This window comes from Galeopterus variegatus, unplaced genomic scaffold (genome assembly GCF_000696425.1).
Source record: "Galeopterus variegatus unplaced genomic scaffold, G_variegatus-3.0.2 Scaffold3861, whole genome shotgun sequence".
Taxonomy (NCBI): Eukaryota; Metazoa; Chordata; class Mammalia; order Dermoptera; family Cynocephalidae; genus Galeopterus; species Galeopterus variegatus.
Window position 1 is genome coordinate 66457 of NW_007729972.1, and position 72089 is coordinate 138545.

Below are 72089 nucleotides of genomic sequence, written 5' to 3' on the forward strand. Positions count from 1 at the left end.
TTATAGTTCTAGTTCTTTTATATTTAGGTCTATGATCCACTCAAATTTTTGTGTATAGTGTGAGGTAAAGTTCTTTTTTATTTTCCTCCCATACCATTTGTTGAAAAAAATTACCCTTTCCCCACTGAATTTTTTTTTTTTTTTAATAAGTACATTCTAAGATGTTGGGGGAGAAGGGAGGGCAGGGCTGTTGCTGGCCTGGTTGCCCCTGGTAGTGGGTGGGGCTAAGGCCCATGGCCCCCCATTTCAGGACCCCAGGGGCTTCCACTCCAGCGCCATTGCTGGCCTGGTTGCAGTTGATGGTGGGACACGCTGAGGCCCACAGTCTACTGTCTCAGGGCCCTTGGGGCTTCCACTTCCCCCCATTGAATTATTTTAACAACATGGTTGAAAGTCAATTGACCATAATGTAAGTGTTTATTTCTGGACTACTTATTCTGTTCCATTGATCTATTTATCTATCTTTATGCCAATATCATACTGCTTTTATTACTGTAGCTTCATAGTAAGTTTTGAAATCAGGTAGAAGTCCTTCACCTTTTTCTTTCTCAAATTTGTTTTATTTATTGCGGCTCCTGTGCATTCCATATCAATTTTAGGATCAAACTTGTCAACTTCTAAAAAGAAAATAGCCTGCTGGCATTTTTACAGGGATTATACTGAATCTATAGATCTATTTGGAGAGAACTGTCATCTTAACATGGCATATTTAATCCAGGTATGCTTATTGATCAAGATCTTTGATTTCTCTCAGGAATGTTCATTGTTTTCAGTGTATGGGTCTTGCATCACTTTCATTACATTTACTCATATTTTTTTCCTGTGAATGGAATTATTTTCTTAATTTCATTTTCCGATTATTCAGTTATGGTATACATAAATACAATTGACTACTGTATCAATACATCCTACGACTTGCTAGACTTAATTTTTTAAAAATTTTCCATTTTCTCAGGTGTAAAATGAGGATATCTACATAGCAAGGTTTTTGTGTGGGAAAAGACTTTATACATAAAAGGCTGGAAATGAATGCCCCCTCCCCCAAGAAAATTTAAAATGTGGGATGACATTATTATGAGGAAAGTGAAATGAGTAGGATACACCTGGTATAGAAGGCAAAAGCCAGTCATCAATAATGTTATACGTAAATATGCATGATCAAGGAATTTTGTTGCATTTTAATTAGTGCACTAAAAAGATATCTGTCAACATTTTCTATTAGCTGCATGTATTGTTTTTATAACCAGAAGTAAACAACAAATATTTCTTAAAAAGTAAAAAATTGTAATCCATTTAATTCCACACAGAGGAAAAGTAAAAGAACACAGAAATGCTTGTGTTCAATTTACTGAGACTAATTAAATGTACTTGCAGGAAAACTGCTAGGCACTGGGGTCACAAAAGTAAAATATGTACTCTATATTTAAGGAATTTATGAACTAATGCACTGTTCAGCAGGCTGAGGTACCTCACGGACTGTTGAAGCAGGGATGTAAAGAAGTGTTCTGGAGGCCTCCTACCCATCCTAACCTCTCAAATTTCCAACTGCAAGTATGGCAGCTTTATTTTTTATCTATTTTATGTGTTGGGATTCCATGTAAGATTAAATTTGAATAAAGCACTCTATGCCTTTAGAAAGGTTTGAAAACCACTGGTCTATTAATAGAACAAAGTGAAAACTGAAAGGCAGCTAGTATTACAAAAGAATACTGGATTGGGGACTCATAATCCAAATTTTACTTTAGTTGTACATGTACAGCCATATGGAAGGCAAAATTCTAGTTCTTACCTCTTAAAAATGATGGCATCTTTTTCTAGTGAATTTTAATGTCATTCATCCAATAATTTGTTGAGTGCAATAAGTACAATAATGTTATTCATATATCCATGGTAAAGTAATAGCAAGGAAAGAAAGTAAAGGACATCTTGAACAAAGTCTTAAGAGATGTGACAATCTGGGTCTTAGAGTAGAAGTCTGAAAACTGATCAAAAAGAAAAAAGGTAGGAACATGACAGAGAACCATAGGTTCAAAGTATGAAATTAATAATAAATCACTACCACTGAATGAATGCTTATTCTATGCACAGAATTTATCCTCTCAACAGCCCATGGAGATAGGAGTTACTATCCCCATGCATAGACAAGAGTTTGCCCCAATCACAAAACTCTTGGGTGGCAGGGCCACAAGAAACGAGGGTTGCCTGATTTCAAAGCCGAAACTTTGGTTTCAAACAGATACATATACTGAAAAGGTTTTATGCAACATGGGGCTACTGGAATAGGGAAGTGGTTAGCGATGAGGCTGGAAGTGTAGGCACCGTCTCTCGCTCACTTGACCATAAGGCAACTTGGGCAAAGAAGGGTTGGGCTGGAATTGGAGGTATCAAATAAACGCATGATTTCAAATAAATGTGTGTGTATCCATCTCAGCTCTGTCCATTGAAAAGACCTGGAAGGAATGACACACCAACCCATGTGCAGTGGTCGACAAAGACTTCCAGATTTGTCCTCGCCCTCCCGGCGGGCTTCTCCGCCACATTCCACTGCCATTCCATGGCAGACCCGGTGTTCCTTCACCTGCCCGCGTCTTCTGCAGCTTGTTAGGTGGCGCCCTTAATTCCTGTAACACCTCGGGGAGAAGCCGCAGCGCCCTGGACGTCTGCCGCCATTAACGCCCGGCGAAACCCGGGAACCAGACGCCGCAAGGAAGAACCCAGGTGGGTGGTGACCGTGACGACCGAGCTGGAGCCGGAACTGTAGGCGGGGCCTCGGGGCTTCACCGTTTCTTATTGGAGCTCATCGCTGTCACTCGCGGCCTCTACCTACCGTCCCATCCCTTCTGACAGGCTGTCAGCTAAATGCTGGGTGGAGCCAGGCGGCTACTTCCGCTTGGGGGAAAAAAGTTGGGCCGAAGGAGGGGCTGGAAGAGGGAGGAGGAGGAAGAGCAAAGGGCCGGAGGCAGCGGGTGTAGGTTCGGCGGCGGCGGCGGCGGCTCTCCCCGGGGCGGACGATGGACAGTCAGGGCAGGAAGGTGGTGGTGTGCGACAACGGCACCGGGGTAAGCGCCCGGAGAGGAGGCCGCGGTGGCCACAGGCCTGGGCGAGATGTGCAGGAGGCGCGCGGGCTCTCAGCGCCGGGGACTGCACCTCTGGGCCGCCGGGGCGAAGGAGCGCGGGCCGGCACCTTCCGCCCCCGCCGGCGTGGGGAGAGAGCGGGCCGGGCCCTGGCCTCCCCCGAGCCCGGCAGCCCCGCAGGCCACTACCTTGGCAGCCCTCCGGGTCAGGGCGGCGGGCGAGACCGGCGCTCGACGCGAATCCCACCGCCCGGCAGCCCCGCAGGCCACTACCTTGGCAGCCCTCCGGGTCAGGGCGGCGGGCGAGACCGGCGCTAGACGCGAATCTCACCTGCTGCCCGGCGGGGGACGGCTCCGTGCACGAATGGGGGCAAATTGGCTAAAGTGCCCGGACGGGTGAAAGCCTGGGTTGGTATGTTCGGAGAAGGGCTTCATCCCCCGGGGTCGCCGGTGTGTAAAAGGGAGAAAGACCTAGAGGCCTTCCTCTTCCTGTATAGTTGAAGATACCGAACGGGAGGCAGGAAACGGGTTTACAGAAAAAAAGGGAAGTGTGCAGTGGGCCTCAGCCCTTTCTCAGTGTCTTGAGGGTTTGTTGGTTTTTGGGTTTTTTTTGTTTGTTTGTTTGTTTGTTTGTTTGTTTTTTTAAGGGATAGGGAGGCCAGATCAGCAGTGCATCGTATAATTTCTGTTTTGCGTGCTGGTAGTTTTGCCCAGGTGCAGCCCCGCAGAGACCAGCATGATCCATTGGATGATTTGGGGAGGTCAAGAACCCCGCAAGGCCCAAGTGTTAATTCCACTGACCTTGGGGGAAGTTAATCAGTTTTGGTGCCTCTCCCCACCTCCCCCCGCCCAGTTTTTTCCTTAGGTGCAGACTACAGATAATGTTAGTCTTTAAGATTCTAAAATTGTAAAATCTGACTAAAGCACTGATTTAGAAACAAATTGGACGTTGTTTCTTTCAGACTCCCCCCAATTTTAGAAAATTTAGAAAATGTGTCTTGGGACAGCAAACTCAGCAGATTAGAACACGGAAATGTTACTTATTTTGGATGTTCTATAGTGATTCCTAACCATTTTAGCGTTGCAACATTTTGTGACTTTTCTCGCTTGCCTCTCATAAATGTGGCAAATGAATTAAAGTAGGTTTTACTTGAACTTTAAGATACTTTGCAAACTGGATTGTTAAGGTGATAAAAGAGCTGGTGTTCAAGGCAGTAATACTGCCTTCATTGAATTGTCACTGAATTTGCTAGTTTCATTTGAGTTAAAAATGGACTAGAGTAAGAAGAGTGTAATCATGTAATGGGACATTCATACAAAATGGGATGCTTAAAAAAGGGAGGCAGATCTACTGCTATGGAAACATGTCTAAGATTAATTGTTAACTTTAAAAAAAAGTTTTAGAGTGATCCTATTTGTGTATGTTTTCTTTATTAAAGACTTATGTCCACAAACTTGTGTCTGTATATGAAAGTTTTGGAGGGATACATAAGAAATGTTCATAGCGATTACCTATGAGACAAGGGATAAGGGAGTGAATGAGGATGGGGAGGACTTCATGACCCTTTGGAATTATTGGAAAAGTGTTCTTTGTTTTGTTTTTTAATAAAGCATGTATTGTTAAACTATATTTAGACTAAATTAACTATAAACATATATTCCTTTTACAGTTAAAACACAGTTAAAGGTGCTTTTAAAAAAATATTAGCCTGATTTACACTGTAGTCTCAAATTGACCTCTGAATAGATTTAAAACTTTAAAAACTGAATTCAGAATATTTTGTTTTATGACTTTGTCAGATATTCTATTTAGAAACTCAAGCCAGTTATGTTTTAATGGATTCTTCTTCTTTGAAGGGTTCTAGGTGGTGAACCTTGTATTTGTAGTATATATGAATTTTTTGATATTCCGTTAGAATAGGAATGTTAACCATAAGCTAATTTTTATGTTATTATTCTGTTAGTTTAGCTAACATTAGAAAGTCGATTGTATTTGATCATGTCTAATCCATTGTTTTAAAATCTTGTTCCTTCAGACAGAAGATCAGTTACTATGACATAAATGAAAAAACTGTAGCTAATTCAGATAAAATGTATGTATTTTGTGTTACACTTCTAGTTATTTTTAAATTTTATCCAGATTTTCTATAGAAAGGATTGGCTTCAAATGGTGAACAACTCTGATGTAATATGTGAATAATGTAACAGTCAGGAATGTTGTGATATTTCTGAAAATTTAGAGGACTAGAAACCACTTAGATGCTATATTCTATTTCTTACTGCTTATGCTTCTAGATATGAGTAATCATCTTGATTTCATTTTGGTACCTGAGATTATAATGATTACTTTACAATTTAATGTTAAAGAAGATATTCAGATTTAATTTTTGAAAATTCATGGAAATAGTTGTTACCCTAAAGTGTTTTCATTTGCCCCTTACATGTTTTAGGTTTTAAAATTACAGGCTATTTGAGGAGCTAATGATTTTTTAACACTTCTGGCAGGCTCAAAATTAAATGCTCTAAGAGTAGTGGTGTTCTTAAGATTACATGCCAACTGTTGGTACTGCTCTATTTCCTCACTTATCTCGCAGCTAGACCAGTGTCTTATTAGTGTGGCCTGGAGGGGGAAAACTCGTCCAATTCCAGTAATTTATGTGCTTCAGCCTCTTAACCATTCAAAACAACTTTCTAAAATAGAGCCACTGAAAGTGTCTAGATAGGCAAAAATACGGAGACCTGTGAAGCTCTAGGTTTAGGTCCCTTTCAGGAGTTAGGCCCAGGCCCCTGATGTGTATCCTGTTACCGAACTGGGGTGATTTCATCAGCAGTGAGTTAGTTAACCAACAAAATGAAGACTTCTTGAGTGCCTACTAGGTTACTGGCACAATGCTTAATAATATCTCATGATACAGAGAAGCTTATAGTGCTGGCATAATTATATTTTCATTTATACTTCACATTTGAAGTTGATTGTGGTCTGCTTTATCAGGCTTGTGCTAATTTATATGTTGAATTAAAGAAACAAACCATAAACAAAATTAGTCTTACCCTGCAAAATGATTTGGAATAAATAGAATAAATATTTTGGTAGCCTAAGATCAAAACAGTCACTGTGCAATTAAATTAATTAATACATCAACATCAGATAAAATTAGTAAGGGAAAAATACAAATTAAATAAGCCCAAATGGGACTTTATAAATCCCAGTTTGTTTTCGAAGTGGAAAAAGGTAGTTTTAGAGCAGATGTAGCTGTACTTGTTCTTCATTTTTTGCTTGAAAAGAACATTATACTGTTCATGTTCTTACCAGTGATGACTCAGTGGGAAGTAAGGAAGCCAGTTTAAACCACAGTGCTACGAAGAGGAAACTATATATGGTAAAATCTATTTCTTAAACACAGCCTTATTGCACACATTGAGAGAACCAAGTCACCAAGTCTTAAAATGATTGGCATGGGGGAGGAATTTCAGGGATTAAAATGACATCAAATGAGTAGTTTAGAAAAGAATATTTACTTTGTATTTTATCACACCATGGTGTACGATTTTTTAAATACTGATTTTAGATTGTCTATTAGATTTATATTACAGAAAATTGATTATTTAGATTGTATTCTTGTTGTTATAACTATTAATGTTTTCACATTTGAAATAACATGAAATAGTGCAGTGTTTGCTATTTTGATTGACTCTCCAGTACCCTGTAGGAAGGCTAGCACTGGATTCTATGACAGCATCTGCTTCCAATAACCTCCTGCTTAAGCAGAATAAGTAGTTTTATTAATAAGTGATTTATATCTTTAATTTGGATTAAAAGCCTAGTTTTTATTTTTTGGTAAAGCAGTAATAGTAGGTTTACAATTGTTTTTAGTTTTAAGGATCTCAATTTTTGTCTTTTAACTTAGACACTTAGCAAATGTTTTGTCACTTAAAATATACTCAAATGCGAATTTTAAGATATGAACTACCCATCTGAACAATTATAATCAGAAAGCATTGAGTGAGGTTATTATTTACAGCTTTGCCATGTGTGATTCCAGTGTGTGTGGATCCAAATGATACAGGAGACATGCCAACCGTAGCAGCTTCCTCCCTGCACCAGGATATGGCTTATGCCCCACCCCAGGCTCCTCCTCCCCACTTGGTTCTATGTTAAGTTTTACAGTGATTGTTGAATCTCCTAGAATATCAGTTTCTTATGCATAAAATGGAAGTATTAGCAAATCAATGATATGTCCTGCTTGGAGAAGTAAATTATTTGAATATGAAATTGTGTTACCTGTTATTACTAAATTCTTTTACCTAAATATAAAAATGTAAACAGCCAAAAATGCCTAATAAATGTTTATTTTCACATGGTACTAGTCCAGATACCATTTTGTTTTCCCATTTTGGAAATGATGCTGCCCTAGATGAATGAAAGCCTGCTTTAGCATTGAAGCTTTAGTTCTGTTCATTTTCTAACATTTTTCTTTTTAAAAATACTTAGCATTTGTTGAATGAATTTGTCCATTACCCATATACATCTTGAGTGACCTCTGTGTGCTAGGGCCTCTTTTAGGCATTGGGTTCCAGCATGAACTGCTCAGCTTAGCTCCCTGCTCTTGTGGGGCTTTCTCTCTAGTGGGGGGACTTAGACACTAAATAAGCAGTAAATTAACATGAACTCTGGGAGTAGTCCGTGCTATGAAAGAAGAGGAGATGATGCAAGAGACTGGGTGGTTTGAAAGCACCGAAAGTTTACAGTACTGTGTAAATGGAAAGTGGTATTTTTCAGATACTGTTTTTAAATGGATATAGTAAATACCTTAACACTAACCCACTTTTACTGTTTCTTTCCAGTTTGTGAAGTGTGGATATGCAGGCTCTAACTTTCCAGAACACATCTTTCCAGCTTTGGTTGGAAGACCTATTATCAGATCAACCACCAAAGTGGGAAACATTGAAATCAAGGTAATATTTTATTTATTGATAAATAATGATCAAGACGTGTGAGATGTTCTTTGAATTAAGTAGTTTTTAAATATGCTGTGAAAAGCAGGGGGGAAGGCAGATTTTCTCATTTTTTAAATCTACATTAACACCTAAGCAGGGCACAAAAACTGAAGTTAATTTCATCTGATTTTGTTTATGTATGGCTTGATGCCCGTACTCTCTGGAGTAAAATACAAGTTTTTTTTACGTTGATATGAAACATTTTTCTTTATGTGTTAGTGTCTCTTTGGGAACTTAGACTTTTTCTTTCCATGTGTTCATGGCCTGATACCCCCTACATTTTTATACAGCTAGTCAGGAAAATACAAGGTGTAAATCTCATTACTTCCTCTTTTCACTGATATAATAACTGATTTCCATAATGTACAGGAAGAAGCCGTGCAAGTCTTTATTTGGCCTTGCATTATTTATCTTACCGTAAGGATAGAAGAGGGAAAGTTGTCATTGCCTACTCACTGTACTTAAAATGAGAGACTCTACATTAAGCATGATAGAATATTCTCCCATATTAAAGGGATCAGAAATCAAGAGGGAGTTACATTATTTTAGAAGAAAGAAAGAAATAGAACTGTCAAAAGGACACTGGTCCCCAATTAACTTTAAATTCTTCAGGTGGCCTAGGGATCAAGTTATACAGAATGCAGTAGAATTTAGGGGCTTAGTTTAGTGAGTTATTTGTGAAAAGCTAGCATTATTGGTCCTATCTGAACAGTGTTTGGCAAGACTTCAATTAACTGTTAGGTTATGAGTCATCTGAAATATGAGTTAGCATGTACCACTTTAGGACATCTGTTTGAGATCTCTAGGAAGATGATAATAGACGGTAGAGATTTGCTACTTGGTAGCTCTCTGCTGTTGGGACTAGGGAACTGTTACACAGTGAATAAAAACACAAACCAAAACTTAGTTTATTTTTTAAAGACTTAAAGTAGTGAATTATTCTGGCCTCTGTTACATTACAAAAAATAAAACGGGACATTCAATGTAGGTTTTTTTTAAAGACTTTTGAGAAATTTATGGGATTACTTGTTCTCCTTTTTGTGAGCTTTCTTTCTCATTGAATTGTCTTAAGTGAACTTTGACTTGAAATTTAGATAATAATAGTGATAAGGATAAACTACTGTTTAATGAAGTTGGAGGTAATACTTTTCATTCAGTGTCAGGCTTTTGAAGTAGATGACTTTTTAATATACTTTTAGACAATAAAATTTTTGAGGTATGAAGGTACATCACATATAGCCATTTTTATTCTCCAACATAGGCACAAATAATTATACATCTCTTCATACCCACTTTCTTGCTTTTTAAGGACAAGTGATAGAGATCAAACTTGTTGATATTCTAATAATTTTTGCCAAGGAATTCGTCAGTAGCATTTGCTTGTATGGTTTGTCATTTTGTGTTCTATCGGTTCAGGTCTGTTCACTCTGCTCAATCTTTTAAGCCTTTCAAGTTAAATTGTTCTTCCGGTAGAAAACAGTAAAAAGACTTGTGTCAAATTTAACTTGAATACTACAGCTTGGAAAAATAACCCTGAACTATCTCTCTACCTACTCAGCTAGACCTTTGCTATCATTTATTTTCCTTAATTAAAGTTCTTAAATCCAGTAATGAATTAAAGAAACTTGAGTTTTTAGAATTCCTGTGCTTAGTGGATTGACTTATGCTTTTTGTGTCTTGTTAGCTAAAATGTGGTAATAGACTAAAAAAATGGAAATTTAAATTGTTTAATGAGTTAATTTTCATTCAGGGGTTATAACTGTCCTTGTTAATTTGGCCCTAATTATTAACTCCCTGATATATAGTAGTACTGCGTCTGACCTCAACCTAATTTGTCTGTATTGCTTGTATGTTTAAAAATTTTAGTGAGGATTTTATTTAGGCCTTTTCTGACTCTTACTTCTACCTTCTCTCTCTTTACCTTTCTTGACCCGTTGAAGTAGAATAACAAAAAGATGGTAAGTGAGGTTAAACACATGCTCTCTGTTTGTTTTCCACTTTTTGCTTGGTGGGACAGTAGTTGTTATTTTGTGTCCCTTTAGTATTGGGGAGGGGGGTAATTCCATATTTTTATTTTAAGTACTTTGATTTTTAACCTTTTCCATGGCTTCAATTTGGTAGCAACTAATTAAGTCCTATACTTCCTGATTGCATACAATGGACCAGACAAGAACTAATTACTAACATAGCTTTGAATTGTTTTCCTTGTTCTTCTTGTAGATGAATGTTATAATTAAAATGGAATGTGGTATGCATAATATTAGAAACCAAGTGTCTTGTTTATATAGGATATTTATAATCTAGAAAATTGGGGTGAAGTTACATTTGGATAAATTCACTTTATTGACCAATGTTAAATTTAACATTACATATAGTCTGTGTGTGTGTGTGTGTGTGTATATATATATATATATATTTATATATCTGCATCCAGTACAGTATCCTATATTTAATAAACATACAGTATCATCTACTTAATAAACCAAATAAAATTTTAGTGTATATATATATATATATATTTATATATCTGCATCCAGCACAGTATCCTATATTTAATAAACATACAGTATCATCTACTTAATAAACCAAATAAAATTTTAATATGCAAATGAGCCATAGATGGAAAAAGAGGAATGAAAGAGAGTAACTTATTTCCATATCATCCTTATTGATGAGCAGATCTGACTATATTATCTGAGGATAAATAAGAAAAAAATAAAGTACTTGCAAGGCTTTTCCACAAACAGATTCCCACTCCTACCCCCAAATAAATACCATTGTCTGGTGCCTTTTTCTTTTCCACTACGAGCTTGCTGGGCTTATCCCAGACATTTGACTCTTTCATTACATTTTTCTGTTATAGTCTTAAGTGCTTCTATAGTAGCTATGTTTAAGTTTGTTTTTTAAATCATTGGTAAGCAGCTTTGACAAAGATGACTATCAGACATTTCTAATGATATGGTATAGATATATTTTAACTAGTAATAGTAACTTTGCAAAGTTTTCTTTTGAATAAACAAAAACATTTAAAAGTGGAAATTTCTATATTTATCCTAAATAAAAGATTATGCATTTGTCTTAAAATCCTAAGGAGATTAATAAAAGGGTGTACTTGTAGAGAACAGTGTAGGCTTAACAAATTTTTAATGGAATGTTCTTCTAGGGATTTAATTTTGGTGTTAAACATATTTGCTCTATTTTCTAATTCAAGGTGACGTTCAAAATGATTTTAGGCAAATATAGACTATACTGCTTGCTTTTTGTAAAGTATAAATGCCTTTGAAACAGCATCTCAGAAAGATACTGTGTTTTTGTTTTGTTTTGTTTTGTTTTTATTCTTTCAGGTTGTAGGTGATAGTTTAGGGCCAGTGGTAGGGCAGGTGGTAAAAACCTAAGGCCTGATCTGATCGCTTATAACATGTTTCTGAATGATGAGGGCAAGTTACATTAACACTCTTAGCATTTTGGTTTTTGGAAGTTTAAGTTTCGTAGGGACGATTACATGTTCTAGGATTTTTAAATTGAAATTTTAGATATAGGGCCGGCCCTGTGGCTCACTCGGGAGAGTGCGGCACTGGTAGCGCCGAGGCCGCAGGTTTGGATCCTATATAGGGATGGCCAGTGTGCTCACTGGCTGAGTGTGGTGCAGACAACACTGTGCTGAGGGTTGCGATCCCCTTACTGGTCAAAAAAAAATTTTTTTTTAGATACAGAAAATTTTTGAATTGGGTAACTTGAGCTACGCAATAAAATTTGCAAATAAGTTAATACTACTTTTCTTACATTTTAAATATCCTTTTTGTTCAAAGGGAGGTAAGGATACTCAGTGCCAGGTGTTTCTTTCAATTAATTCTTTTTTTTCCCTCTAGATAATTCTCTACAGTGTGTATTATCCTAGAAGTAGATAAATGAGGTTTTATTTTGAGTTAGCATTGGGGCAGATATGCATAAGCTCCTATTGTTGCATGGAGTATAAAGTAAATATTCTGTTGAAATCTGATCAGACTCATTCTAAATTGGTTATAAACCATCAAATTAATCTATTAGCTTGTACAACTCAAAGAAAGATAGAGAGGAAAGTAAGTAACAAAATTGGGTATTGAATTAAATTTGTAAATGGCCATCAGTAGTATATGTACTTGCAGGTATATGAGGGTACTTCAAAAAGTTCATGGAAAAATTTGTATTGTCTTTTTTGTGTGTGGGTGGCAGCTGGCCAGTGTGGGGATCTGAACCCTGGGTGTTATAACATTGCAGTCTAACCAACTGAGCTAACTGGCCAACCCTGTATTATATTTTAATTCTCTTTTTCCACAAATTTTTTGCAGTACTCTCATAGATTTCCTCCCTAACATTTTATTAAGCCATGCTTAGAATATATAGCAGTGTTGAAAGAATTTTATAGTGAAACCCATATACCCACCACCTAGATTCTGACATTAATATATATTATACTGATTTATCACATATCGCATCTACCCATTCATCAATTTATCTTGTTTCTGATATATTTCAAAGTAAGTTGCGAATATCAGTATACTTCTTCCTAAATACTTCAACATGCGCATGTCTTTAAGAGTTCACAAACATAGACTTTTAGTTCTTCATTTTCCTCATAGGAGATTCTAAACAGTTAATTAAGAAATTTGAGTAATAAGGTATGGTAGATTAACTTTATAAGAAATTAGTTGCAACAGAACATTTTAGTGAACATTTCTATCATCTGCTTTAATTTCGTTTTCTTTTTTTGATGTTGCTTTCATTGGATTTTCCAGAAATCTGTTTACTTTTTAATAGGTATCTCATCCTGGTTTTACCTCTGATTTTTGTTTTTTAAAGTTTAAAACTCATATGTGTTTTTTCAAATCTTCATTTTAAGATGTCTCATGTTAATTTTGAAGCTTCTTCATTTCCCCACAATATAAACTTAAGATATTATGGTAAATAGTAGCTATTTCTGATACTAGTTTTTTTTGTTTGTTTGTTTTTGCTTTTAATTGGATTTATCAGCACAGTAGAAATATTATTTAACATCTTGGCTAACTGATTTCTAAAATAAATTTAAATTCTAGGACATCATTAGCCTTATTATACATACAAAGTTTGACTTGTCAAGTGTGGGTCATTTTAAGTATGCTGTCATTGGAGACAAGACTTGTGAGTATTATGCTTCATGTGTGGTAGCATAATTTTCTGGTCTTACACATTAAGATCGAAATGTTGCTGATGAGATAATTTTAAAGAATGAGTTGTTTCCCTATGTCTTAATTTTTTGTATCTCTACAAATTCTTATTCATTTTGGTGAGGCATATGTAGAAACTTAACTTAAATTCTAATTCAGGCATATGTAGATAGAATTATGAAATTTGCAAGTTAATTGGCACATGTGTACACTATTACAGAGAAAGAATCATTTTTTGCTTCTTTCATTGTGCTTTATAGTACTTAATATATCATATCATATTTAATACAAAGAAATGTGCTGCATGCATTGAACATTTTTCTGCAAGTTTTTTTTTTCCCTTGATGTGCTATTTCACATATCACAGGCCTTATTTTTTGAACATTTGAGCAAAAGAAACAGATGAAACCTCATACACAACCCTCCAAAATATGAAAATGTGGGGTTTATTTGTGCTAATGCTCTTCTTTTGGAAACATATGTATTAAAGGTAAGGTCAATTTATTGATTTAAACCACATCATATATAAAAATGTATTATCCATGATTAAACTTTGCAAGACATTGTTCTTGAAAGAAAAAATTTTTTAGTTGTGGGATAAAAAACTATCTGAAAGTGCCAGAAAGTTTAAAAATAATTATTCCCAAGTTTTCTGAAATATCATGGGAATGTAATTTTCTGAAGCTATTTTATACAAAAATTGGACTAGTCTAAAGCTTTGTTATTATAATTTTCTAGGATCTCATGGTTGGGGATGAGGCAAGTGAATTACGCTCAATGTTAGAAGTTAACTACCCTATGGAAAATGGCATAGTACGAAATTGGGATGACATGAAGCACCTGTGGGACTATACATTTGGACCAGAGAAACTTAACATAGATACCAGAAATTGTAAAATCTTACTCACAGAACCTCCTATGAACCCAACCAAAAACAGAGAGAAGATTGTAGAGGTAAGTTTTTTATTTATTTATTTGTTTGTTTATTTGTTATTTATTTATTTATTTAGTAGAGGTAAGTTTTTAGATGGAATATGCCATATGTGTGTTTCTGTGATGTAATGTTAAATTTCTCTTTTCTTTTTTCTTCTTTTTTTTCCTTTAACCTTTTTTCTTACCATCGCTGCTGTGGATAAAGGGAATAAAAATAATTGTTGTGTTCCCCCGATCCTGTTTTTATTGAGCACCTACTGTATGCTAGTCATTATTCTAAGTAGGATATATTAGTAAACAAAACAAAATCCTGCTGCCATGACCTTATAGTCTAGCAGGGGAAAATAGACACACACAAAATAAGTAAGTTAATTAAATAGTTTGTTAGAAGGTAATAGATGCTAAAGGAAAAAAACAGCAGGTTAAGGGGAATGGGAGGCTGCAGTTGTACCTAGGGAACAAGCCTGGTATATTAGAGAGTCAGCAAGGACACCAGTGTGGCTGGATGGTGTGGTTGAGGGGAAACCAACAGGAGATGAGATTGGATAAGTAACATTAGGGCCTTGTAGGCTCTAATAGGGAATTAGGCTTTTACTCTGAGTGAAATAAGAGGCTATTACAGGAACGGATGTACTCAGGTATAGGGTTATGTGGCTGCTGCGTTGTGAGTACACCACAGGGAGGCAAAGGTGGAAGAGAAACCACTTTGGAGACTTTTTCAATTATTTAGGCAGAAGATAATAATGGTTAGGATCAGGGGTAGTAGTAGTAGTAATAGTAGTAGTGAGAAGTGACCAGGTTGAGAAGATAGGACCAAAGAATTTTTTGATGCATTAGATATTGATGATAGAGGGTTGGGGGGAGTCAGGGATGATTCCAAAGGTTTTGGCTTGAGTAACCACAGGATAGAGTTACTGTCAACTGAGGTGAGGGAAAAAAAAAAAAAAACTGAGAAAAGTAGAACACAATTTGAGGGAATAGCCAGGAGTTCAGTTTTGGACATGTTAAGGACATGTTAAGAGGTCCTCGTTAGACATCCAAGCAGAAATGTCAAGTAGATAGTGGTATATGTGTAAGATCAAGTTCGGGAGAAAAGTCTGGGTTTGGAGATACAAACTTGAGGGTCATCAGGATATGGATATGGGTTCACTAAAGAAGTGAGAGGAGACAGTGGTGAAAAAGCCAAAGACCAGAGAGATAGGAGGACCAGCAGGAAATTGAAAAGGATAATGAAGTGTAAGCAGTCACAGAGGAAAGAGAGCGTAAAAATCTATGTTCCTAATAGTTTAGATAAGTAAATTTTCAAGCTTCTCTTCCATTTTGTTATGGAAAAGAGGTAGAAACTTTTGAGAACTATTAGTATTTTAGTAGCTTTCCAGTTACTTCTTAATAAATGTTTTGTAGATATTGATGGAAATTTTGGAAGGGGTTTAGAAGAAATTGTTGTTAGACAGTATTTTAAGTCTGAATTAAAGCTCAATTTTTGTATTAAGTATTTTGAAAATAGAATCCATATCATTCCTTATGGTTCATATTTTAATACTGTTATTTGCTTGTGAGTACAATTTTGGCTATGACTGATAATATCCTACTTAAATCTCATAACAGACTTTCAAGTTGATGTGTGTGGAGGGTGAATAAAAGATAATGGAATAGATTACTAGTCAGAATATCTATTTGCTTAATTGATGAGAATGTATTTCTGAATTGCAAAATTTAAATTTGACATAATTCTCATTGTTGTCAAATATAAAATTTCTAAATATCTAGATATTCAGAGTGATAATTAACTGTACCAGTCAAGGAGTTCTTACTGTCCGTGACCAAAAAAAATCATGCAGGATGTTCTCAGCTGACCTGGGCTACAGAGAATGAGTGTGATCAGAGAAGGCACAAGGAAATTCCTCTTCCCTCCAGTGTAGTTCAGTGCAGGGTGGAGTTACAGCCTTGGCTCAAGTAGGGGCTGTAGTCTCAGCAGCTAAGCAGTTCTGTATCTGCCAACAATCAGGAATTAACTACATTAATTCTTTATTTTCTTCCCATTTAACTTGTTTTTTTTTTTTTTTTTAAACTGCAGGGGGTAGAGAACCACAGATTTGACCCAGGTTGAGAGTAAGGAGTGGGGGAGGCTCAATAGTTAAGCAATTTCTATATTTTGTGTTTAAATTAAAAGATAATTCCCTTTTAAGAGATATCAATTAAGAAAGTCTTGTTCAAATGCAGAAAGCTTTCTTTCACACTAGCCATAAACTAACACACTCAGAAATCTTTGCTTTGTAGCACTTATGAAATGCTTGGGGACTCAGTAAGCATCCAAAAATCTGTCCTCAGAATTGGAGCTCTGTGACAGCAGGACTTTGATAGAGGCAAGATGAGCTGATGAGAATGGAGGACTCTTTCAGATCGCTTTGATTCTATTTCGGGCAACTAATCCATTCTGTGACCATAAATAAAGCATGTGAATATTATGTACTTTCTAAATGCCAGGTTTTTTTTTTTTTTCTTTCTCTCTTCACTTTCAGGTAATGTTTGAAACTTACCAGTTTTCTGGTGTGTATGTAGCCATCCAGGCAGTTCTGACTTTGTATGCTCAAGGTAGGTGAAGCTTAATTGTTAGAAAAATCAATTTAGCAAACATTAAGTACATTTTATGTCAGAAAAATTTGATTACTCATTAAGTTGTAATCCCGGAAACCAAATTATTTATATACAACAGTTTGAAATTTTTTTATAATTTCTAAACTTTGTCAAATAAGATGTCCTTTGGTGGGGGTGGGGGTGCTTGCTGGTACAGGGATCAAACCCTGGACCTTGGTGTTACCAGCACCGTGCTACAACCAACTGAGCTAACTGGCCAGCCCCAAATGTCATATTTATTTGCTTTACTAAATAAGTATTTAAGGTAAAAGGAGATGTCAACTTTTTAAAAAAAAATAGGATGTTCTGTCTTTTAAGCTATCTTAATTTTTTATGCAGTACAGAATAAACATGGAATTTATCTTCAGAACTGGCTCAAATTTTTAAAAAAATACACAGATCCAAAAAGGTTAGCATAAAATTATGCTTGTAAAATATATAATAGGTTTAAAAAAGGGAGAAGGTAGACATTTGGAAGTGCATTCTTAACTTTTGAGGTGGATTTAACGGAAAGGACTACTATGTTCTCTTGGTATTGCCATTAGCAACTACCTCCTGTCTGTTGGGAATAAAATATTGGCCCTGTGAGGAGAGCTGTTGGTATTTTGATGGTCTTGAGTTCAACAGGAACTTACTGAGAATTTATGGTGCTATCAAATATGTGCCGAGGTGTCTTTTAGGCATTTGAAGTGTAAGGATGCCCTTAAATTTTATGGGAAAGAAATAAAATTTTGATTTAGCATGTCAAAAGAAGTTTTCTGGAGGAAGTGATATCTGAGCTAAGTCTCAAGTCTTACTACTTAAGCAGTGTATGACATAGTACATAGATATGATGTATTCGTTTGCTTTGGTTGCTTGTTTTAGGACTTTAACACTTTAAAGTCCTGTTGTGGTGATCTATCTGATCCTATACATAGTTTAGTAAAAATCACCTTGTAAAAATACATATTGGGTTTTTAAAGTATCTTTAGTATTGTATTACATAAAAATACCTAGAAAATACTTACTTGGGGGAAATAAATGTTTAAAGAAGCTTTGTTTATTCACTAAATGGAAAATTAAATTTAAATCCTTGCTTTAGTTGATGTTACTGGGAGTATTTTTGAATTGATGATGATGTGGATTCCTCTTTTATTTTTTTTTGCAATGGAAAGTCTCCTATTTAAAAGATTACAACATTAAAAGGCAGTACATGAGTTTTATGAGATTTATAGCATCAATCAAGGAAAGACAAATTATATCAGCTTAAAGGAGGTGGCTTGAATAAATATATTCAAAGACAAATCATTGCGCTTAGATACTACAGTCCATGCAAATTTGTATCAATAGGAAAGAGAAAGAGAGTGAGCCTATTCAGGGATGGGAAAATAATAAAATAATACTTAAGTTATAGATAATGCATATTCTGTTAGAATAATTTTTTCCCTATTAAAAAATGTGAGTTAGAATCTGTCTTTAATTGAGTTGTGTCTTTTTATGACTGGCTTTACTCTTGGCGTTCTTTCTACAGATATGCTACTAGTAAAATATTTGGAGAAAGACCTAAAATAAATTAAATAAAAATTGTGAGTTAGAAAAAGTTTTTTTCCTCCGAGTTAACCCTGGTGCAAAAGGTAGAACACTAAATTTTTGCAGCCATTTCTACTTTTAAATAGCACATTCAGGAAACAAGATAGCTTCTTTGTTGTTCTTTTATTACAAGGTTCAACTGACATTGCCATTCTTGTTTCAAGTGAATAATTGAAGCGATGGTTTGGCTAGCCAATATTAATTGTTCCCAGATTTCTAGCTCTCTGGTATCAATAGGCCTCTTTCCAAAACAACACAGTTTTGAACCTACCATGTGACAAAAATAGTAACAATAAAGACCTAGATAATTTTAACAGATTCACTTACCAGCTTTGTAACTTTGCATAATACTCATTTTTCACAGGGGGTTTTCATCAAAGTTATTCATAATGCTTTAGAAAATTTCACTTCAAGGAAAGTAAGTGATCAAGATTAAGTTAGAAAGAAAAATAAAGAATTGTACTGAGCTTTCACAAAATGTTGTTTTTCAGTCATAAGTCTGAGAGTCTGTTTCTTCTCATTCTCCTTGGGTAGCACATGTTTAGACTAAAAGTCTCACAAGAGACAAACGAAAGAACAGTGATTTTAGTATCTCTGTAGTAGAAACACACTGCAAAGTAAGAAAATAATAAAGAAGTGCTGGCTTCTAGACCTCTTCAGTTGGTTAAGTTTCTAGTTTGGCTTCTGTACTATATTTGAAACTTGATGATTTTGATTGTCCTGATTTGGCTTTTCACGTAAAACTTCCTTCCTGGTTCTTACGCAGGTTTGTTGACTGGTGTAGTGGTAGACTCTGGAGATGGTGTAACTCACATTTGCCCTGTGTATGAAGGCTTTTCTCTCCCTCATCTTACCAGGAGACTGGATATTGCTGGGAGGGATATTACCAGATATCTTATCAAGGTAAGTGAAAGAAAAGTATAGAAATTAGATTTCGTAGTTTGTTTACCAACTTAACACAAAATTGAGTACATCATCTTAGGATTCTGGCAAATCTGCACCACTAGAAAAAATACCCAATTATCCACTTATTCATATAAAAATTCATGTAAGATTTATACACATGGTCTCTGGTATACTAATGAGAATACATTATCTTATTACATAATTTTACTTGTTATTCCTGAGGAATGGGCAGATAGATATTTTAAAGATGGAAGAGACCCTGAAATTTCCTTGGACAACTTAGGCAGACTTTTCTGCCACAAAACCTTTTTTAGAATAGGTATATTTTAAGCCACAATCTTGGTTGGGTTACCTTTTCTTGTTCTTTCCCACAAAATACAGTGATAGCAAATTAATAATATTTGAGAAAAACAGGGCACGATATGCCAGACTTTAAAGTCTAGTAGTTTTTATACAATATATCCAATTTTAGTGTTTACTATTTTAAAGTTTACTTTTGGATGTAATTAGTTATAATTTTATTTAAAACATTGCTGGAGAAAGTACATAAGGCCTCTACTTGGTAGCATGTATGTAGTTTTTTTTAATATTAAAAAAAAAAGTTTAGAATATTGTTTATACCAGAATTCTGTAATTAGTATGTTCTCTCTAGGTAAGTGATTCTCAACCAGGGGCAATGCTGCTCTCCAGGGGACATTGACAATGTCCAGGCACATTTTTGGTTGTCACAGCTGGGTGGGAATGCTCCTAAACATCCTATAATGAACAGGGCAGGCTCCACAACAAGGAATTATATTGTCCAAAATGTCAGTGGTGCTGCTGTTGAGAAACTGTCTGTTCATTAAATTGGGTTGCATTGTCTTCACCTTGACATTGAGTTACTTCAGTCTCATTTAGAGTACTTCTCATCACATGGAGAGATTTATGAAAATTATAATACTTTCATTTTAGACCAAAATCCTGCCGGGGTATAACCAACAGTTTCCAGGGGTCTTCTTTTGACCATAAATATAAAGATTAGGGTTTTTTTTTTAAAAAGTTTTTATATGAAAGTCCAGTTATGTTTATGATGCATATTATATATGTTTTCCTCTCAGCAGGTTGCTTTTAAAATAGTAATATTTTCCAGCATTTAAGAAATACAACACGGCAGTGGGTAAAGTTTTTATATGAAAGTCCAGTTATGTTTATGATGCATAATATATATGTTTTCCTCTAAGCAGGTTGCTTTTAAAATAGTAATATTTTCCAGCATTTAAGAAATACAACACGGCAGTGGGAAGGGGAGAAGAAGTGGTAGACTAATGGGTACAAAATTACACTGTATACCCCAAGTCAGTCATTGTGTATTATATGCATGTATTGAAACAACACAGTGTACCTCACAAATATGTATAGTGTGTTAACGTATTTTGAATAGTAAAAAAATAACACTGGAGATTATACCTTTGAGTATCCTAACAATTCTCTTATTCTTCATTGGTTTAACAGATCTTGTTGACTTTCTGATATGTGCCAGACACAGTACTAGAAGCAGGAGATAAAACTTTCTAAAATTGAAGGGTATTTTGTAAATATGACAATGATTATATGAGCAACTTGAATACTACTGGAGTTTAGTATTGAAATAATATTTGTTCATTAATATGCTTCTTTTGATTGTTTATCAGAACTACACATTAGTACTTAGTTACTCTTTCTAAAAACTGGCCTTTTTTTTTTTTTTTTTTAGCTCTTTTTACCCTATTATTCATGAACTGTTAATTCTGTTACTCTCTGTGAAACTGAAATATAAATCCTTATATGGCAGGTAAAATCCCCACTTCTGAAATATTTGGTAGGAGCTGAGGATCCATTCCTCATTGTATTTGTTATCGATGTAACATATTTAGCTACCATTAATAGCTTTTGCAGAGTGGAATTCATTCCCATTTATTATTCATGAACTGTTAATTCTGTTACTCTCTGTGAAACTGAAATATAAATCCTTATATGGCAGGTAAAATCCCCACTTCTGAAATATTTGGTAGGAGCTGAGGATCCATTCCTCATTGTATTTGTTATCGATGTAACATATTTAGCTACCATTAATAGCTTTTGCAGAGTGGAATTCATTCAGATCTATCATAAACTAACTGCTATTTTTTTTTGTGCCAGCTGCTTCTGTTGCGAGGATATGCCTTCAACCATTCTGCTGATTTTGAAACAGTTCGCATGATTAAAGAAAAACTGTGTTATGTGGGATATAATATTGAGCAAGAGCAGAAACTGGCCTTAGAAACCACAGTATTAGTTGAATCTTATACAGTAAGTATTTCCAGTGGCTTAAAAATGGACAGCCATGAGTACTGGTGTCAGCTTAAGGAGGTTTTCTTGGAATCAGTACTTTTGTTTTGAGTTGTAATATGTATATGTGTGACTTTTAATGTCCTGTGTTAAGATTCTGTGATTTTCACAGTGGAACTGACTTTCAAAAAAAAAAAAAAATAGATTCTAGGATTTAATTATTTTAGGGCACTCTGTAATGTGAATTAAGTCAGGAAACATAAATTACTTTCTATCTTAGGATATAATTAGATATGACATGTTATTTTAAGATTCTAGTATCTGGAATAATGTTTCTCAACATTTGTTTATGGAATGTAATTTCGCTGATGTTAGTAAGTTTCACAAAAATTTTAAAAGGTTACGTTGTCAAATAAGTTTGAGAGACAGTGCATTTCACTTTGCTGTAGGACTTCTCAGTGCCCTTGATATGCTAATATGTGCACAATTGTAAGACTGTATTATGCCTGTTTCTCAAGTTCATTAGACTACAGGACTTTTCAGAATTTCGTGGGACTAGCGGTTATCCTAGAGTATTACTTTACTAATTCAGTAGGTGGCAGCCTTTCCTGACTTAATGTTTTCTTAATGAGGTTTTCAAAACAAACGCTAATTTGAAATTGAAACTAATGTGACTTAGAACTTAGTTATACTTTACAGCACCAGGGGAGTTGATCCTACAGACTTTTAATGAATTACCATCTTAAGCCTATTAAACTCATCTAGGTATAAAATACTTCCATATTTTATCTTTGATCTAGTTATTACTAATATGAAATAGAGTACTAGGCAGTAGAAGCAAGTATTCTTAAACCATATGATACATGTTAGCTCTACATATTTATAAATATGTGCAAAACTGATTTTTTAAAGTAATTTTAAATTTTCCTAAATTTTTTTTTAAAGATACTGACCCAAATACACAATAATACCCATTTTGTAACTTAATGATCTCCAGATTTGCCCTGGAGATTCTTTTGTGAAGCCTTCTTGACAATTTCACTAGATTTATAATTTTTCATGTACCTGACTTGTTTGGAAGAAAGTGACACAAGGCAAAAGATGAGGGAACTAGAAGTGTAAAACATTTTATTTATTACTTCCCTCCTTTCTCAAAGAACTCGATATAGGTTACAAAAATATATACAAGTATGAAACAGTAAATTGATGAATAAGTGAAGAGGGGTAAGGGTGGACAAATACAGGATAGGATAAGATTTGGTGCAGAGAAATGGGGTGCCTGTAGTTAATTTTAATAGTTCCTACAAGTAGTTGGCAGACTTGATCCCGTGCTGGCCAGCAATCAGAGCATAGAGAGAAGCCACGGTATTGGAGAGGCTTGAAGTGGTAAGTAAAGGGATTTTGCTAGTAAGAGTCTGCTGTGTGAAGTTTCTCTACATATGTTGGGTGATAGCATGTGAACTCTCCTGAGGGTTTATATGTTTGTTTGTTTGTTTGTTTTTTAAGGGTAAAATGTTTGGGTTGTTATCCTTTTTGTAAGAAACTCGATAAAATCTATAAAAAGATAATTCTGGAGTTTTTGCAAAATGTGATTGCTTTGCACATATCGGTAAACAATTACATGGAATCAATGCTTTAAGGAACTTGTTTTGTACTTTGTCATATTGTAAATCAGTTTTGGAATTATATTATTATAAGTAAATATACTGTTAGAAATGTTAATGTAAAACTAATTCTCATATTGTGTACAGAAATATGTCAAATGCCAGCATACCTGAGCCTGCTTGTTACTTAGGTCAATCCGTGAATTGTGAGGTGGGTGGTATAAGAGAGGGAGTTTCTACTTAACATTTCTCATTTAATTAAATATAACCATAATGTGACTTAAAAGTTTTCTGCACGAGGTCCTATAGTTATGATGATACCTATTGTTTAAATCTTATTTGCTTAAATTAAAATTATGTTTATCAGTTATTTAAAATTTATTAGGACCTAGTAGGATATAGCAGAATCTTTGCCTAATAAAAAGTAGTCTAGATGAGTGTTCTTTAAACTTTTGTGGTCATAAAACATTTTTTGGATTAAATGATTTGACAGATGTAGCATACCTGTCATAAAGTATTTTGGTGGCAAAATAATAGTTCCACAGAGTAATTGGTAAAAGAAAATTATTTTAAATGTTTGATGTGTCTATTCTACATGGCAAAAATATCCATAAAATCACAAATATTTTGGAATTATAAAACAAGCAACATTAACACATACCAGCAATAATCAGAATGCAATTCTTGGTCCATACTGCCTGTTTATGCTTTGCTGCACACGTGGAACGTCATGCATACGTTGGTGATTTCTCCAAGAAATTCTTGGTATTTGGGGCATGGTATAACATCTTTAAAACCAAAACAGAGCACGATAATAATAAGAACAGTTCTCTGAAATATATTTAATTTTATTTTACATTCTTTCTTTTCAAAATATATTTTAGGAAAAATTGTTCTTGATAACGATTTTGGTTACAGAACAGATGTGTTTAAAAGAACTAGTGTTCTAGAGAGAACATTAGGAAATTTTAATCTTTTGCTGACTGGTATCTGGTTATTCTTGGTTTCTAGCTCCCAGATGGACGCATTATCAAAGTTGGGGGAGAGAGATTTGAAGCACCAGAAGCTTTATTTCAGCCTCACTTGATCAATGTTGAGGGAGTTGGTGTTGCTGAATTGCTTTTTAACACAATCCAGGCAGCTGACATTGATACCAGGTACATTAGAAATTGCGGTTTCAAAGTTATTTATCAGAAATGGAAGGAATATTAATAGTTAGGATGACCAAGTTGACTATTATCTCATGAATGTTTTTGAGATAAGGCAAAATAATTTTTGGGTAGGATGGTACTGGATATTGAACAATATATATTCCATCATTGTGTCTCAGGAGCCACTTTAAACTTCTTATTTAGAAATAATTTCAAACTTACAGAAAAGTTACAAGAATAATACAGAAAACTCATGTATATATCTTTATCCAGTTTCACCATTTTACTGTTTTTAATATTCTGCATGTTTGCTTTATCGTTCTATTTTTTTCTGAACCATTTCAGAGAAGGTTGAATGCATCATTTCTCTTTGCCAGTTTGTGTTTCCTAAGAATGATGATACTCTCTTGTATTATCACAGAGTAGTTATTGAGTTCAGGAGATGTATTATTGATATGCTTTTCCCTACCATCCATATTTCAATTTCATCCGTTGTCCCCATAATATCCTTTATACACTTCTTCTTCCCTCCAGTGTAGAATCACACGTTGTATTTAGTTGTCATGTCTTTTAGTCACCTTTTATTTGGTACAGTTCCTCCATTTTTCATGACATTGACATCTTTGCAGAGTACAGGCAAAGAATTTTTCTCAATTTGGGTTTGTCTCTTTTCTCATAATTAGATTCAGGTTGTGCATTTTGGGCTAGAATACTACACTAGTGATGTATTTTTCTCTAGGTATCACATCCAAAGATGATGTCTGTTCCTTATTGATGATATTAATGTTAAGCTCTTAATGAAATTTCCTGTTTTCTACACTGTATAGTGTTACTATTTTTCCTTTCCTACTTAACAAGTAATTTGTGGAGAAAAACTTTGAGACTATATAAATATAGTTGTCTCAGTATCTGTTGGGGATTGGTTCCAGGACTGCCTTCTGATACCAAAGTCTGTGGATGCTCAAGTCCCTGACATAAAATGGTGTGGTATTTGCATATAACCTATGCACATCCTCTCGTATACTTTATATCATCTCTAGATTGCTTATGTAAATGCTATGTAAATAGTTGTTATACTGTGTTGTTTTTTTTAATTTGTATTTTTTTTTCTTTTATCCATTAGGTGACCAGGGTTGTATTGTTATTTTTTGATTGTGTTTTTTTGGGGGGGATGTTTTCAATCTCTGGTTGGTTGAGTCCTTGCACATGTAGCCCACAGATAGAAAGGGTTGACTGTTTTCTATTCTCATCAAATTCTGCCCCTCTACCCCATTAGTATCCACCGATGATTCTTGTCCAAATCCATTTTTGTCGTGATGGTTGCAAAAGGTGATTTCCTAATTTCATCATTCCTTCTTTATTTATTAATTGGCATTTATCATAATGAAGTGCTTTTTCTTCTCCCTTATTTATTTTTTAATATTGGTATGGACTTAAATTGTTTTATTCAGTGGGTTATAATTTATTGCTGTCTTTATCTTGATGCTGAAATAGTTCCTGATATGTGGACCATCAACTGTGTAGTCAAAACTATACAAAAAAAAGTATACTTAGAAGTATCTTCTCCTCCATACATAGGTAAATGGTCTCATTAGTTTATGATTTATTCTTTCTTATTTCCTCTTCTTACACACAAGGTAGCATACTATAATTACCCTTTTGTACTTTGCTTTTTTCACTTACCAGTGTATCCTAAATAATTCTATATCATTTCACAGGGATTTTTGTCATTCTTTTTCCAGTTGCAAAGTACTCCATTGTGTGAACTTATCGTGGTTAATTTAATGATTCTATTGTTGGTTATTTAGGGAGATTCCACTATTTGTGATGACAGATAATGCTACAGTTAATAACCTTGTTGATACGTATATTTTGTATTGTTGGGCATGTTTATTCTAGGAGAGGAATTGCTGGGTCATAGGGTAAATGCAGGGTTTTTTTAATTTATTTTTTCAGTTGACAAAAATTGTATATATTTATGGTGTACAACTTGTCTTGAAATATGTATACATTGTAGAATGGCTAAATTGAGCTAATTAACATATGCATTAACTCACATACCTTTTTTTTGTGGTGAGAACACTTAAATACCCCACCCCCAGCCTCTGGTAACCACCATTCTACTCTCTGCATTTATGAGTTAAACATTTTTAGATTCCTGTGAGATTGTGGGGTATTTGTCTTTCTGTACCTGGCTTATTTCACTTAACATAATATTCTCATCCATGTTGTTGCATATGACAGGATTTCCTTTTTAAAGGCTGGGTAATGTTCCCTTGTGAATACATACCACGTTTTCTTTATCTATTCATTTGTTGATGGACAGTTGGGTTGATTCTGTATCTTGGCTGTTGTGAATAATGCCACAGTGAACATGGTAGTGCAGATATGTCTTCAACATATTGATTTCAAATTTTTTGAATATGTATGTATATATATCAGCAGTTGGATTGCTGAATCATATGATTCTATCAGTATAGCAGTTTTTTGAGGAACATCTGTACTCTTTTCCATAATTGCTGTACTAATTTATTTTACATTTCCTCCAGCAATGTACAGGATTCCCTGTTCTCCATTGCCAACTCTTGTTACCTTTCCTCTTTAATAATAGCCATTCTAACAGGTGTGAGACGATATCTCATTATGGTTTAATTTGCATTTCCCTGATGATTAGGGATGTCAAACATTTTTCATATGCCTATTGGCTCTTTGTATTTAGGTCATTTACCCTTTTTTTTGTTGGGTTATTTGTTTTCTTTCTAATGAGTTGAGTTCCTTGTATATTTTGGCTATTAACCCCTTATCAGATGTATGATTTGCAAATATTTTCTCCCATTCTGAAGGTTGTCTCTTTGCTCTGTTGATTGTTTCCTTTGCTTTGCAGAAGCTTTTCAGTTTGATGTAAATGCATGTATTTCTGTCAGGTATTGCTAAATTTCCTACTATGGGAGTTGTACCCTTTCTCTTTCCTACCAGTAACATATGAGGGTACCTGTTTGCCCACAGCCTTGTTCACAGTTTTGTCAAGTTTGTTACTTTTATGCCATTCTGAGTGAGAAATTATTTCAGTGTAGTTTTAATTTGCATTTCTCTTATTAGGACTGAAGTTGAACAAATAACTAGAAGAGAGGATATTGAATGTTTGCAACACAAATGATAAATGTTTGAGGTGACTGATATGCTAATTACCCTGATTTGCTACACATTGTAAATATGTCTTGAAATACACTCTTTATCCCATTAATGTGTAGAGTTTTTATGTGTCAATTAAAAATAAAATTATCTGGCTGGTTGGTTCAGTTGGTTAGAGTTCAGCCTTATAACACCAAGGTCAAGGGTTCGGATCCCCTACCAGCCAGCTGCCATAAAAGAAAAGGAAAAATAAAATAAAAAAAGAGAAGTTGATCATATATTTATTTGATGAAGGGCCATTTTATCTTTTTTGTGTGTGTGAATTGTCTGTTCATGGCTTTTGCCTGTTCTTCTCTAGAATTTTTGTTTTTGTGTTTTTTTCCCTCAGTTTTTATAAGTTCTTTCTTTTAGTTCTGTGATATCTGATGCAAATATTTTTTCCCAATTTGCTGTTTGTCTTTTGTTCATTGTGTTTTGGCTGTGCAAAAATTTGTTTTATTTAGTCATATAAAAAGGCTTATAATGTTATCTTTTATTGCATCTACAGTTTGAATCATAGTTAGAAAACCCTCTTCTACGCCTGGGTTATAGAAGAGTTCACCCAGAAGCATTTTGTAAAGCAAGTGTTGGTTTGCTTAGTCCTGAATTAAATAACCACTTAATTAATTTTGGTGGGATGTCTGGGGAGCCAGGATAATAAAGAAATTAATAAAAATAGCGGTTGGGTCATAATAAGCTGTATACCTAGTAGACAATGATCAAAAATCTAATGTAGCCTTTGTAATAATGGTAAAATCTTATGGTAGGGATTGGATAGATGTTTTTGTTCCTTTTTTTTTTTTTATTGAAACATAATCAATTATACATTTTGTCCCTTGATTTAATGATCATTAACAGCAAAATTATATTTAAAAGTCTTTTACTGTTGGTGTTGATTAAAGTGTTGGCGTTCCTAAAGCACAGGAGTCAGATTTAGTATCCCTTCCACTGAGCTTGCATTGGAAAGTGGCACAGCGGATATTTTGTTTTGTGTGTTCTGCATATTGAACGCATACATGAAGCACTTATGTGTACATATCATGTAGCCGTACTTCAACTGCTTGGCTTATGCTACATTCACAGTGAATGCTTTGACAACTAAATATAAAAACAGTGCTTTTCTAGAACCTTAGAGTTGCAGTAGCCTTAGCCATTGAGAGCCTGTAAGCAAGTAAAAACCTGGAAGCAAGTTTGAATGAGGCCAAAATGGATGTGACTCAGCTCCCAAACTTTACTGTGAGAAGAGTTCCTCAGACCCTCACTCAGATTCCTTTTTTTTTTTTTAAACTACACTTGCAGTTATTTTAGATTTGATTATCTGGTATCATAACCAACAGCATATTTAAAGAAGAGGGGACTTTTATAAGAAGCAAACATTCAATCTAGCCAAAAGTAACAGGGACAGCCTCAAAGCAAAGGAACAAAAGGGAAAACTACAAAAGGCAGATGGAAAAATCAGAAAGCAGGAATTTGAATCAGAGGAGAACATGGCCAATTGTAGTAAACAACCACATCTCAGTGCTTCCAGGGAAGCACTGTAATAGTCAAATACTAGAAGTTTGTAATGTAAACCTTGGTCATTAAAAGACAGTTACATTAGCAAGAAAGTGTATCATGTGCTTTTAGAAGTATTTTCATCAAAATTATAAAAAGATTTTATATGTAAAAGAGAGATTGTTGTCTAACAACAGTCCTAATAACAAACATTCAGCCCTGTGATTTACATTTGGAACTTTATTTAATTCTCCCAACTCCCTGAGGTTGATGCAAATAACAGTAATCCTGAGATACTATTTCCCTAATCTGAAGCCCCATTGTGTCTTTCTAGATCTGAATTCTATAAGCACATTGTGCTTTCTGGAGGGTCTACTATGTACCCTGGCCTGCCATCACGGTTGGAACGAGAACTTAAACAGCTTTACTTAGAACGAGTTTTAAAGGGAGATGTGGAAAAACTTTCTGTAAGTATCAGTAATCCGACTATTAACATTCTTTTAACACCTTATAAAGTAGCTTGTGAATCTCGACAGCCACCAGAGGGAGCAAGAAGTCTTTCTAAATAAATTCCTGCTGTAGTCAAATATAGTCTGGAAGAGATCGGAAGAAATAAATGGTTCAAGGTAAGCTCTGTCCTAGCATGTTGATACTGCCTGGTCACCTCTGTTCAGTGGATGGAAGCGACTAGGTCTAGGGCCAAGCACCTGGTTCATCTGTAACTGCTAGCTTGGAATCCAGGGTGCCTCTAAGTGCATGGGAAGAACCTGCTATACCAATGAGAGATAAATGCCCCACATGGGTTTTTTTTTTAAACTTGTTTTTTGGATATGTAATAAGCCTTCACCACTACTCTTGGCCTATGTGATATTTCTGATTTTAGGTTATTTTTTTGGCTATTTGTTGCATGTTCTCTTTCCCCAGTCAGGTTATAAAAATGTCATGTCTCCAATTCTTTTGCATCTCAATAACTTATCATAGCTCTTGAAGTAGACTTTAATTGTTAGTTGTTGATATGTACAATAGAAAGAAATTTTTTAACTAGTATAGTTTAAAATATTAGTATAGAAGTAGTTCAAAAAGTTCATGGAAAAATGGAGTTGAAAGCTAATGCAACTCTTTCCATAGCTTTTTGAAGACCCCTCATATATAAGTGGTCTCTTTGGCATGGGTTGTTTTGTTTTAAACAAACTCCTGCCTATGTGAAAGTATGCTATGAGTGCTATGCACTCAACCAAAAGTCATTTAATCCTGGGTTAATCTCTACGTTTTGTCTCATCAACTTTGATCAACTGTTTTAAATGGTATTACATACTACAGAGTACTTGTATGTTTTGGGGACACTAATGTTACCTCTTTCATATATGACTCAAATTGTTGAAATTAAATGAAATCTGCTTAATGTATGTGAGTATGCACTTACATACATTAATCAGATTAAAGGACAAAGGAGCCATATTGCCTAAGTATGTCACTCATTTTTCTGATTTTACTGAGTTATATATATATAATTTGAAATCAGTCTCAGATAATCATTTATTTGTTCAGCAAAATTTCTTGAACTCCTTCTGGGTGCCAAATACCTAGAAGGTGCTGGGGACAAACAAAACAGTGGTGAACAACAACAAAAAAATCCCCGCTTTTAATCAAAATAATTTATCAGTAGTATTAAGTGCTATAAGAAAAGTAAGGTTAGGAGCTAGAAAATAGTAGTGGTTGGGAGGGAGTTTTCATAAAACTGATCAGAAAAGCCTTCTCTGATGAAGTGACTTTTGACCAGAGACCTGAATCGAGTGAGGGAGTGAACCATCTGACTATCTGAGGGAAAACTTCCAGGCAGGAACAGTGCAAAAGCACTGGGAGTGCGAAAACGGTGCGAAAGCCCTGGTTGGGAGGGTGCCGGTGTGGCTGGAGCAGAGCGAGCAAGGGAGAGGGGTGAGGGATGAGGGCAGAAATGTACCAGGGAGGCGGGCCTTGTTCAGCCATGGTGAAGGGTTTGTCTTTACTCCTAGTGAGATAGAAAGTCGTGGGAGGGTTTTGAGCAGAGAAATGATAGGATCTGACTTATATTTTTAAAGGATCATTTAGTCTGGGGTGGTGAATACACGCTTGGGGGAGGAGGGAACAAATGTGGACATAGAAAGACCAGTTAGGAGGCTATGAGAGGAGGGAGGAGGTAGTCGAGGTTTAAATTGGAGGGCAATGTTGAAATGGTTGTCTTGGAGAATGGAAGACAGAATAGAGAAATGTAATTGAATTGCCAAGGAGCAGTAAGTGCTCAGTTGAGGTTAGTGATACATATAAAGCAAGATGCTGAGTTTCTTCCCCATCTTGTTCAGCTGCTTGAAGACATGTGCAAAACAGGGAGTTGATAAACCAACTTGGTGTTTCGTCAAGTGAGTATGAGAGGGAGAGGAGGACAGAGTAACTAAGGATGTCAGGAAATGGTGGAGAGAACACGTGCATGCACAAACCACAATAGGACCGAGGAGAAATAACCTGGAGATCTGTGGATGACTTTGGCATGGAGGAGTGGTGGATGGAACAGTCTGGTGGAATGAGTTTCAGAGGGCCTGCGGAGTTCTAGGGAGGAGGGAGATAGAAGAAACAATGAAGAGCAAGAACTCCTGTTACTAAACCTCCAGGGTTAGGAAGGAAGTGTGTGCGAGAGAGAAAAACAGCAGCGGGTTGAGAAAGAACAGGGGAAGCAGTGTCTTCAGAGGCTAGCTAAGTTACCTATAGAGGAGGGGTGGGCATACTACAGCCCTTGTACCAGAACTGGCAGATTTTGTAAGTAAAGTTTTATTGGAACACAGCCAGCTGTGCCCACTTATTTACATAGTGTTACCTACACACGCATACTATTGTTAGCTATACGTGGGGTTGGGTAGTTAGTAGTGTTACCTACACACACATACTATTGTTAGCTATACGTGGGGTTGGGTAGTTAGTTGTCAGAGACCTGCAAACCCTCAAGTATTTACTACCTAGCCCTTTACAAAAATCGTTTGTTGACCCCCACCTATGAGCGAAAAAGTAACTAGAACAAATAGTGTTACCTACACACGCATACTATTGTTAGCTATACGTGGGGTTGGGTAGTTAGTTGTCAGAGACCTGCAAACCCTCAAGTATTTACTATCTAGCCCTTTACAAAAATCGTTTGTTGACCCCCACCTATGAGCGAAAAAGTAACTAGAACAATTAAAACAGTAGGTTAGTCTCAGAACTGATTAATAAATAAACTGATGTTTTTCCGTGACATACATTATCAGATCCTGATAGTTTGATTATGTGTCATAAAGGCAAATAATTTAGAATGACATAGTTACTTTGAGTGTTTTTTGTGGTATTTATGACACTGAATATAAAAATGGCTATGTCATTTTAAGGTTTCTCATTTAGGTGTTGACTGACCATATAGATCAGGATGTGTCCTTTTTAGACAATTAATTGTAGCTACCAATTGTAAAACTTTTCTCAGAATGGCTTTAATTTTGGTTTACTCCATTCATTTTCTTCAACATCCCCATAATTTGTCTTGACCTATTTGGTCTTGTTTATTTTGATAACATTTTATATGAATTTGAGACAATAGAAAGTGAACTTTGCAAATAAGAACTTAAATTTTACTCTTTTGCTCTGGACTAGAATCATAGCAGCATTAGATCATGAAGAAATATACAGATCCTTTCATCTAGACTTCATTTGACAGTTAAGTGACTTACCCATGTGCTCATCTGCCAGTTGATGGGAAAACCTGCTATAATCATGCCTCTGGTACTTGGGCTCTCAGGATGATCAGTTGTGTAATTTATTGTACAAATTAGGGCACTTTGAGAGTGAAAAGGGGTGGTGGTAGTGATCGGACAAAAGATGTAAATCAGGACTGTTCCAAGCACACTGGGATGGATGTGTGGTCTCTTAACTATGAGCTTTGGGCAAATTATTAAATGTCTCTTGTACCTCAGATACCAATCCTGCTGTCCTACTTACATCCCAGGACTGTTGTGAGATTCAACAAGAATGAATATATGAAAAGATCATTTTCACGAAGCAGAAAGCACTACATATGATATTTCATTATCCTCTCTTTCTCCTTTAGAAATTTAAGATCCGCATTGAAGACCCACCCCGCAGAAAGCATATGGTATTCCTGGGTGGTGCAGTTCTAGCAGATATTATGAAAGACAAAGACAACTTTTGGATGACCCGACAAGAGTACCAAGAAAAGGGTGTCCGTGTGCTGGAGAAACTTGGTGTGACTGTTCGATAAATCCAAAGCTCGTTCCCATCACACCCCTCATGCTTTCTTTTTTCCTTTATTGCCAATCTTTGAACTCATTCAACTCTAAGACGTGGAAAAGGCCTCTCTGTGCCCTTTGACTGGAAAGGTCAAGTTTTATTCTGGTGTCTTGGGGAAGCTTTGTTAAATTTTTGTTAATGTGGGTAAATCTGACTGTTTAATTCAACCACTTCCCTACAAACACAACTAGAGGGCAAAGGGTCCTGTCTGCTGCTTTGTTTCTTCTAAGTAGGCATTTAGATCATTCCTTTAGGCTTCCTGTTTTCACTTTTCTGCTCTAATGCTGCTAGTTTTAGTCTTTAGCACACTAGGTGGTATGCCTTTATTAGCATAAGGAAAAAACTTTAACAGGATCTTTTACATATTACTGGGGTGGGGGTGGTTAGGGATGGGTGAGCAGCTGCTGAACCCTTTAGGGCATTTCCTCTTTAGTGTGGCGCTTTCGACAGTTACTGCTGCACCTTTAAGTACCTTAAAGCTTCTCCTGTTAACATCTTAGGGAAATGTTAGGCTCAGAACTGGAGTGTTTTGGGTGGGTTTTTGCGTGTGGAGTAGGGGGGAGTGGGTGGTCTTTTGATTTTGATTTTTGAGGTTTTTCTACCCTGGGGTACATAAGATGAACTTTATTTACAGTACTTTGATTTGGCAGGTTTTCTTGTACTTTTGGTCTGCGTGGAACTGTTTCGATATGATATGAAGAACAAGTGTAGTATTCCATTACCAGGTGGCTTAGGGATTTATTTGTTTTTTAAAAATCAACCATGTTAGCTGGGACTAGACTCCCTAGAGTCTATCAGTGGAAAAGTAACATTTAAAAATGCTTTTGCTAATTCAGATTTACAGATAAAGTGCTTAAGAGCTGGTGTTTCCTAATGCTTCTGTTTAGAGGATTAAGGTAACCCAGTGCCAAGTACCATTCTTGCAAATTATTCTTTTATATAATTGACCCATGCTTATTTGATAAAATAAGCAGTTACATATAAATGATTACTGGCAGTAAGTTATCATTGTTGGGTTAAAAATAACATTGGAATATGGAACTTATTGCCAATTTGGTGATTTTCATTAGCTTTTTGTTGTTGTTTTGATTTGAAACCTGGAAGTGGAGTAAAGTTTGACTATGTAAAATGTTGGCCCCCCAAAATCAAGATTTAAATTTGTATTTGTGCTGAAAAACTAATCATAATCGCTAATTCTCAGCCATCTTTTATGCCTGAAAGGAGAATAGTTAGTATTTTGTAAACATTAGCAGACTGTGCCAGACAGAAAATCCTGTTTGTGAATCCTGTCGATATTGCTTGTTATCTGAAATAATATTAAATAGTACCCAGACATGAATTCTTTCTAAATTTGAAAAATAAAATAATGAGAAATTGTATCACATGTAGTACAAAATGCAGATTTGGGAAAAAATGTTTTCCTTCATTTCAAAACATTCTTTGCTAATAATGGCTTTGAAAGAAATGACTTAATTTTGGGGGTGACTGAAACCAGAGAAATTATTGGCTTTTTTTGTGAGAGTCTTTTTTCTGAGAAAATTTAAAAATTAGTTTATATGAAATAAGCAGCAAAAGACGGTTAGTTTTAATTATGCAGCTTCTGTTAATATTAAGTATTTTTAGTCTGTTTTACCTCAATTTGAACAAGTAAGTTTGCCTGCATGCTGGACATGCATTAGTACATATGAATAGCCCATGAATAATGTCTAGTAGATTTTGAGTATGTGGATCTCAGAGTCACTTTGGAATTTTAAAGTGTTCCTAAATCATGTTCTTATAAATACCTCCAGCCTTTTGAGTACTGGGCTTGTTAAAGTACACACAGGTAGGACCAGTTCCTACTGACTGTTCAGTTTGGGTAAATAGACTGACTCTTGGCCTTTGGTCATGTTTTTAAAATATGGGGGTAGAAAGCAACAAACAATGGGATGCACTTTTAAATAAAACAATGAAAGCATTTATCATTTGTCCCTTGAATGTAGAATTTGTTTTTGATTTCATAATTCTGCTAGCAAACATGACAGTTAAATGGTGTGTTAATATATATTATAATTTAGAAATTCCATTTTATAATTTTCTTCTTCCAAAGTGGAACAGTGTATTTAATAATTTGGGGATTGGGGGGAGTATTACATTTAATTGAAGTTGTCAGGTATGCTTCCCTCAGAATTTAAAAAAATTTCTGTTTTAAAAAGATCTGATTTTTAGTTCTTGAAACCCATTGTCACTTAAGTTTCCAATAATGATTAAAATTCTTTTCTTTTTAAATTGGCATTGCCAATGCCTTGGCCTTTGAGAAGGGTTTTTTAGAAATAAGTCCTACGTGTAAAGATTTTTTCTTTAAAATGTGATATTGGATGTTAACTTTTACACAGTTCTGAGCACTGTTAATATCTGGAAAGTATTTTGAGAGATCAATGGAAAGCTAAACATTCTAAATTTAACAAGAATACACTTCTTTTTGATTCAGAAAATAAAGTCACATTTTTCAAAGTAAACTGGAATTTTGTCTGTTTTTCCTTTTAATTGTTTTTCTCTCTAGTTTCATTTTCTTATTTTTATTCATATTTTTATTTTTGCTAATGCAAGATTGATAACTTTATGTTAGTTGTTAGGCCAAGTTCAGTTCAGTGTTCTGTTATTGACAAAACAACTCATTTCTCGCGTGGTTTTTTTCTTTGAATTTATTTATTGGCTGCTGTCTGCTACGGGGATCTGAACCCATGACCTTGGTGTTATCAGCACCACGCTCTAACCAATAGAGCTAACGGGCTAGCCTTGTATGACTTTAAATACGTAAGGAAAAAAACTAGAAATAAAAGCAAAGTACCACTGCATTAGAGATTTTTTTCCTTCTAATAGACTGTTTTGGTTTCCAAGAGATTTAAGATGACTTTCACAGAATTAGGAATGCTGTATAGACCTGTATGTAACATGCCTTTTTCCAAGGACATTTAGTTCGTCCTCAGACTTTTAGGCATATTATTTTTAACAAAATAAGTAAAGAGGATGCAGATGTATTTAACTGACCCTTCTTGCTTTTATACCAGTCACAAGGATTGAAGTCTGGGGAGTAATGGAAGTATTTTTGCCTTTCCTTCTTTGTGAACTTCTATACTTGATGCCCCTTTCCTGGCCATAGTCCTTCAGGTCATCCTGAGGGTTGCCTCTGGTGTCTTTCATCTAGTCTCTTTTGAGTTGCCAGAAGAATAATGTGGTGACAGCTATCTCTACATGTGATTGAGGAAGAAAATACCAGGCACTGCACAGTGTTGTCATTGATGGAGTGAATGTCTCAGTGCTCTTCATTTTTTTCTCCACCCACAAATTTTGACCACTGTACAATTAAGTGAGTTTATTAACTGTACTAATTTAGGAGCCATCAAAGAGGATATCCAGGGCCGAGCCCGTGGCGTACTCAGGAGAGTGCAGCGCTGGGAGCGCAGCAGCGCTCCCACTGCGGGTTCGGATCCTATATAGGACTGGCCGGTGCACTCACTGGCTGAGCGCAGTGCAGCCGGTCTCAAAAAGGACAAAAAAAAGAGGGTATCCAACTAAAGTGAACCAGAAACTCAAGAATCGATTTTAGCTCAATATTTAATATGCTATCTAACCTTGGACTAGTTGGCCAGCTACCCACAATACTAGGGGTATTTTGAGGGTCACTTTTTTCTTCTTGCTCAAATTACTTGGCACCTTCAAAGACTGAAAATGCTACTTCAGAGGTAGGTGGAGGAAGTAAGAGGAAGGACCTAGGAAAGCATGTTGCTTGTGTGAATACATTGTACTATAGTAGTGACAAAAAAACCTGTACCTATTATAAATATCTCTGTGATCTGCAGATAGAAAATATGTAACTTAAATTTGGGTTTGAACAGTGCAAAAACCAATGACAGGTAATATAAGGATTCTGGGTAAGGGGCATAAAGAATAATTAGGATTTGTAATAATGAATATGTTAATAATGATTTGATCGTCACATATCTTACACAAATAATGATACTCGACACTACCCCCAAAATATGTATAATCAATTGGCTACAAAAAAAAAGTGTGGAAAAATGAAATTAAAAGAAAATATGAACTTTTCCATACACTTTTTGAAGACCCCTTGTGATTTTCAAGCCCGGTGTAGACTTTGAGAACTGTGCCCTTTGCCATTAACATTAAGTTGAACTTTTGCCTGATAAATGCTTTTTAAAAGATTAGTAAAAAGAAAACTAGTGAGCTGCTTTGCTCTTCCTTGAACAGGAGTTGAAAAAAGAGGGACCCAACTCTCAAGAATAAGAATCCTATGCATAAAAGAGTAATTACAAATACTTGAATGCAAAGATGTTAATATCAAATAAAGGTTGAGCTTTTAAACAATTAGTTTAGCAAATTCTATAGGTAAAATCTGCCACAATATTAATTTGATTATTTTCTTAGATGCGTACATTGATGTTCTGCAGAGATTGGGATTTTTTTAATAAGGCATGTCTTAAAATATGCGCAAGAAAATTGCGAGGTCTGTCTTCCTTTAGGAAACCATATCTTAAGGATTTCCTGAGTGAGAGTTATTTCTATTAATTGCTCTTATGTTTTCATACTTCGTTCCGAGTTAGTGTTTGAAGAGTAAGAAATTTGGGCCTTAACTGAGACTCAAGTTTAAAAAATAAATTGATAATAAACATTCGACCCCTTGATTTGAAACCCTCAATCTACCTCCAAATATGTAAGGGGTTTTTTTTGCTGTTGATTTTTGTTTTCTAAGTTAGATCTACATTTAAAATCCGGCATTATTTAAGTTTTAACAACAAATGCAAAGGAATAGAGTCAATTTTGGAACCCCAAACTTGGTACAATTCAAAGGACCTTGATCAATTAGGCTATTTTGTTTCTTAATTTTGTTTTTACTTAACCAGTTCAGGTGGAATTCAAGTAGATACTTTCAGCATTTAAGGTCTGCTTACACAACGTGGAATTCTAAAGGGAACTCTTGAAATGAAATCACATTTTCCTTTTAATATGTCAGGTATCCTATAGGAAATGATGTAGCTAGGATATAATCAATTATATAATTATAAATATGTAATTATTAAAATATGATAAATTTTAATAAAATTATTTGCCCCTATGTCTTTCTCAGTATGAGGTCAGAATCACATGGAGTGTTTTTTAAAAATGCAGACTCCTGATCCCCACTCTGCACTTACCAAAATCTGGGGCCTGAGGGTTAGCCTGTTTTCCAGATGTGATCCCAAAGCCCTCACACCCCTGCTATAGGGTGCAAAAGGGACAATCAGGCTCTAAAGTATGAACCACTCCTCTGGGCCACACCTGCATACCCTCTTGCCTCCTCTCCCTCATGAAAACTCAGAGCTTTTAGCAGATGGGTTCAGAAGTGGAATGGGAAGCAACTCCTGGAAGCTGGAACTACTTAGAGACCAAGTCCTAGGGTTGCTCTCCATGACCTCCACCCCTCCTCCCAAAAAGGAATCATCAGTTCAAGTGAGTGATAAACACCCTTTACTCAAAATGCAAGTTCTGGGAAAGTTAAAGCACCACCAGTCATTTACACATTTGTGCAGATAAAAAGGAAGTCAGTGACTTGCAGTGACACCTAGGGAAGATAGCAATTCTGATTTAAGTGAAGGGAAGGTCTGTAACTTTGGCCTACAGAGTGCATTAGAGAAAATTGGCAGACTCCTGAGGAAGTGTAGTTTTTAGAGCAAGCTCACTAGAGGCCTAAGTAGACGGGAATTGGGTGATGGAAGTGGTGAAATAACCAGAGCAAACCACTTATTTTAATATTCTTTTTAACGATGCTTTCTCCTCACTTCTGACTTCCCAGCTCCCTGAACTCAGACTAGTACAGCTAGTGGCTACAAGTCAGCCTCTTGATAAATGAAAATGATTTGTAGTCTAGCCAAGAAACCACCTACCAGTTGTAGCTTTACTTCCTGGAGAGGGTATGTATGTTTCAAATTTCATGCAAGTGACTTATAAATGAACTTTTGGATGTAACTTGGAGACCTCCTCTATAAAGATGATTGATTTTTTTTTTTAATTATAAATCCAGTTGGTTCCAAAATTTGGAAGTCTGTGGAATTGTTTTAGTTAATAGTTGATAGAGAAAAAAAAATTTACCCCTGCATCTACTCTTTTAGGAACAGATCATTTTAGCCAGAAATTTGAAGAAGGGTATCCTGCTACTGTATGTTATATATACTATATATTTGACTATTTAGTAAATATAAATAACCATATATATGGTAAGTATATATTTAATATATTTTACTTATACTATATATTAAAGTTAAGTAACCAGGGGCTGGTCAGTCAGCTCACTTGGTTAGAGCATGGTATTATAACACCAAGGTCATGGGTTTGGATCCACATACTGGCCAGCAACACCCCATCCCCCAAAAAAGAAACAAGGGGCAAGTACATGCATCCCCCAAAAAAGTAACAAGGGGCAAGTACATGAACAGGGTGGTTAGTTTTTAGTGCAGGAACCGTCTAAGGAGTAGTTTAATGGGTCTTCTAGGTGTGCAAAGAAGTAACTTTTATCTTCTGAACCTAATATAATTCTATAGCCCCTACAAGTGAGCTTTAGAGTTCAGTAAAGATGGAGAGTGTGTAATTGATGCCAGATACATTTTCTTGCTATTTGTTTGCATGTGTATCTCATTTCTACTGTTTTCATCATGAAAGTTTTCCTTACGTTTTCCATTTTATTCTAGAACACACAATAGATAAATATCTTTCAGCCTTTTAAGCACCACCTGTTAGTACATTTAGCTGAAAATTCCTATCAGATATTTAGAAGCTGCACTATTTCTGAATATTGACCTGAAATTTGTTTAAAGTGGAAGTGTTTAATTGTTCATAGTGACCAATAGCCCACACATTAACTTTAATGACTGCTATAAATATGTTTCTTATAACATTAAAACTGACAGGGTCCCCTAAAGCAGAATGCAGTTTATAACGTGGATTTTTGATGTATTAGTGTTCACCATTTGCTTTCCTCAAACACACAAGGTATAGATGGTGCTAGGAAAATTATCTTCTGACTTTAAGCTGTTCTTTTTAAAACGGTGTGACAAGTTCATATGTTTATTTCTTTAATTTTGGCTAATTCCACCAATCTCAAAGAAGAGTTGGATGAAAATTATCTTTATTTAATTTTATACATGTAGCACTCTTTTATATCTTAAACATAAAAAATGTTCTGTTCATACCATTCAAAAGCAGCTGAGATTTGTGGTGTGAGCCAACAAAAATTCTCTCTCAGGTGCTTTAAAAACAATATGAAAGGCTTCCTTGAACATTCTAACTGAAAGTTTTCTTTGTTTTGTTGCATTTGTGGATTTGCTGTTGGAATGTCTCTCTCTCTTTCTCTCTCTCTCTCTCTCTTTCTCTCTCTCTCTCTCTCTCTCTCTGTGTGTGTGTGTGTCAAAGCCTTGATCAACTTTGGAGCCTGTCTTGGTCCCTCCCCTCACTCAGGGGCCTTTGGAAAAGCACTTGTCTTTTGTGTGCCTTAATTTAACTCGGAGTGAGTTGAGTGCCCCCAGCTGGAGTGGTTGGCATCCCAAGTGCCATTTGAAAAGTGCTTTGATATGAAGTGCTGCCCAAGAGCTTGCTCTTCTGTTTATAGCAAACCATTCCCATGAAGAAAATTAAGTGGAAGCTCTGAGAGTGAACCAGCGAACACTGTTGGCTACAGGCATTTAGACCCAGAGGAGCTTGTCACACTTCTAGGATTTATGAAGTTTGGACTTTTCCCCCTGCTTGGTTGGCTTAGTTTTTGCCCAGCAGGTGTTCACTCTGGTCCAAGGCCTTAGATTTAGAGCAGAACTTGACAAATGAGTTAATGGAGTTTTCAAACTCTCCACTCCCAACCAGAAGACAAGAAATGGAAAGAATAACAGGTATTAAGGTTAGCATTGGCCCCTGGAATCTAAATGGCCCTTGAGAAGAACACTTGGGCTGGGGAAGTGTTTGAATCACCTGACCGTCCTAAGAACTTGTCCATGTTTGTGGAGGGCTCTGAGCGTGGCGAGTGCGTGAGCTAGCTCTCAGTGCCGTCGGCGGCAGGGATAACCTGACGGAAGGCTATCTGCAGAGCTAAAGGTGCAAGGGCACGTTGCCTTCTGGGAGACAGTAATTCCACTTAGAGGCAGAGCTGCTGCATGTTACTTAAGCAGCGAGTTTTGCTTTCTGAATTCAAGGATGTTTCCCAGATCTCCACACTGTGAATAGCAGTGTTGTTTAGGATGGTCATTCCTGCTTACATCCTCCTCTGGCCAGGAGTGGAGGAGGAGCCTGGATCTGTGTCTCCTGTCGCTGCTGCAGGAGGACATGATTAGTGGTTAGCCTATCTCTAAAAGCCCTGGGGAGCAAAGGGTAGGAAGGAAGGAAGGAAGTTGTGTAGGATAAACAAAACAAAGCAAAACCAAAAAAAGCTGCAGGAAAGTACTTCAGATGTGCAAGAATCTGTAATTCACAAACTCATGGGAGAGTTGAAGGTTAGGACCTGGATTAAATATTTTCACATGAAATGAGAACACCAAGAAAAAAGCAACCTAAGGGTGGGGTGACTGGCTTGGTTTTAAAGAGGTCTTGGAAACAGATTCCTCTGTTTCTGGATGTTTAGATACATCAAGACCTATACGTAAATTGTTTAAAAATATATCTAACAAGTTTTAGCATAAGACCATTCACATTGTCAATTTGCCTCTAGTTTTCCATGACAGGATTAAATAGGTTTTACAATCATGTTGAGAATAATTCATTACTTTTTTAAGAAGTGTGGTTTAAAAGAAGTAAATATACTGACAAAAAGTTTGAAATGATCTCTTGAATGAGGCACTATTTTAAAGTAATTGGACTGGTTGGTGCACGGCAACCTTCAAAATTCAGTGCTTTCACAACGTAAAAGAAGAGATTCATCAGGGGGCTTGCCACACCTCAGAGATAGGTTTTTTCCAACATCTTAATGTCCATTTGGATGGGACCAAACAAACACCTTTAAAAAGGAGTGGCAGGGCATTTTAATAGGCTACTAAATTATCTCAATATCAAGTGCGCCAAGGATTACTAAGCCAAATGGTATGCTGTGGTTGGAAGTGTTAGCCTTGAGCAGCTGTTCTGGTGAGGGGCTTGGGGGCCAGCTCGTGTAGGAGCAAAATTTTTTGCAGGTTTTGTACTTGTATATGTGTTAAATTAGTTCAAAGATGATCCGTCAAGTTGAACTTGACAGTAAACAACAAAAACAAAAGTCAGCTCATGACAAGGTTAGTTTCAGTTCAAAACAAAACAGATTGGAAATTTCTCGTGTATTAAGTTGACTTCATAGGAAACAAATCTTTTTTTCCTCACTGGATAACATTATTTTATCTTGTGTTAGTTACAATCATTTGACCATAAAGTTTGTCTGTAAGGTCAGGGGCCCTATTGTTTAAAGAGCTCAAGTTGCATTTCCTAAGTCAAATGGTGACAGAGGCAAAGCAACTTCCCAGACATTCTGTCCTTAAGTTAGAGGACTTGAAAGGGACTGGAGTACTGTTTCCTCCTTCCCTTTTTAAAGTAGCCCTCAAAATTGGTCTGAAACTACTGACATTTAAAATCACTTGTATTTGCATGAAAGTCATCGAGTTTCAAATTTGAAGAAGTGTTCTGCAGGGTTTTGGCATAAGTAAGAGACAGCATGGGGGTGATGTGGCATTCCCCCAAGAGTATTTTGTGACTCTCAACAAGACACCTCAAGTCCCAAGTATGCTTTGTGGTCCAAAGAATTAGGGAAATGCTGCATAAATCTCCCTTGCAACTTATTAGGTTCTCGGAGAAGTCCTGCAGGAAGAAAACTAAGGGGACTTAGTGCAAGGGATCTCTGTCTGTCTTTTTCTGCTTCTCTCTCTGTTTCTCTTTCCCTTTTCTTCCCTCCCTCCCTCCCTCTCTCCCTCTCTATCCCCCTTCCCTTTCTCTCTCTCTCTCCCTTCCTCCATTTCTATCCCTTTTTCCCTCTCTCCCTCTTTCTTTCCCTCTCTTCCCCCTTCCTCTCTCTCTCTCCCATTCCCTCCCATCCTTGCTCTCTGGCCCTCCAGCTAGGCAAAGCACATTCTGGTAAATCCCGGTCCTAGCCAGTAGCACAGCCATAGTACCTATGGCCAAATCTCACATATCTGGGCCTGTTTCCTCATCCGTAAACAACAGGTTTCCAGGTGCTGGGAATAGCTATCACTTACAATCCCTTCCTCAAAATTAGAAGTAAGATTCAAGGATTTTATGACTTTTTTTTTTTTTTTTTTTACATATTCAGAATAAGCATTAGAATGCCAAAACAACAGCAGATAGGAGGAGAGAGAAAACTGAAACTGATTGACAGGACAAATACATTAAACTAATGAATGTGAAGAAAATCTGCAAGCTAGGAGTTTTCCCTGGGTTGGCTGTTCCCACACTGGTGCTGCATTAGTGGACATTGGTCATTATTGTGGCCATCAACCATCTTTTGAACTCTTTTTCCATAATTAGGGGTTCATCTATATTGCTTGTCCTGCCTCCCTGAGACGGAAGTCAGGGGTTCACCATCCCAGCCTTTCTTGTTAGAGAGGATCTGCCCATTACATACTCCTACCTGGGAAACAGGTACCCAGGGGAATTGATCCCTAGCCATGGGACAACTCAAGCCTGGGGCTGGGCAGAGCTGGGCAGGGCTCATGGGATCCAGTGCCAGGTGTAGAGGTATGAGTGGCAGAGACTGTGTGCAGCTGAGAGGTGGCAGGAGTCCCTGCCAAAAGCCCACAGCATAGTGGAGCCTTGTTCCTGTCTGGATGGTCTGCACCTGGACTCTGTGACCCTCCTGGAGATCCTGTGAACTCCCAAATGGCCATTAATAATTTATTTTCTGCTTAAATCATCCAGGGAAGTTTATGTTGCTTGCAGCTAAGACCTTGACTAATAATGGTATATCCTGCCAAAAATGGCTAGGATGTAATTCTGTCTTAATGAAACTGGTGCTTAGCAATGAAGGACACTGGAAGTAGTTCCCACACTTAGTTCAGTAATATAGAGTGTGTTCATTCTCTCACATGTCTAGGATAAGAGCTCTATATACCACACAGAGCAGGGGCCTGATATTTATCAAATTAAGGTCAACTTTCTTTTTCGAGAGAGGCCTCATAAAGTCTCTCCATCTAGTAGAATGAGATTCTGACTTGAGATTTGCATAGGAGCAGAAGGTAAAGAGAGGAGCAGAGAATGTTCTCAGCCACATCCTGCTGAGTGTAGTTCTTTCTTCACGCTACAAATATGGTAAGATTAATAAAATCCCAGATACATTTTCAGGAAATACAAAGGCATTTATAAATGATAATGAGGTGAAACAGATCTACATTTTCTCTTTCTTAGAGGAGCTCAGGGTGGAGTAAGGAAGGGGTTGGTAAAAGATTAGAATTTTACTTGTGCCTTCTCTGAAATAAAGCAGAAGTATGAGAAGCCAAGAACGCCACTATGAAAAGTATTTTCCTTGACATCAGGAGACTGTGGAATTATTTAATAAAATAATCAACAAATATTTTTAAGTCATTACCTGCTATGGGCTTAGTTCTCTTCCGGCTGCTGTAAGGAATATTAAAGCAATATTTATTTTTTTTCTGAACCATTCGGTTATAGCTTGAGACATCATGCCCCTTCACCTCTTAATACCTTAGTGTATATTTCCTAAGAACAGGGATATTCTCTTACATAACCACAGTAAAGTAATCAAATTCAGGAAATTTAACACAGATACAGTATTTTTTCACTTCTACACTCCATCTTCCTATTTTGTCAACTGGCCAAGGAGGGCCTCAAAGCATTTCCCCCGTCCAGTGCAGAATCAAACCCAGCCTCACATGCAACATTTAGGTGTTGTATCTCTTGAGTTTCTTGACTCTGGAACAGTCCCTCAACCTTTCTTTGTCTTTTATGACATTGACATGTTTGAAGAACAGAGGACCAATTATTTCATAAAATGTTCCTCAATTTGGGTTCCTCTGGTGTTTCCTTGTGACTAAGTTCAGGTTAGGGAGCCCTGGTCAGGAGACAACACCAGTGATGTCAGGCGATGTCCATCTGCTATTGTTCATGTTCATCACCTGGTTAATGTGTGGTCAGGTTTCTCCACTGCATGGTTACCATTCTCTCCTTGCAACTAACAGTAACCTGTGGGGTGACATACTCTTGTCTTTAAGGGACCAGGACATGCCACGCTAATGCAGGAGGCTGCAGAGGGCAGTGATGAGAACTGGCTTGAACGTTCCTGACTCAGGCATTCCCTAGCTGTGTGACCTTGGACAAGTTACCTAACTTCCCAGAGCCACCTTTTCTCATCTGTCAAAAGGGATAATGATATTTCTTTCCAGTGTCATGGAGAGGATAAATAAACATGTGAGGTGCTTGTTCCAGAAGTGTGAGCATGCTTTTCCTTCCCCTCCTCCACCTTCTGAAAGTTACTTTAAAGTTACACCTTCTGGAGCCGGCCCGTGGCTCACTCGGGAGAGTGTGGTGCTGATAACACCAAAGCCATGGGTTCGGATCCCATATAGGGACGGCCGGTTGACTCACTGGGTGAGCGTGGTGCTGGCAGCACCAAGTCAAGGGTTAAAATCCCTTTACCAGTCATCTTTTAAAAAATAAAAATAAAATAAAAAATAAAGTTACACCTTCTTAAAGTTACTTTGCTTTGAACTTTTAAAGTTTTAGTAACTTTTAAGTTCAAAGTTGAGGACAGTGGTTTGTTGACCTCTTACTTCTGTCTCCAGGGCTATGAGGGGACATCAAGGACAAGCAAATCATACAATGAAACCTGTGGCAAGAGGCATGAAAAGCAAGACATGCCACAGAGGCCCAGCAGAAACAGTGTGGAGCTCTCTTAGGAAGTGCCAGGAGCAGGAGTAGAGGTCGCAACAAAATGATCCTCTGAAGAGGAGTCTTCATGCTCAGCCTGATGCTCAGTTGTCAGGAAAACAGCCAACGGGACACAAACTATGGGCCTGACCTGGGCTCCAGGACTCCAGCTCAGCAAGATCCAGGACCCAGGGTTTCACCCCATGTCCAGATCAGAGGCCAAGGCAGCAAGGCAGAACCTGCCCAGCTGCCCGTGAACTGTGTGTCCCTGGGAAAACCACCAATCATTTCAAAGCCTCCATTTCCTCATCTGTAAAATAAGGGGTTTGGACCAAATCTGTAGTTCTCAATCCAGGCTGTGCATTAGAATCACTAGGGGAACTTTTAAAAAATACCAATTCCTGGGCCCATCCCCAGACCACTTGAATCAGAACCCAGACATCGGAATTTTTCAAAAGTTCCAGATGATTTTACTGTAAGTCAAATGTGAGAACCACAGGCCTGAATAATCTTAAATGTCCTTCCTGGCCTTGAGTTTCTGAGTTCATGAATGGGACAATCTGAGGAACTGAGTTTTCTGATGAACTTAGAATTCACCCCCAGACATTCCCTTTTGTTTCTATTCCTATTTGTGAAAACTCTTCTAAAGTGCACAAGGCTAAATAATCTTGAAGGTCCTTTCTACCTTAAAGTTTCTATGACCTCACAAGAAGGATATTCTGAGGAACTGAGTTTTCTGGTGAATTTAGAACTAACCAACTTGCCACCCAAAATTCCTTTTCATTTTCATTTCTATTTTTGAATCCTTTTCTAAAGTGTCCAATTCCAGCTTCCTGGCTAGAGAAGCAGGGACGATAAATTCATAACGTGGGGGCCACCACATGCTCTGTTCCTAGACAGGGCAGACATAACTAATTGACAAAGACACTGGCCTCCAACATGTCTTAAAAATCCTTCTCAACCCTGGGCAGTCACAACCAATCAATCAGAGATGACACTTGAGATGAAACCTTTTTGCCATTCTGGCTATGGTGAATTCAGCTCAATATTGCTTTCATAATGGGGTATCTTTCAGGGCCTCAAAGGCAAGATTCCAAACAAACATTCCTACGCTCCAACTTGTCCAAATACACAGCGCTGTAGGGCAGGTGGTACAGGCGGCTGTGCTGAGTGTATGTTGAGTCTGGATAAACTTTGAGTATAAGTAAATGAAATTTCTATAAAATATACTTTGCTGCCATTTACTTCTTTTACTTAAATTTTACAGAACTGGAGAAATAATAACTCAAGTAGAATAAGAGCCAGGGTGAAAATCCTAATTCTGCCACTGAGTGGTTGGGCCACTTTGGGCATTATTCAGTTTGTGCCTCAGTTTTCTTATCTATAAAATGGGGTCCATATAATAGTACCTACCTCACAGAGTTATTGTGAAGTTCGAATGAGATAAAAAACCTAACACTCAGGGTTTGATTCAGAGAGAACTCAACAAATGTTACCTATTTTCTCTAATACCGTTCATTGAGGGTTTCATTAAGTCAGTTATGGTAAATCAAAATTGCATAGAAGTGTTAGAAGTGGTAGAGATGATAGTTGTGGAGGTAACAGGAATACCTACATTATGCTGCAAATGCCAGCCTGTGGGAGGGACGTAGGAGTGTGTATCCATCCACAGTGAGTGCTGTGGCAATGTGGTCTTGGGTGGCAGCCTCCATACCTGGGATGTGGTCATGTAAGCTTGGGGCACTCAACTAGAACTGTAGTGGCCCAGAGGGGGCATTTTAGAAATTGGTGGGTAAGCTTTCTGGTTGACATCACCATTGGCATTTGGGGATGGGGAGAAGCTAGATGTCCTGAAATTTATGGGGGAATCCTGTACAACAAAGAACGGTCTCATGTCTCATATGACTTCTTAATGTCCCCTCAGACTAAACTCACTACAATAATAAGTTGTAGGAAGTTATTTGAAAAGTCCAGAAATTTAGAAGGCCATTCATAGAAACATTTTTTTTTTTTTTAAAGATGACCGGTAAGGGGATCTCAACCCTTGGCTTGGTGGTATGGGGGAATCCTGTACAACAAAGAACGGTCTCATGTCTCATATGACTTCTTAATGTCCCCTCAGACTAAACTCACTACAATAATAAGTTGTAAGAAGTTATTTGAAAAGTCCAGAAATTTAGAAGGCCATTCATAGAAACATTTTTTTTTTTTTTTTAAAGATGACCGGTAAGGGGATCTCAACCCTTGGCTTGGTGTTGTCAGCACCACGCTCAGCCAGTGAGCAAACCGGCCATCCCTATATAGGATCCGAACCTGTGGCCTTGGTGTTATCAGCACCACACTCTACCGAGTGAGCTATGGGCCGGCCTCATAGACAGAAACATTTTTAAATGGAAGAAATATCTTGCCTTAAAATGATTGAGTAATTTATTCACACTGTGCTCGTTGCCTGATCTACGTATTAAGCATTTCTAACTACAAATTTTACTGAAAAGGGTTTCTACACAGTAAGGTAGTTACTGTAAAATGAAACCAAATGAAAATATAAAGAGATTTGATATTTCTTTGAACAGACCTTGAACCAAACTCATGAAATGCAATGACTTTGTTGAATTTCAGTGATGTTGTTTTTCTAAATATTGCTATATTTCTACCATTCTGCCTACAGGTTATGTGTGTGTGTGTGTGTGTGTAATTTTGTAGCACTGTGATAAGAAATCTAGGTTGAGAATACACATTAAAATGATTAATTTCCCAGTTGCCTATTCTTTTTCACATTATTCTGATCCCTTCCCTAGAGTTTTCCCCACCACTTGGCCTCTTTCAAATCCATCCTTATTTTTCTTCCCTCACAGGATATGGCCCCCAAGTTCTTTTTTATGTGCTAGAGACTCTGTCACTAGGGCAATACCCTTATCCCAGGCCATAAAATAGGGAACCATCTGATGCTTTACCTATAAATAAGCCCCAGCTCATTTATGACTTTGAGTCCGTAGCTTGTCTAAATATATTATCTCTATTTAAAATAAGGTTATTTTATTCTTTCTCTTATATACAGATAAGTGTTGGCTGTCATTACCAACCTAATGCTAGTTTTTATTCTAATACCCATTCATACATTTGCTTTTTCATTTTTCTGTTCTACTTGTACAAATAGCTTCTGATCTTCTTACTTCCCTTAAATCCAAACCCGTTCATTATCAGTAGGTGCAGGCATCTGGCTGCTTCTTTGTTTGTGGCTATGCTCAAGCATTTGCATTTTGAAATACATGTTATTTTGTTATACATTATCTTCTTCTACTTATCCTTTTGTTAGAGGAATGGTGCTCGACTGGAGGCATTTTTGTTCCCCCTCCCCCTGGCACATTTGGCAATATCTGGAGATGTTTTTGGTTGCCATGACTGGTGGTGAGGAGCTGCTGGTATCCAGTGGGTAGAGGCCTAGGCTGAAGTTGAGAAACCCTGTGCTAGGTTAGGGTATTACACACATTTTTTAAAAATGTGTCTAGATAGATTATGTTGTCCATGAATTTCATTTGGGATATTAAAAAGGAGTTTACCAAATATGTATTATAAAAAGCTATAGATCACTGGCATATAAATCAAAATAAGAGGAAGTAGTCTGAGTAGAGTTTTGATTCTCTGCTTCCTCCACAGCCCTTGAACTAATTATGTAAATAGAAACAGACTTTGGAAAAGTGTTCTGTCCCTTAATCTCACATAGAAGTCAAAGGTCAAATGTGAAATTCCATGGCATCCGAAGTGCTGAGCATTCTCCTTGTAGCTGTATTTCTTGAACATCTTTCACCAAGCATCCTCATTTCAGTTAACATTTGTCCAGCACCTGGTGATTCCAATCTTCTTCCCTCCCATTCTGATGGTGAGTTTTTAGGGAACACTCGAGAGTGTCTAAGTCACCCACAGGCATTGATAGAAACACTCCCCTTTCAGTTGCACCCAGCCCTGGCTCTGTCTCTTTATCATAATTCCTAACCTACAGGAACACAGCTGCAACAAGGCAGTAAGGGTTTCCTCCCCATGCCACAAATACGTGGAAAAGAATGTCTCAGAATTATGTAAAGGCGTGGCACTTAGAGTGGCCAATGTGTGGGAGAAGCAAGTTTGTATACAGTACCATTTAGCACATTCCTTTCCGAGATGCATTAGGAAGCCTTCATTATAAGTGGCATTAAACAAATGGAATGGAAAATTCCAGAGTCTGCAAAGCAAGAAGGGCTGGGCAGACTTCGGAAGAGATGCTCTCTTCTGGTGCAGTAACTTGGCGGTATTTGGACCCTGGTTCCACCGTTCATCATGCTGTGTAGCTTTGGACATACCTTATCCTCTCTGTGCCCTGATAGGTGTCGTCTCCTGTAAAAAGGGGATTATGGGGTATACGAAGTGTCTAGCAGGTGTGTGGCACACGAATTGTGTTACCAGTTTCTTCTTGTCCGCTTGAGGCTATACAGTGAGTTAGCAGGATGAGCCCTGCCTGTGTTAGAACTAGCGCCTGTTTTCCATGAGTCACATTCATGGCAGCTCAGTTAGCACTGGAGCAGAGTCCCAGGCCTTCAGCCATTCCTGTACTTCGAGCTACCTGGGGGCTACTCAATTAGAGATTGGCCTTGGGCCCTAAACCATCCTAAGAGATGGTAATTATTAGCAATTGCTATGTGCAGATTTATACATGCATAATGTCATTTTATTCTCAAGATAATCTCAAATAGAGGTACTACTGTCTCTGCTAACGTGTGAGGAAAGATAGGCCTAGAGCAGTGAAGCCACCTGTCCAGGCTCATAGTGGCAAGGTCAAGGCACCAGGGCAGGACCCAGCCCAGGCGTGACCCTTTCCTGCTGCCTCTGTGCCTGGTCAGGGCCTTATCCCTCCTTCTGGGGGAATCACTGCCAAAGGCCTGCTCACTCTCCTCCTGGGCAGGGGGGCATGATGAAGCCAGCCAGCCCTTGTCTGACATTTCCCTCCCCCGGGGCCTCGGGCTTGTTCCTGCTCTCAGCCCAGCACCTCCCCTGCCCCCCCCCCCAGCCAATTTCAGAAGGAGAGAACAGAACTGTGGTGACTAGAGGTGGGAAAGGGGGAGGGGGGTGGGAGTTAAGGAGAGATTGATTAATGGACACAGGAAGGATTGCATTTTGTCATGATGAACATGCTGATCATTCCACATTGTACACAGGTACAGATATTCAATTCTGCATCCCACAAATATGTATAATCAATTATGTTTTGATTTTAAAAACTTATGAATACTTGAGTGAAGCTTTGGAGACACAACTGGATTCGTAACAGCAGTATCTGGGCTCCACAGGTATTATTATTTAACTCTATTTGTACTTTTTAAACTTTAAGTTGTAAAGAATGTACATCATAATCACTTGGGGTGCTTGTTAAAAATGCAGATTCCCATGACTTTAACCCTAGAGAGAAGGTGTCTTAGTTCATTTGAGCCATTATAATAAACTACCAAAGACTAGATAGCTTATAAACAGCAAAAACTTACTTCTTACAGTTCTGGAGTCTGGGAAGTCCAAGATCAAGGCAGACTGGGTGCCTGGTGAGGGCCCACTTCTTCACAGTCAGCGGTCTTCTCACTGTAACCTTATATGGTGGAAGGGCCAAGGGATCTCTCTAGGGTCTCTCATAGGAGTACTAATCCCATTCATGAGGGCTCCACCCTCTTGACTTAATCACTTCCCAAAGGCTCCACCTACAATACCATCACCCTGGTCAGGGGTTATGATTTCAACATATGAATTTTGGGGGCCACAAACATTCAGACCTTAGCTGCCGGATTCAGCAGGTCTGGAGTGGGACCTGGGATTTTGCAACGTTGACATGCAACTCAGGTTGTTCTGATGCAACTAGTCCATATATGACACTTCCAGTAATTCTGAACTGGATGTTCCCATTTTAACCCAATACAGATTTTTTTTAATAGATTGGTAAGAATGCTTCATGTATATAAATCTGTCATGCCTAATAATAGAGTTTGGATGTATTGTCCTCCCAGAACTCATGTGGAAATCTGATCTCCAGTGTAGCAGTGTTGGAAGCCGTTTGAGTCACGGGGGTAGATCTCTCATGAATGGATTAATGCTCTCCCCAGGTGGAGAGAGTAATGAGTGAGTTCTTGCTTTATTAGTTCCCATGAGAGCTGGTTGTTTAAAAGACCCTGGCATCTCCTCTCTCTCTCCCTTCTTTCCTCTTGCCATATGATCTGCTTGTACCTGCTGGCTGCCTGCCTCTTTCCACCATGAGTGGAAGCAGCCTGAGGCCCACACCAGATGCGGCTGTCCCAGAATCATAAGCCAAACAAACCTCTGTTCTTTATAAATTACCCAGTCTCAGGTAATTCTGTTATAGCAACACGAAATAGACTAAAACAGAAAATTGGTACCGAAGAGTCGGGTGTTGCTATACAGATACTTGAAAATGTGGATGCAGTTTTGGAACTGGGTGTTCGGCAAAGGTTGGAGGAGTTTGGAGGACTTAGAAGAAGACAAAAAGATGAGGGAAAGTTTGGAACATTTTAGAGACTGGTTAAATGGTTGTGGCCAGAATGCTCATAGAAATATGGACGGTAAAGACCATGTGGATGATGAGGTCTCAGATAGAAATGAGGAAACTTATAGGGAATTGAACAAAAGATAACCTTTGCTACACCATAGCAAGCAATTTGGCTGCATTGTGTCCATGCCCTAGGAATTCTTGGAAGTTGGCACTCAGGAGTTGTGAACCAGAGTACTTGGTGGAAAAAATTTCTAAGCAGCAAAGCATTAAGGAAGCTGCATGGCTACTACTAGCAGCCTATGCTGAGTTATGGTGGCAAAGGCATGACATAAAGCCAGAATTTAAAAGGGAAGCAGAGTCAAAAGATTTGGAAAATTTGCAGCCTGGCCATGTGGTAGAGAAGCAGAGAGCAGGAGAAAAATGCAAGGGTGAAGCAGATAAACTGGTTACCAATGACATTATCTTGGAGATGAGGCAGCCAGATGCTAACAGCCAAGACAATGGGAAAAAAGCCCTAAAGGCATTTGAGAAGTCTGGAAGGGTGCCCCTCCTATCACAGACCCTGAGGCCTAGAAGGACTGAGTTGTCCTGGAGGACAGACCTGGGGCACAGCTGCCCTTGGGAACCTGCTCCCTGTATCCCAGCTGCTCTGGCTGGAGCAGCTCTGCCTCAAGCAGCCCCAGGTGTGTTTTGTGCAGCATCTCTGGAGAGTAGAAGCCTGAAATGTCAATGGTGTCCACGTTGTGTTAAGTTTGCAGGCCGGCAGGAAGTGAGAGCAATGGAGGTGTGGCAGCCTCCACCTAGATTTCAGAGGATGTATGGAAAAGCCTGGGGGCCCAGGCAGAGACCTGCCACAGGGGCAGAGCCACCACAGAGGCCGTCTACTAGAGCGATGTTGAGCAGAAAAATGGAGTCAGAGCCCCTGCAGAGAGCCCCCACCAGGGAAATGTCTAGTAGAGCCAAGGCAGCTGGGCTGCCACCAGGACCCCAGAACTATAAGGCCACTGGCAATGTGAAACACTATCCTGGAAAAGCTGCAGGCACCAGTGCAGGCCACTGGGCTGTGCCTGGCACAGCCGTGGGGTTGGGCTACCCAAGGTTATGGGGGCCCGGATGCCCATGTGCACCCAGGATACAGGACTTGGAGTCAAAGAAGATTATGTTAGATCTTTAAGACATAATGTCTGCCATGCTGGGTTTTGGACTTGTTTGGGGCCTGTTTCCCCTTTCTTTTGGCCTATTACTCCCTTTTGGAATGGGAATGTGTACCCAATGTCTGTTCCATCATTGTATCTTGGCAGTAGATAAATTTGGTTTTGATTTTTACAGGTTCACAGCTGGAAAGACTTTTGCTTTTGGTCTCAGATGCGACTTTGGACTTTGCATTTTTAAATTGGTGCTAGAACAAGCTAAGACTTTTGCGACTATTGGGATGGAATGATTGTATTTTGTATGTGAGAATGACATGAGTTTGGGGGGGTCCAGAGGTGGAATGATAGAGTTTGGATGTGTTGTCCCTGCCAAAACTCATGTGGAAATCTGATCCCCAGTGTGACAGTTTGAGTCATGGGGGCATATCCCTCATGACTGGATTAGTGCTCTCCCTAGGTGGGGGAAGTAATGAGTGAGTTTTCACTCTATTAGTTCCTGCAAGAGCTGGTTGTTTAAAAGACCCTGGCACCTCCCCTCTCTGCTCTCTCTGCTTCCACCATCTTGCAATGTGAGACACTGTGGGTCACTGTCACCACCACCAGATGGACTTTGGACTTCCCAGCTTCAGAAACCATAAGCAATAAATGTTGTTTTTTTATAAATCACCCAGTTCCAGGTAATTTTGTTATAAGCAATGAAAACAGACTAATACACCATCTATGGAATTTCCCTCTTGCTCCTGGGCTCAGCGATGCAGAAGACACCACAGAGTCACTGGGCTCGGAGTCTTCCCTCATCAAGGTGCTTCCTTACAATCAGTGGAAAGCCCCAGGCCCCTGCAGGTGTCGGATGCCCACACCCTGGTGGCCCCAGCAGCTCTGTGAAAGGGCAGAAGTCAATGATCCCAAGGTCTCTTCCAGCTCCAACGTTCTACTTCTGTTTTTGAAATTCATTTCAATCAAATCTCACTTCCAGAGAGTATTCAGGGGGTGTGGTGGCCTGGGCAGTCATGTTTGCTGCTTAAATTCACTCATTTTGATCCCAAGGTCTCTTCCAGCTCCAACGTTCTACTTCTGTTTTTGAAATTCATTTCAATCAAATCTCACTTCCGGAGAGTATTCAGGGGGTGTGGTGGCCTGGGCAGTCATGTTTGCTGCTTAAATTCACTCATTTATTCAACACATAGTTCTTGAGTTCCTATTATGTGTCAGGTACTGTTCTAGGCTTTGGGGAATAAAGAGTGAATAAGATAAAATCTGCAGGAAACCAGATGATAGACAAATAACTATATGTATGTCAGCTAAGGACTACGGAGGGAAATAAGGTAGGGTAAGCAAAGAGTGTGGGGTGGGGAGACTGAGAGAGAGGGATGCTATTTTAGGTAAAGTGATCTGGGAAGGCTTTTCTAAAGAGGTGACATTTGAGCAGAGAACTGGAGGAAGTGAGGGGCGGAACTGTGCGGAGATCTCGGGGCAGCATTTCAGGCAGAGGAAATAGGAAGTGCACAGGTCCTGAGGCAGAAGTGCGTTTGGGGAACAACAAGGGGCCAATGTGGTTTAAGTGAGTGGAAGGGGGGTGGAGTGTTGGGAGGTGTTAGGAGGGCAGCGAGTTAGTGGGGACCAGATCTTTTAGGATTGTGAAGGTCATGGTAAGAACTGTGGATTTTATTCAGAGTGAGATGGGAAGCCATGGGAGGGATTGAAGAGGGTGTGACATGAGGTACGAGGGGAAATTTCTGCTTTCTAAAGGGATAAGCAGTGTTCTAAATGGTGAGAGCCCATTCTCTGCCTTTGAAAATAATAGAACTTACGAAAAGTCATTGAATTTTCACTTGACAACTGAAGATCTTGCAAGGCCTCAGGATTAGTCTTTCATTCTTTATACACACGTTTATTGAGGACTCCAAGCTCTCCCTTGCCACGGTGGCAAGGAGTCCGATCTCAGTCATATTTCAGGAGGCAGGTCTCCTCCCTTCCCCCTATAGCTAGGTGCAAATCCAGCAACTCCCAGGAGCCTGGGAAGGGAATGGTTTCTGGTCTCTTATGGATGATGCCAATATGCTCATGGTCTAAGCCCACTGGTCTTTTCAAAGGCAAGCAGCTCCAACCTCCATTCCAACCAGGGTCTCCACGATGCTTCCCTTGGTTCCAGGACCACGGCTCTTAAGAACTCGGTCTCCCCGGTATCTACTTACTACCCACTACCCACCTACAGTCAGGTGTTGATGGGTGCCGCATGCGTGAGGAAGGCACAGTCACCTTTCCCCAAGCTCTGGTCCGACAGACAAGTAAACCAGCGTTTACAGTAGGGAGACTGGGCTCCCTTGGGGCGGTGGGAGACACTCTAGTGCTATTTTCCTTATGAGAAACAAGCCAAAGTCAGGTACATAACTCCACGTCTTAAGTTTTTTTTAAGATAACTTTAAAATCTGGGTGATGGGAATCAGGCTGGGGCAGGTTCAGGCTTAGCCCCACAACCTTGCCCAGACCCTCCTCTCAGCCTGGAGGAGGACCCCAGGTCATCTTTGTTCAGGAAACAGGAATGCTGCAGTGACCTTCTGCAAAGGAGGTTTGTCCTTGTCTGTGTACAACATTCTCTCAGTAGAGGGTACGACGTCCGCTGGCAGCACTGCTGCAGCACTAATGAAGTTTAGGAAGCGCTTAGCTGTAAAGGGCACGGATGGGGTAATTGAGTTGGTGTCACACACGTAATGGCTTCATGAGTCTTTCCTCCCTCTTTTGGTAAGAGGAGCCCTCTCCCTCACATCCTCTGTAAAAGCTCAAGGAGAAAAAGATGTTCACCCAGCTATACATCAACCCTGTCTATTGAGCAGGAGTTTTGGGAAATCATATGGAGAAGCATACTTTTTAAGAAGGCTTTGGGGACTGTTAATAGCAGGCTGGGCAGGGCACAGGAAGAGGCTGCAAATGAGTGTTTTCCATGAGACGCTGCCAGGTGATAAAATATTAAAACCCATATCAACACTCACTCTTCAAGGAATGATCTTAATGATTCTGTCAGATATCTGGGCCCTGTGGTCAAATGGACAGTGAGCTTTAGGCCTTATCAAAAATAGCTTAATGGGTGCCATGAATGGATGCCAAGAATGCTTAATGGGGGCAGGCCCTGTGCTAAGCTCTCACACGTTATCTCATTTAATCCTCACAACAACCCAGCTAGGTGCGCACCATGATTATCCCCATTTCACAGATGAAGAAACTGAGGCTTGCCTGAGCTCACATGGTTATGATGTGGTGAAGCTCAACCTGAAATCTAGGATTGGTATTCTAAAGCCAATGCTTGCTTTCTTCTTTGATAAAAAACTTAAAGGAAAAATAGGATATAGCCATATACTGTAAGAGATAGTACTAAAGAGTTTAAAATGAAAATAACTCTGTCCTACCAGACTCCAGTCCAGAGGCAACTATCACCACTGGTGTCTGGCATTGCCTTCCAACTATACTGAATACACACACAGACACGTACATGTTTGTGTCTAGTGTATAAAATGGGTGTGTGCTAACCATACTATCCACGCCTTGCTTTCTTCACTTAACATTTCTTGGAAAGCTTTAGCAAAGCCTCACAAAGACAGCTGTCTGATTTTTTCAATGGCTGCATAGTGGTTCTAGTATGGACATATAGGAGCTTGAGGAGAACCAGTCCACTCTTTAGGGACATTTAGGACCTTCTAGACTTTTGCTGTCAGCAAAAATGCTGTAATAAGCATCTTCAGGAAAACACCCCTGCACACATGTATTAGCAACATTGTGCTTTTGATAATAAGAGCAACATGACATCCCTGGACAGAGGGGTCACTTGCCCAGAGATTTCACTTGTAGCACTGCCAGGGCATTGGGGATGGTACCGAGGGGACCATGTGGGCTCTTGGCTTTGGGACATTCAGGTTTGACAGTAACAGACCTTGGCACTGTCCGGCACCTCAGGGACATTTCTGAATGCAAGTAAGAATATGGATAGCAGGGGTTCCTCTCTCTAGGTGCCATGTCAGCACAGCACCTTCAGGGCAGCCAGGAACTGCAAAGGTCAACTGTCAAGCCTGCTGCCGGGGCAGGTGGAGACCATCATGCCTGGACCATGGAAGGAGGCATGGACCAAACTCCAGAGAGATGACGTGGCTTGCCCAGGGTCACACAGCCAACGGAAGGTGGTGAGGATGGTGGGGCCGGGCTGGGGTGGGGGCTTCTGTCTCTTTGTGCACCACCCCCCAGTTGGCTCTAGCCGGCCTGCTTAACAGAGCTCTGCCTCTCCTCTGGCTGGTACTAAGGCTTGAGGAGATCCTGAAGCCACTTCTGGGTGCAGGACTGATGAGAGATGCCTGCCCTGCAGGCAGGGGAGTGGCTTGTGTCCCCACCACCTTTTGCCTTCCCTTGTCTGTCTCATGAAGTTGGCGCTTCTTATATAAACTGCCACTCTCTCTGTATCAGTCAGGATTGTCTGCAGTGGTAACAAGCAAACCTGGAATTATACTGGCTTAATTCCAGCATTTATTTTTCACTCTCTTACTCACTCCCATGGCATTTGTCCTCCCTGTAGTGACTCAGCGACCCAATCTGCTTTCATCTTGAGGTTTGCCACCTCAATAGGTGGCCTCCAGGATTGCCCCGGGGGAGCGCTGGGGTGGGGTGAATGCAGGAGGATCATATACAGACACTTCAACATCTCACCCAGGTCCCTTGGGTGGCCTCCAGGATTGCCCCGGGGGAGTGCTGGGGTGGGGTGGGGTGAATGCAGGAGGATCATATACAGACACTTCAACATCTCACCCAGGTCCCTTACAGCTCACTGGCCAGAGTTAGTTACATGGCCCCCGCTAGCTGCAAGGGACTGGGAATGGTGTGGGGGGTGTCTCATGGATAATTCTGAGCAGTATGTGTCTCTGCCAAGCCCCCAGGCTGGTGGGGCCACACAAATACGGGTTACATTAAGCAGGGAAATAAACACAAGTCTGTGGGCACTATTATTAGCAGTAGATTTGGGGACCAATATTAGCTTTTAGCTGCTGCTCAACTGCTAATTCATATGCAGAGAACTTTTATTTTTTTTTAACCATCTCATTGTAAAATAAAACACACATACACAGAAAACCCAACAAAACAAGCAGGGAGCTTAAGCTTAGTAAATTATCATCAGGCAAACTCTCCTGATACTGCCTCCCAAGGCAGGAAACAGAACTTAATAGCAGAGGGTAATTGTTTTAGTGTTTGGACTCAGGGCTCTATTCTTCCAAACTTGAGTCTAACACAGCTTTGGAAAAGTGAAGTTTTGATTTCAGAGGTATAGTTCTCCACTTTGAAACAGAGGGCAGTCTAATCTCAACAATGAACTTGCAAATCTGCCTGTGACCAAGGGAGTGAAAAAGTCCTCCAGTCTCAGAATGAATATGATGAGGAAGGAATGTGGGATGCCTCGGGCAGGCCAGCCAGTGGCCCAGGGAGGCTGTTGCCAGATGCTTCCTGTGTGCCCCACTTGTGGGCTTGGTCCCTGGGTCAGCCTGCTTCTTATGGCCCTGGTAGTCTAATCTCAACAATGAACTTGCAAATCTGCCTGTGACCAAGGGAGTGAGAAAGTCCTCCAGTCTCAGAATGAATATGAGGAAGGAATGTGGGATGCCTCGGGCAGGCCAGCCAGTGGCCCAGGGAGGCTGTTGCCAGATGCTTCCTGTGTGCCCCACTTGTGGGCTTGGTCCCTGGGTCAGCCTGCTTCTTATGGCCCTGGTGCTCCAAGGGAACGGGTCTACCCTGAGAGGCCACCACACCCAATGCGTGGCCCCTCCTCCAGGCCAAACTGCAGCCTGAGGTCAGCCTGACCCTTGGGACTCCCAGCTCTGGGCAGAAGCTCCATCACTCCTGCCAAGGTATGTGTCAGGCTTGAAGCAGCACACAATGTTTTGCTAACTTGCAAAGGCTGAATCCTAGAAAGACTGCGTGTTCCTGGCTGCTGGACACCTGGCCTGGCTGATGCTCGCCCCACCCCAGGGCCTGATGCACCTGCTGGGAGACTCTGGGCAGGACCTCCCACCTGGCTCTGTCAACACATATTTCTAGGCTCAAGTCAGACTCAGGAAAGCATGGCTTTCTCCCCTCTCCACCCCCTGCTCCCCTGCACCCTTGGAGCGGCTGACCCTGGTTTTGGTAGAAAAATGAGAGTCTTCACCAGTCAGATGAGAGAAGAGGAAGCAAATGTCATGCTGCCCTAATTAAGCCCAGACTTGACCCTCCTTCTGGGGCAGAGGCAAGGAACTTGGGCCTTCCCACTCTCTTTTCAGAGCGTTTGGAACAAACTCCCAAAATACCAGAGGCTGAGCGCAAACCTCCTTTGCTGTCATCAAGAGGGAGAATGAATCATGCAAAACACTCAATTTTTTCCCCCAAGTACTGCATATATACCTACATTTAGTGTCATTTTACATGTGCAAAGTATTTTTTTAAAAATTCTTTTCTCTCTTTCTCTTTTTTTCCAAACCAAAAACACCAGCTGTAAACCCCACTGCTTCCTTCCCCACCAAGCCTGCAGTGGCAGGAGGTGGTGGCAGCAGGCAGCCGAGTCCCTGTGCTCTGAGTCAGGCCTCCCTCTTGGTGGCTTGCTGCCTGCAAAACAAACTTAAAGGCTGGTGAATGGCACTTAGGGGCCCGCAAGCATGCAGGAGGCCTAAAATATTTGCAGAGGCGCACACTCCGTTCGCAGAATGAAAGGCCACTATGTAAATATCAGGGCCCTGGTTGGGGCGAGGCATTTTCAAAGTGGCTTTCTGCAAGGAAGCAAAGACATTCATTCAAAAACATCACATAGGAGCCACACCACAACTTCCTGGCCCCAGAGGGTAGATTCAAAAGGACCACAGCCCTGGGGCCAGTGTTTCGACCTTTCTTTTTCACTGCATATTGCACAGGATGGTTTTGTGATGACCTACAATGTGAGCTTTTAGGGCTGGGCAGACAGGATCGATTTTCTCTTTTGGCAGGGAAAAGGCTTTTTTGGAAGACACTCAAAAGGCAACCATAGTTACTGACAGAGCATGGCAAGCATGAGACAGAGGTAGTTATTACTACCCAGGCTTGACAAAAGAGGAAAAAACATGGAATGGATTTTGCATAAAGCCACAAATATTAATTCCAGGGACTCCCAGATGAGTATAGAAGCAGAGCAGACACACCTGATACCCCCTCGCAGCATCCCTTTCAAATTCCCAGGAAATCTCCCACAAACATGAAACCAGGCAACAACCTTGTGACCAAACACGAGGCCATGAGCCAAAATCCAGGCAGAATTTTCACTAACCACATTGTTCATGGGGATGTATTTAGAACATTTTTGGATTTTGCACCATTCATGTTGCCCCCTCTGAGCCAGAACAGGACAGACAGCCCCAGGAAGGAAGGAAATAGTTTTGTTTTAATTAATTCCTTTGTTGGTGATGGTCTTCCACCTGGGCAGGAATTATCTTCTAGGTCAGACAGAGCCTAGTTTCATCATTTTCTGCCTTTCTCCAAAGCAACAGAGACTGCAATTCCCAGCACGCAACACAGTGAGAGACAGAAGGCTGGCTGAAGGCATGCAGCATCTTCTTCGATGTTTAATTGCGAGAGGAAGCATTATCACCGGTGGTAAAAAGGGAAGGGTGCTAAGAGTGGCTGCTCAAAGAAGGTATGTACACTACATTTGAGTCTTCAGCCTAACCAGAGATCCCAAGAGCTGAGCGGAAGATCCATCTGTAGGCTGGCTCAGAAATACCCCAGATAATGCTCACCAGGCATGAAGAGCTAGGCAGGCTTAGATCCACAAGACAAAGATGCTGGCACACAAGTGGGAGGCGAAGGACACTGTATTTACCTTATCTGCTGGCCAAGACTGAGCCTGGACAGAGGGCTCCCATGCAATGGAAAAATACCAACAAGGGGCCAATGAAAAGATAGTTGAACACGAAGAGGAGGAAAGCTGCCCTCAAAACCCAGAGGCAGCTGATCTCTCTGAACATTACTGTTCTACAAGAAACAGATGCTCACCTTAGATAAGTGCTGCTTAGTATCCTCTGCAAGATGCAAGAAGATATGGCCTCAATGGAACTGGCGCAAGAAGGACTAGAAGGATAAAACAGTTTGAGATAAGATAAGAAGTACAAAGGGCGCTGTCTAAAATAAGAAGGTAATACAAGGTAACCAAAAATAGAAGAGGGAGAACCAAAGCTATATTTGAAGAGAATAAGAGCAGACTTGACTACAAGACAGCCTGTTAACCAAAGAGAGGAAGAGGACACACACCTTTGGTTCTCAGGATCCCTTTATTCTCTTAAAAATTATTGAGGAATCCAAAGAGCTTCAGTTTAAGTGGATTATAGCTATTGATATGACTGCACTAGAAAATAAAACGGAGAAATTTAAAAATATTTATTAAAAATTCATTAAAAGTACAATAAATCCTTTGCATGTTAATATAACATTTTAATGAAAAACAACTATACTTTCAAAATAAAAAAATATTTTAGCGAGAAGAGATTCACCGGCTTACATTTTGCAAATCTCCTTAATGTCTGGCTAAATAAATAGAAGTTAGCTGGATTCTTATATCTGCTTCTGAATTCAATCTGTTGTGGTATGTTGTTTTGGTTGAAGTATATGAAGAAAATCTGACCTTGGATACGTATGTTGTTGGAAAAGGGAAGAGAATTTTTTTTTTTCCTTTTTGTCTTTTTTTTACTGACCGGCAACGGGATCGCAACCCTCGGTGTTGCACCTGCACCGCGCTCAGCCAGTGAGCAGGAACCAGTCTCCACATGGGATCCAAACCCTCGGCGGGAGTGCCGCTGCGCTCCCAAGCGCCGCACTCTCCAGTGCGCCACCGGGCCAGCCCAGGGAAGAGAATTTTTAATAGCCTTTTGAGATCCTTGTGGACAGTCTGTTTTGATATTACACCAAAACTCACAAGTGATAGTTTCTTAAAGATTAGTTGCAATATGGAATCTGAATTCATATCATTGTGTTACATCAAAATTCACTGGTCTTGCCTTTTTAATGGATCTTTTACCCATGCATGATTCTATAATAGCATTTATAGGTCATTTGGAAAATATTAGTTCAATAAATTATACAGATCTTCTGAAAGTTGACACATTTCATTTTCATTATACAATTAAAAAAATCATATTTCTTAATATCACCTCCAATTTTATGAGAAAAGTCTATTGGGAAACTGTCAAGCCAACAGTAGCAGATACATGTTTTACAAAATTACAGTTTTTGCTTAAAGGAGCAAAATTTATCACTGGCAACAAATACTGTCAGTTATCTTCCTTGAAGTAATAGGTTCATTTTACTCATTTTTTGAGAAAGTGTCTGCCAAATACCTCTGCCTGAATAACCTATAGTACCATAACCATAATGACCATTTGTCTGTTGCTCTTTCAAGCAAAAGTGGTGTCCCATAACAAAAGCAGCTAGTTCAGCTTGCAACTCAAAACAATTGCCCAAAGCTTTACCTCAAGGTAACTAATATTCCTAACTGTGCAATGAAAGTGCTTTTTGCATATGTTCCATTTTGTCACACAGAATATTAAACAGATGTGAACTGAAGAGGTGATATTTATTAAAAGTAATGGTATTTATTGCTTCATTAAGCACATTCTTAAGTGAAACTGGCATTTCCTTTGAAAAGCATGCATGAAGGTGAAGCACACAATGACTAGGCTAGTGCAGTTTGGAAGCCCTGCCTTAATTAGTGCTAAAGCACCAGCAGCATGTTTTACCCTTCATCGCTTTTGCACCATTAGTGCAAATGTCAACACAGTGGAAAAAGCAAGTAATATCTTATTAAAGATAGTTTTGACCTCAGGGGCTCCCAGGGTCTGCAGATCACTCTTTGAGAAATGCTACTACAGGAAAAAAAGAAATAAATAAATCCCCAAATCCTCATTTTAAAGATGACAATGTTAAGAAACTATCCCTGGAACAATTTAATAAAAGGGCAAGATGAAAATGATGAGAGATAGGAAATTTCAGGTGATTTTTATTGCTTCTGTATTAATTGGTTTTAACAATAAAATAGAAAAAGAATAAGCTATTTTCACTTTGGGAGAGGAAAAAATGCTTTTTTAGAAGAAAGTTTGTCCTGGTGAAGTCTAGCCTGCATTTTACTACATGGATAGATCGGTACACTCATCCACTGTCCTTCTCTTTCTGCCACGGCTGCCAGGAAACCAGGTGGCCAGCCTGCTGCTGTGCGATCCTTTACTTGTTTTCTTGCACTTCATACACCCATTCCTATGTTCTTCTTACTCTCTTCATGTGACAGCTCAAGGGTAGAAGTCACCTTAGAAATCAACTACTTCAGGGCCGGCCCAGTGGCGCACTGGATAGTGCACCGCTTGGGAAGTGTGGCGGCGCTCCCGCCGAGGGTTCGGATCCCACATACAGACCGGTTCCTGCTCACTGGCTGAGCGAGGCGCGGGAGCAACACCGAGGGTTGCGATCCCGTTGCCGGTCCCCGGTCCGGTACGGGGGCAACACTGAGGGTTGCGATCCATTGCCGGACACGGAAAAAAGACAAAAGACAAAAAAAAAAAAAAAAAAAAAAGAAATCAACTACTTCAACACATCAACTGGGTGCATATAGTAAAGAATTAAAGATAAAAAGGACCAGTACATCTTATTCCATTATCAGATACAAGATTTACAATACGAAAGCTCTCAAGAAGACAGCAGGTTAACAAATTCACCTTAAGTCACAAATGGTTGATATAAGTTTTTTCTCTTCCATGAGGTTTTGGAGTAGGAGTGGAAGATGCTGTCTTGAAAAGAGGTTTATGGAGACTGGAAGCAAAGGGCACGGGAAGGAGAAGTTGGCTTGTCTACACCACAGTTTTGCCTGGTGCTGGCTTTGTTCCTGGGTAGAAGTTGAAATTGCTATTGCCAAACTGGCAAAGACTGTGGAGATCAGAGATCAAAGCATTACCCTTTTGCTCTTCCAGTCAGCCCATATTCATTGAGACGATCAAAGATGCCAAGTCGACTGCTGGCTTTGGACATTTATGGGAAAGCCTTATAATCCAGTAGAGAAGACTGAAGAATTTACTGTGAATTCATTGGAGAAGTTAAGGAATGGATGAGACACACATCCATTTAACCAAATGATTGAAATATATCTTATCTTTTTCTAATTGAATAAAAAATTAAATGAGTTTTTCATGTGAAATCCATTAACCCAACTTTCCATTTAAGCAGCCCCCTTGTCAGCGGTGGTGGGTGGTGTCAAGCATTCATTTGTAAAATGCCAACGACCAGCTGGGATAACCCACATAGAGAGCCAGACCCTGGGAATAGATTCCATTCTTTGAGTCTGATTCCTCGTCTACTAAATGGGAATGGTAATAATTCTGTTTTCCTCACAAGGTGATAGTGAGGACTAAATGAGGTAATGGACGGAAAGTGCATGGCAAGTATTCAAGAAATGTTGTCATTCCCATACTGATCAGTAAATTAGAGCATAGCCATATTATGAACACGGTGAAACTATGTGTATTCACATGCAAAGATGCCCAGGATATATTTTTAATTAAGAACAAAACAAAACAAAAGAACAGGTTTAAGAGCAGTACAGGTAGAACACATGGCTGTATTTTAGTTCCTCTCCAAAGACAAAACACACACATGCACTTAAACACACAAATGTATAAACACACACATACACACCTCTGTGTATAATTGCACAGAAGAGTCCAGGAGACATGGCGGTTACCTTTGGTGTGGGAGAGGAGTATTAGGAGTTGAATTGTGTCTCCCCCCAAATTCATATGTTGGAGTCCTCAGCTCAAGGATCTCTGAATGTGACCTTATTTGGAGATAGGTAATCTATCTCAGAGGTAATCAAGTTAAAATTAGGTCCTCAGGGTGGGCTCTAATCCATATGCCTGGTATACTTAAAAAAGAGGGAATTTTGACACAGAGACATGCATGGGGGAAAGTGATGTGAACAGGTACAAGCCAAGGAGAGGCCTGGAATAGAACCTTCCCTCACAGCTGTGCTCACGCCTTGATCTTGGACTTCCAGCCTCCAGACTAAGGAACAATAAACTGCTGTTGCTTAAGCCACCCTGTTAGTGGTACTTTTTTATGGCAGCCCCAGCAAATTAACACAAGAAAACACTCATCTTTATATTTTTACAGTGTGTGACTTTTTTATGACTATACACATTACTTCTATAATCAATGCCTCCTCCCCCCCAATTTTTGGCCAAAAAAAAAAAGATAGAAAATGAGAGAAAGGACATAATAAGAGGGGGAAAGGGTACCAGGTATTACTATCACATAATAACTGTCTTTTCCCTCCTTTGTAAATATACAGCCTCCTGCTCCCTGCCCCCCACACCCCCTACCTCTATAGTGATTGGCTTGCTTCCAGGGCACCGCTAGCACTGGTGGCTGCCCCAGCTGAGAAGACCGGGCAGGTCCTGATCTGCAGTCACACTGGTATCTGGTCGTGCAAGATGTCATCAGGGTCATCTCCATTTCATGTATCTGGTTCAGGATTAAACAAAGAGTGCTACTGCTAACCACCTCACCCCACAAATCAGAAAGCCCAACAGGCCTGCACTGAGATGCTTTCACAAGCCCTAGCCCCTGTTCACACGATGGCTCTGTGACTGCCGGCTCAGATGCCACGGTAAAATAACAAACTGCCCTGTGGGTCCCTGTAAAACACAACTCTTCCAACAGCACTGATTTTCTGGTGGGTGTCCACCATTCAGGGGAGAGGGTAGTGACCAGCATCGGGGGAGCAGCACGGAGGAGGAGCAGAGGCCTGACATGTGGGAGGCAACCCCAAAGGCCACAGAAGTAGGGCAGGACTGCCAGGCAGGCAGGGCTCTGGAAACAGCGTGCTCCGACCCCAGCAAGCGCAGTGGAGCTGGACTCGGCCCTGTTGGCAGAACTGCTCCGTCAGAGGCCACCAGCTTCTTCCAAGTTGCATGTATTGGCTCCCCTGGAATCCAGCAAGCCCAGTGCACTTCTACAGCTGCTACTGGGGCTGTGAATATATCTGGAAGGGTGAGCAAGAAATCAAAACCAAATTCAGAACTGCAGAGAGGTTAAGAAAAAGAAATGTCAGCATACAGGTCGTAGGCGTAAGTACTCACGAAATATCCACTATGTACTTTATAGCCTCCTGTGCCTCAAGAGGTTGTCCTCTCCAGTTCTTGAAGTTTCCTCAGGACCCAAGAATAATGGAGAAACCGAGGAAGAAACTAGCATTTTTGGAGCGCCTTCTGTGTATTGCACTGTAACTGTAGCATGATCTTTTGACCTGTGGGACCACTGAGGGCAGGAATTATTCTGCCTGTTACACGTAAGGAAACTCAGGAAGGGGAAGTCATTTGCCCAAGGGCTAAGGCTCGTAATGGCAGAAAGACTGTCCGGTGACCTTGATGGGGTTACGTAGTTTCTCTACACGTGCTTCCTCATTTGTCAGGTGGAAACGAACCCTCCATTCTGCAGTGGGTTAAAGGTGATGCACATAGTGTGCTGGGTTCCTGGCCTAGCATGCAAGGTGTCAGATTACAAGCTATTCCTGAGGCAGCCTAGGGGGGCCCAAGAAAACAAGGCAGGTGCCCACTCTTGACTGGTGCCCACTTTTCAAGCTCAACAGGGAGGGAAGGGAGCAGAGGGAGGCCTGGGAAGGACCCGGGCTCTGCAGTCAGCCAACCTGGCTCCTTGCCTCAGGTGATTGCAGGTTCTCTTAAGCTTCAGTTCTACTGTAAAACATGGATAATGGGGGGGACCTGCCTTGCAGGGGCATGAGGGGCAAGTAAGATCTTAGGACTTCTTCACTCCAGCTGTGGAGCAGCCCTCCCAGTTCTCTCACTTTCTAACTCCCAGCATCCCGCCTTGCTTTCCCTTTGGCAGCGGCTTGAGAAAAGTTAAAACCAAGATGGAGGGCCCCTCTATACATCTCTTTTTAGGGACCCTCCTCAGTTCTCTAGTGAAGGAGATGAAATTTTCCTCTGTGACCCTCAAAAGACCTCATGCTTTATTTCCTCTTGGGGATTGTCACTGTAGCTTTTGAGCATCCAAAGAGTCCATTTGGAAAGGAAAGTGGGCCAAATAAAGCTGCTCTGAGCAGACCAAGGGTTTTGCAGTTAACAATTGTTTTCTGGGAGCAACTGTCTTCCAAACTACACACACACACACACACACACACACACACACGCCCCCGAGGTTCAGCAGAAATCGGTGGAAAACAAGCTGAAGGAAGCACAGCTGTTCCCTCTGAGGAGCACGCGTGGCACGCGTGGGGAAGCGAGGCCTAGGAGAGGGGGTGTTCCCGGGCTGCGACATGCAGCATTCCTTTCGCTTGAGGCATCGAGCCCAAGGAGCTGCACTCTCTCCCCTTGGGAATATGATATAACCATAGGCGGGAAGGGCCCTGCAAAACAGACTGGTGTCCACACGTCCTTCTCCGGAGGAAACCCCATCCCATCCTGTGTGCGAGAACTCCCGAGTCTGCCAAGGCTCAACTGTCTCCGGTCTCCAGCCAGACAAATACCCCAAAGTCAGCGATCTGATAGGATGTGTTTATATTTACATGGTACATTTTAAAGCAATGGCTACATTGGTCATACATATTAGAAACCATAAAAAAAAGTTAAGAACTAAAATGTACATCATACACTTGTATATATATTTTTTACACAGAGGTAAAAAGGCTTATTATAAAAAAATCAATACAACAGGGATTTTAGTATACAGGTAAAGAATGAATTATGCTTCAGGCACTTTAATTTGTTAATGTGAGCAAATAGCTTGGGGTTGGGGGGAGGGGCGGTCAGGGAAGCTTCTGAACAGAAAAGTCTTCTGGTTAATGTTTTGTTACCACAGATACAAAAATAAAATCTGGATAATTTCTCTCAAATGATTAACGTCAGTATGGCCAAGCTGACTGGGAAAATCCTACACACTGTTCAGCTGCAGTGTGGCAATTAGTGAGACGTATTTACATAAATGTCCCCATGGCTGTCCTTGTGCCCTTAACCGCTGCCTTCACAAACCAAAAAGTATATGAGGAGTAAGATTCACTAGTATAACTCCTAAAAGGGGTAGAAAAGGACAAGGGGTAAAGGAAGATAGAAACAAAACAACAAAATAGAGACGACAAACAAAAAGCAGCTGGGATGTGTGTGTTCTTATTGAAATAAATAGGGGCACCTGAACCGAGGTGTAACGAAACATACATTAGTGTTGTGCTTTGTAGAGAGGAGACCTTAGAGAAAGACCCCGAGGAAATACCTCAAGGCGGGGGCGGGGGCGGGGGCGGGAGGATGATGGTCTCTCAACAGTATTGGAGGCTGGATGAAGGTTTTCTAGATGTTCTCCACCATGGAAGTGGTTCTCTTTTCTTCTGTCAATCCGGATGGACAGCTTTCTGCTTCTTTTACAAACTGGAAAGCCCAAACCAGTTACTCCAACAAATGAAAGCATCTGCCAACTAACTCATAAGCACATTGGGTATTTACACCGATGATCTGTCTAAAGAAACACGATGGGCTCTCAATGAGCTGAAAACACTCCCATGAACGTAAGCATGGCTAGCACTTTCCCAATACAATCGGCAGGCTGGAAAAAAGTCCTTTTCCTTGAAGACTGATGTCCTGTGTGCAATAAAGAAGGGATGGGGAAAGGGAGGAGAGGGGACTGGCCGTGCCTTTAGCTGGCAATTACCACAGAAAGATCATGGCAGGAAGAACGGCCAGCTTGGCAAGCTTGTCCCCTGTGGTCTCCACGAGGTTCTGATTGTACTATGCTAGGTACAGGCAACCGCTCTTTACTTTTCTGCTTCCGTCAACGAGATTTGGCTAGTCCTTGCAATATATTAGAAAAATACTCTTTTCTAATCTAATTAGAAGCCTCCTATGTGGCAAGGTGACAGGCAGAACCAGTCGGCTGACCTAACCATCTGTGCACCCAAAGTGGCAAGCCTGGGTTTGAAGTTGCAGGAGAAAGACACTTAGGCATTGGAAGGGTTTTTACATATGGCCTTGTTTTTTCCCAAGTATAAATGAATGTGGAGACATGAAGTTGAGTCCAAAAGGAAACCCAAAACATAAACCCACAAGCAAAATGCAACCCACCACTCTTCAAATTTATGACAATTAAAATCCACCTCCCCCTGGTTAATATAAAATAGCCACGGGGGGGAGGAGGAGAGGAGCTCCTATAGTTTTATTCACAACCAGTGTTTCTCAACTGGAACTTGTTCGCAGAGCACTGGTTTGTGTTTGAATAGATTATTTGGTTTGCAAAACAATGAGCAAAGCTTCTTACTTCATTAGTGTCTTATTCCAATATTGCTAAATTTTTAGAAGTGGTGATGACACCATTTTAAAAAGTTCTACCTTTAGGGGTAACTGGGGAGACTCATAGAAACCTGAAATCCCCTTTCCCCACCCTGGTCCAAGGGGATGTGATGAGTTGAAGGAATTTTCCTGATTCTCACAAGTTAATCTACAGGAAATCAACACATCGATAAGACAGTTAGCTTGATTACAGATCCTTAGGAATACACAAGAATCTATGCTGAAGGTTCCTTTCCTTAGAACACTGTGCGAGCGTGTGTATGGGCGTGCGGCTGGGGCGGTGTGGCTGGCGGGGGTGACTGGAGCGTCCACCAGCGGGTTCCCCAGGCCGGAATGGTGCCTCCAGGTACCAGAGTGCGGGGAGGCCTCTTGCTCTCCCCGCTCCTTGGAGTGGAAAGCGGCGTGGAGAAGATGAGAGTACGTAGGAAACAAGTTCCCTTGCGGCTGTCGATGGAGGAGCGGGGCGGGGGGGGAGACTGAGTCACGCGGCCGCTTTGTGCTTCCCGCCACAGCACCTGCACATCACTCCGCAGTGGTAGCAGGCCCGCAGCGGCAGGTAACAGCACATACAGGGCGCCAAGAAAGACAAGGCAATAAGAGCCATCCACCGGAGGCAAAACTTGTCGTCGCTAGTGTCGCACGAGCAAGGGTCTGTATAGTCCCCCTCGGGGTCCGACATACAGTGATAGAGCATGCTGTCCGCGCACCACATACAGCTCACCCGGCGGATGCAAGTTCTCACGGGGTCGGGCGCGTCCTGACAGCGGCCCCTCCGGTTCTCCTCGTGGTTGAACATGTCCCTGCAGTACACGCACCGAGAACGTTCGCCGTCCTCCTTCCGCCGCCGGGACTTGCCGCGGGTGGGCTGCGTCTTGATCACCCCACCCCCACGGCCTTTGGGGTCCTCGCCCAGGCTAAAGTCTGAGGAGTCCACGTAGGGGTAGTTGTAGTCGTGCTTGGGGAGCTCGCCCTTGGCGAAGCGCACGTAGGAGTCCGCGTCCTCCGAGGTGTCCAGGTATTTGCCCCTGACCGGTGCGTGCCGGTAATCCTCGTAACCTGTCATCCAGATCTTCTCCCGGGGGTTGATGCGCACGATCTCCTCGTCGTCGTCCGGGAAGTTCACCTGGCGGTAGGGCCTTGGCATTGGCTGCCCCGGAAAAAAGGAGACATCTTATAGCAGTGACCAAAAAACACCTCCTTCCTCCCCAATCCTCTAAATTACACCCTTCCCCTCAGCAAAGGCGTTTCTTGAGGAAACGGACCCATCCTGAAAGTACTGAATATCTAGTTTGTTGGTCAAAGATACATTTCAAATTGTGAGTCTCAGTTCATGCCTGCATCAATTCAGGAAATCAATTCAGTGGGTTGAGACCCCATTTCTCCCTTTTTGTTGAAGTATTACCGTATATGGAGGAAAGTGTGCACATGCAAAAGTACAATTTGATGGATTTTCAAAGGCCCAACACACCCAGATCAAGGGCAGAGCAGGACCTGCTTCCCTGGAACACCCTCCCTCCTGCTTCAGGGACCTCCACACAGAGGGTGATGGCTGCAGGGATTCTAACAGCTTAGATTAGTTCTGCCTGTTTTTGTACTGTATGTTCTCTCTTGTAAGATTCGCTGCTTCTTCTTTTGGAGTGCACTGCTTGTTACAAAGGTAAGTACTGCTTCATTAAACTTTTCAACATCCCCATGTGTACAATGTGTGCACCCTGCGTCATAACAGAAGACGCACAGCTCACTGCGGGTCATGTTCAAAAGACCAACGGGGGACACTAGGACTGGAAGGCTCACCCTGTAATCTGGTAGTAATCTGGTTGGGCAGAAAAGATGCATGGATATGAGAAGGGTAAGAGCAAAGGATCGG

General features: G+C 39.7%; 2 protein-coding genes across 3 annotated transcripts in view; one reads left to right on the forward strand and one right to left on the reverse strand.

The window, feature by feature from the left end:
- Positions 1–2793: 2793 nt before the first annotated feature.
- On the forward strand, positions 2794–35809 carry ACTR2 (ARP2 actin-related protein 2 homolog (yeast)). 2 transcript variants are annotated; one of them, XM_008586180.1, is made up of 10 exons: positions 2794–3059; positions 7920–8030; positions 10016–10030; positions 13994–14209; positions 16711–16783; positions 19161–19297; positions 21458–21607; positions 24202–24347; positions 29341–29473; positions 33112–35809. In XM_008586180.1, exons 1-10 carry the CDS (start codon positions 3012–3014, stop codon positions 33280–33282), a joined length of 1200 nt encoding a protein of 399 aa, XP_008584402.1. In that variant the 5' UTR covers positions 2794–3011; the 3' UTR covers positions 33283–35809. The 2 variants fall into 2 exon arrangements, with proteins under 2 accessions (XP_008584402.1, XP_008584404.1); XM_008586182.1 differs by lacking the exon at positions 10016–10030.
- A 34571-nt stretch (positions 35810–70380) lies between these two features.
- Positions 70381–72089, reverse strand: part of SPRED2 (sprouty-related, EVH1 domain containing 2) — a 50728-nt gene continuing 49019 nt past the window's right edge. The window contains exon 6 of the mRNA XM_008586183.1: positions 70381–71369. Coding sequence (XP_008584405.1) covers positions 70704–71369 — 666 coding nt within the window. The 3' untranslated portion in view covers positions 70381–70703. The remainder of the gene's footprint in view (positions 71370–72089) is intronic.

What these genes read in the sequence shown, in the direction of transcription:
- ACTR2 (XM_008586180.1), top strand. Translation starts at nt 3,012, where the DNA reads ATGGACAGTCAGGGCAGGAAGGTGGTGGTGTGCGACAACGGCACCGGG. An exon ending in TGTGCGACAACGGCACCGGG is followed by an intron (nt 3,060 to 7,919) that starts GTAAGCGCCCGG and finishes GTTTCTTTCCAG; the next exon opens with TTTGTGAAGTGTGGATATGC. An exon ending in GAGATGTGGAAAAACTTTCT is followed by an intron (nt 29,474 to 33,111) that starts GTAAGTATCAGT and finishes TTTCTCCTTTAG; the next exon opens with AAATTTAAGATCCGCATTGA.